The sequence below is a fragment of the Catharus ustulatus genome, chromosome 23, assembly GCF_009819885.2.
Source record: "Catharus ustulatus isolate bCatUst1 chromosome 23, bCatUst1.pri.v2, whole genome shotgun sequence".
Classification (NCBI taxonomy): domain Eukaryota; kingdom Metazoa; phylum Chordata; class Aves; order Passeriformes; family Turdidae; genus Catharus; species Catharus ustulatus.
Window position 1 is genome coordinate 5,628,053 of NC_046243.1, and position 53,767 is coordinate 5,681,819.

General features: G+C 50.8%; 6 protein-coding genes and 1 gene segment (V, D, J or C); all 7 read right to left on the reverse strand.

The window, feature by feature from the left end:
* Nucleotides 1-2,566: 2,566 nt before the first annotated feature.
* LOC122149446 (inositol 1,4,5-trisphosphate receptor-interacting protein-like 1) lies at nt 2,567-4,291 on the reverse strand. The gene has a single exon (XM_042779919.1). It carries the CDS (start codon nt 4,100-4,102, stop codon nt 2,567-2,569), a length of 1,536 nt encoding a protein of 511 aa, XP_042635853.1. The 5' UTR covers nt 4,103-4,291.
* Nucleotides 4,292-10,228: 5,937 nt separating this feature from the next.
* On the reverse strand, nt 10,229-21,932 carry LOC122149447. The gene is made up of 4 exons (XM_042779920.1): nt 21,881-21,932; nt 20,967-21,250; nt 12,534-12,673; nt 10,229-12,398 (listed from the first exon to the last, which is right to left on the reverse strand). The coding sequence occupies exons 1-4, from the start codon at nt 21,930-21,932 to the stop codon at nt 10,427-10,429; spliced, it is 2,448 nt and encodes an 815-aa protein (XP_042635854.1). The 3' UTR covers nt 10,229-10,426.
* Nucleotides 21,933-22,365: 433 nt separating this feature from the next.
* Nucleotides 22,366-24,539, reverse strand: LOC117006304. The gene is made up of 3 exons (XM_033078677.2): nt 23,946-24,539; nt 22,531-23,109; nt 22,366-22,478 (listed from the first exon to the last, which is right to left on the reverse strand). The coding sequence occupies exons 1-3, from the start codon at nt 24,220-24,222 to the stop codon at nt 22,366-22,368; spliced, it is 969 nt and encodes a 322-aa protein (XP_032934568.1). The 5' UTR covers nt 24,223-24,539.
* A 3,814-nt stretch (nt 24,540-28,353) lies between these two features.
* On the reverse strand, nt 28,354-30,102 carry LOC117006306. The gene is made up of 2 exons (XM_033078678.1): nt 29,590-30,102; nt 28,354-28,760 (listed from the first exon to the last, which is right to left on the reverse strand). The coding sequence occupies exons 1-2, from the start codon at nt 29,864-29,866 to the stop codon at nt 28,354-28,356; spliced, it is 684 nt and encodes a 227-aa protein (XP_032934569.1). The 5' UTR covers nt 29,867-30,102.
* Nucleotides 30,103-32,890: 2,788 nt separating this feature from the next.
* Nucleotides 32,891-36,637, reverse strand: LOC117006307. The gene is made up of 4 exons (XM_033078679.2): nt 34,689-36,637; nt 33,375-33,834; nt 33,010-33,055; nt 32,891-32,908 (listed from the first exon to the last, which is right to left on the reverse strand). The coding sequence occupies exons 1-4, from the start codon at nt 34,963-34,965 to the stop codon at nt 32,891-32,893; spliced, it is 801 nt and encodes a 266-aa protein (XP_032934570.1). The 5' UTR covers nt 34,966-36,637.
* A 2,016-nt stretch (nt 36,638-38,653) lies between these two features.
* Nucleotides 38,654-40,363, reverse strand: LOC117006501. The segment is given in 2 exon segments: nt 38,654-39,016; nt 39,882-40,363. Coding segments are annotated over 2 exon segments (606 nt in total).
* Nucleotides 40,364-43,699: 3,336 nt separating this feature from the next.
* LOC117006308 lies at nt 43,700-45,689 on the reverse strand. Its single transcript, XM_033078680.2, has 3 exons — nt 45,294-45,689; nt 44,110-44,456; nt 43,700-43,849 (listed from the first exon to the last, which is right to left on the reverse strand). Exons 1-3 carry the CDS (start codon nt 45,568-45,570, stop codon nt 43,700-43,702), a joined length of 774 nt encoding a protein of 257 aa, XP_032934571.1. The 5' UTR covers nt 45,571-45,689.
* Between the last annotated feature and the right edge of the window lie 8,078 nt (nt 45,690-53,767).

The following is a 53,767-nucleotide window of genomic DNA, read 5'->3' on the forward strand; positions in this document are numbered from 1 at the left end:
TTTTCTATGTAAAATTTTCATAATAAATTATCTGTGTGGCATGAGAGAATCAGAAATTCAACATAAATTAGAAACCATGGGAAAATCTTTGCAAAATGTGTGCTATATCTTTCCTTCATTCTAAGAAAACTAATTACATTTATATTATCATACTCATGGATATACATGTTCAAGGATCAATACCTCACCATATTTGGTGCTCCAAATATAAAGGAGCAAAGAGGTCAATGCCAGCCAAGAATAATAGGGATCAGGAAATAGCAGGTAGGGACATTTGAAGATAATCCTATTAAACTCCCTCAGTATGGAGAGGAACATCATTCACTAAATCAGCATGGTCAAAGCCCCACCTAAAATGGCCTTGAACACTTCCAGGGATGGGGCATCCACAGTTTCTCTGGGCAACCTGTGCCAGTTTCTCACCAATCTCATAATAGAAAATGTCTTATATCCAGTTTTTATCTACTCTCTTCCAGTTCAAAAGTATTGCCCCTGTCCTACCACTAAAGGCTTTGGTAAAAAGCTCTTGCTTATCTTTTTTACAAGTCCCTTTTATATATTGAAAAGCTGCAATAAAGTTTCCTCAGAGCCGTCTTTTCTCCTAGCAGAGCAACCCCAAACCTCTCAGCCTGCCCTCATACGGAAGATATAACAGCCCTCTCACCATTATCAGGGTTCTTCTCAAAATTCATTTCAAGTACCATGTCCTTCTTGAACTGGGTGCCCCAGAACTGAATGTAGCACTGCAGGTGGGGTCTCACCAGAGCAGACTGCAGAGGCAGAATCCCCTCCCTCTATCTGCTGAACACACTTCTTGTGGTACACCCCAGGGTACGGCTCGTTCTGCAGGCTGTGAGCACACATTACTGGCTCATATCCATTTTCTCATTCACCAGTATCACCAAGTCCTTGTCTGCAGGGATGCACTCAAGCTATTCATCACACAATCTATTAATCATCCAGTCCATGCTGACACCAAGTATTGCCCTGACGTAGGTGTAGGATCTTGCACTGGGCCTTGTTGAAACACACATGGTTTACACAGGCCTTCTCCAGCCAATCAAGGGATTTTAAAAGATAATTTATTCCAATCCAATGAGGATGGTATAGTAAGGGGAACATCCAGTAGCAACAATTCTCAGAGCCCTACTAAAATTAAAAAATGAAAATAAAGTTTAACCGCGAATTAACAATAGCTTCAAATTCCTTTAAAAAGGTAATTAAGAAAAAAATTAAGCTCTGAAACTAATGAAAGAAACTGTAACGCTGCTATAGTGGCTTTGATTTGCAGCAATTTGTCCAGTTCCTAAGGTATTCTGAATTTAAAATTGACCACTTAACCCCAGATGTATTGGTACAAAGAGAATACCGCTTGATGACAGATGTATAAACAGTTCCAAACTACTACCAATCTCTACTATGTACCGAAAGAAGTAAATTATCTTTTGATTAGCTGCATCTCACCATGGACAAAGACGTGCATGCAAAGTGGTTCTCATTGCTACACAATATTATTAGACCTGGTGGAAAAGGTTATTTTCATAGAACAGCAGGGCCTATCCAGAAGGAGACAGATAACCAGGAATAGAGAAAACATGCCTTTCTGTTGCCACAATTTTATGTCAAAACCTTTGTTATGAGGAGCCAGAAAAAGAACTATGTATTAAAGCACATGTTTTGCAAGGAGGGACTTCTCTGTTCATCTTTTAGGACTGAATTGCTCCCCAGGAACCTAAAAAAGTGACTATGTAAAGAAAACTTTTCCAAAGATTCCTAAAAAAATTCAGGAGTATTCTTCTGCAAAATTTCTGGCACTTCAGGGCATTTTCACTCCAAGCTTCAAGCATTTCTATGGGATTGCTTGAGAGACAGCATACTTAATATATCCAACATTTCTGTTTACAAAAAGTCATTATTACAGGTAGGAACATACGAAGGACATTCTCTAAGATGCAGAGGGTTAAATACAAAGAATGTCACATTTCAGGCAATTTGAGAATTTTTTTCTCTTTTTATTAAGTTTTGAAATTCAAATATTACTGAAAAGCAGGCAAGCAATTACAGAAGGGTAGTTCAATTCCCTAAACTAAGGGTAACTGCAAAATAGTTACACACTGACAACACTAAAGGGCCTCTGGAACAAATACTAATAAACAAGTCTCATTATGAAAATGGGGACTACCTATTCTCCTATGGAAAAGGGAGTTAAATCGTTCTACTTTCACATACTACAAACTACATCCTTACAAAACCATTACAGCTAAAGCTCACAGAAAAACTACATTAAGTCCCTAACAGGCTAGGCTTCCAAGCAAGGTGTTCCAAGTAATCTCCATCAGCTTCCCTCTCTTCTGTGACCATGTGCAGGTGGAGCCAGTTTCTGCCTCACAGACTCAGGCAACAGCACAGTTGTAACTGGAAGGTGAAGGGCAAGGCAGACGTGCGAGTGCACAAGGAATCCATGTGCCACAGCATCTTCCTTCCACAGGAGCAGGAAAGCAGCTTCAGGATTGCCAGTGACAAAGGTGTGAGCCCTCCCAGCACAGCTCTGTGCAGGGAACTCCTCTCAGCAGCTGGACAGCAGCACCCAAAGGCGAAATCGCAGCTGGCCGTAAGCCTTCATCGCCTCTCTGTGGGCAGCCGGATCTCGGGCCAGGTGCTCAAAGAGGTTGGGTGGCTCGACCCCTCTCATTGCTGGTGGCAAGCTGATCTCTGCAGGAAGTCTCTTATTTCCTAGCACAAAGTGCTCCAGGCGTTTTGACTTGAGGCAGTGGCGCAGGCAGGTCATGATGTCCCAGAGTCTCCGTGCAAATTCTCTCCTGCTCCACCGGTCCAGCGGTACGGTGGTCAGCACGTGCATGACCACAGTCTTCCAGGTAGAGCTGGAGAAACCTGTGCCCCTCAGGATGCGGGTGAAGACCTGCAGGCATTTCAGGTGCAAGCTCTCACACGGCACCTGCCTTGCAACATGCCAGAAGAACTTCACCTCTGCCACAGCAGATGTCTCGGCCCACGCTGTGCGTGCAGTGAAGTTGGCCTCAGTGGGCTGGCTGCTCACAAAGATGTCAGAGTCCCCTTGGCGCACTCCCAAGAGCATCTCCACCATCAGGCTCTTCTGGCCTCTGCTCAGCTCAAATCGGCAGGACCGGATGCAGGGCTGAAACACCAAGTGCCATGAGCAGGACTGAGGCACACGCAGCCACGAGCATCTCACCAACTGGCGGAACCAGCGGCAGGTTTTCTCCACATCCAGGTAGGAGCCGGTGCAGAGAGTCTCCAGGAGGCTGTGCTTCTGCTTCTGCTGCAGCTCCTCCTGCGAGTGGTGCAGCAAGCACAACAGCTTCTCCCCCAGCTGCTCCCTCTCACACCTGCACACCAGCTCCACATGGACACTGAAGGTCTTTGCTGCCACCTGCCCTGCGCTGTTCAGCTCTAGGTGGAAGGCGTGCCCTGGCGGGGGATTCAGCGGGACCAGGACATGGTACACGCCATCCCAATCCCCGGGACTCCAGCCCTCAAAGGCACTGCCCACCCCAATGGCTTCCTGAGGCACCGGGTAGAAACTATTGCTCACGCTGTCCACAAAGACATGCCTGAAGCTCTCCATCAGCTCAGTTATCACTGAGCAACCTCTCTCCAGGTCCTCCACAGGCCACTGTATGCGATCTAATAAAAGGATGCCTTCCTTATTCCCAGCATCTCGGGTGTCTCCTCTGTCTTGAATTCGGCCACCTCTGCTTTGTTCCTTGCCACCATCACTGCCTTCTTTTTCTCTGGCAGCCACGTTACCTTCTTCGACTTCTTCTTTATCTTCGTTCTTGCTTCCCTCCACATTTACACCATCCTTGCTTCCATCACTGTCATCCTCTTTTCTAACTTCCTTATTTTCTACCTCAGTTTCAGCAACACCACTATGGTCTACTTCATTCCCACTATTGCTGCAATTTTCCTGCCCAGTCCAATCACTGTTCCTTTTCTCACTGGCATCACTGCTTTCCTGCTCCTTCACATCTGTGTATTCTTCTTTGCTGTCTACATGGTCTTCACCTTCATTCACATTGTCTTCACCTTCATTTACATCATCACTGTTGCTAGCCTTCATAATTGCAGCATTTTCAACATCCTTGTCTTGCTCCACCTGCACATCCTTTTTTTCTCCTTCATTTCCTTCATCTTGACCTTCCGGATCTCCAGCAACATTGCCATTTCCGTCTTCGTTTCCTTCAGCATTATCTCCTGGCACACTTCCATCACTCCATCCTTCATCCTTCTTTAAGTCATGGCCATTACTGCTCTTAACATCACTTTCTTCCTTCACCTTCGCACCACTGTTGCCTTCAATGGCATCATCGTTCTCTCCTTCCTTTGCTGCCACAGGACTTCCTTCTCTGTCATGTCCACTGTTGCTGTTGTCCGCCTCCACAATGACATCAAATTTTTCTCCACCTTTCTGTACATCAACAGCGACTTTCTCCTTTTCTTTTTCTTTCACATCTTCTACCATCTTGCAGGAGCTCTGGTCCTTGACACTGCTGCAGGCATCATGGCTCCTTCTCCTGAAGCTAAACCACAGGCCCAAGAGGAGCAGGACTCCAGCAAGAGCCCAGAATGGCCACTGCTGCAGAGCACCAAAGAGCACAGCTCCCCAGCCCTGGTCCTGCTGCTCTGGGGGCCCCTGCTCCAGCTCCTGCAGCAACCGAGCCATCTCCTGCTCCAGCAGCTCCAGGCGCTCCTGCATTCGCTGGTGCGTGGCCTCATCCAGCCCATCCCCAGCTGGCTGGGGGTACTGGATCAGGCTTTGCACGAGCACGAGGATCAATGACAGTAAAGCCATGGTCTGCAGGAGGACACACAGAAGGGGTTCAGTGGGGCTGCAATGCAGACAGGCGGGGGGGCAGGAGCGGCAGGGATGTGGAGGCAGGAAGGAGAGGCCCTGGCAGGCAGCAGGCGGCAAGGCCTGCACCGCTGGCCCAGCAAGCACCGTGCCCTGAGCAAGGCGCTCCCGCCAGGGGCTGGGCCCTGGCTGCAGGGGCAGAACACACGGCCCGGGGCCGGCGCTGCTGCCCCAGCCCTCCTCCAGCCCCATCTCCTCTCTGCGTGTGCACTCACCGCTTGTCCAGGCTCTACTGGGGCAGCAGCGCCCGCTGGGGCCTTTTATAGCTGCCCCCATTGTGACATGAGCCTGTGGTGTCACAGCCCCAGAGCGTCACAGCCCAGCCCCGCCTGCCATCCCCAGCCTGGCTCAGGGAACTCATCATGGCCCTGGGCACCCAAAGTCCCAGCAGACACCAAGTGCAGACCCATCACTGGGGAACCTGGGGAATCTGGGAATCCCAGAGCTGCCCTTTACAAAGCAGACACAAGCGCCCTTCCACACAACCCCTGTCAATATAGATTTGGGTGACACGACCCATCGATGTTTGTGGTACACTCTTAAGGATGAGCTGTTCAGAAACCACTGTTCTCTTCAGCTATTTCTGAGATTATCTTCATGTCTGAGATCAGTGGTCTTCTTCTCTACATGAGGCAAAGGGTCTTCATCACTCTTCTCTCTCTCTGTATAAACTTCTGGAGTCACAAATACTTCAAGATCTGCTTCTTTCAGCATCGATGTCTTTGCTCCTGTCTACAATGTGAACACTCCATCCCCCACACTTTTCAACTAGTTCCAGGGATATTTCAGTGTATCACAGTCCATCACCATGGCCTACAAAAGAATGTCAGCCCAAGACTAAGGCATCTCCTCATTCTCCTCCCATCTGGGACTTGATTTCTTCTTTACTGTCCTTCATGTCTCACGCTGATCTCTCTAGGTATCTTCACTCTTTCCTTTTTCTCACTCAAAAGAGGATTTATGTTTGCAGGTTTCATCTGTGCACTCAAAGAGTTACAGTAATTTCACGACTACAAGGCACACCCTTTTGACTAAAATTTAGGTCCAAACCTGGAAGTGTGCCTTATAATTTGGTGTGCCTTATAGTTGTGAAATTCCTGTAATCTTGCCCAGGCCTGCGGATGGCCATGTTATCTGTGGCAGGCAGTGGTCGGAGCTGTTTATGGTGGAGGATTTTTCGGTGGCCACGGTGGGGAAGGAAGCGCGGCCCGGCCAGCGCTGCAGCAGCGGCGGGGCCCAGCCCGGCCCAGCCCACCCCACCAGGCCTGTGGGCCCCAGGAAGAGCAGTTCTGGCCTGGCCTGGCCCGGAGCTGCTCCTGGGGTCCCACGGACCCCAGCTAGGCCCGGGCAGGCAGCAGGGCAGGGCTCAGTGTCGGCAAGATGTCAGCAGCGATGGCCCGACCCAGCCTCACCTGGGCCCACGGCCTCCCCTGCCCTACCCGGCCAACGGGGAAACTTCTCTCTTCAAATGCCAGGAACAAGAGAGAGCTCCCTGGGGTTTGTTCATTCTGAAATGTGATTCACAGAGCTTTATCTAGCTTTCTGAAGTGGTTTAGCTGCATGTCAATATCCAAAACTAGCAGCTGATTGGCTCTGTTGGATCTGGAGGAAGCTGTCAGCAGTCCTCCCAGAGATTCACTTCCGTAACTGATGGATTTTCTCTTTAAATAAAATCAAGTTATGTTAAACCATGACAGTTGCAAAAAAGCTAAAGGGTGGTAAAATAAAAATTCTGTAACATTCTGCCTAATGAATACTGTGTGGACATAATTCTGGACGAGGATACAAACAACATATAGAAAAGAGCACAAGGATAGTAAAGTCTTGCTGGATAGTCATTACTTTGGGGATAAGAAAATAAACATGTAAATCAGTTCTTCCACAAGCAAACTCTCCAAGCTAAAGTATTTGGAAATCATCAGAGAGAAAGGCAAATCCTGTACTTAACTGAACATAAAATTAAGGGTATTTCCACCTTCCTGGCACTGGATGGACAATGTAGCATTCCTGCTATAAAAGCCAGACTTACTGCTGAAGTTTTTGCATATCCTGATCATGATAAAAATTAGGGCCACTGTTTTGGAAAAAAAAGTCCTGAATGAAATAAAAGAGAAAAAAAACCCCACCCAAACATTTTTCTTCAAGGGCTCTCATGAACCATGGCAAGAAAAGATTAAGTTCTGGTGCTGGCTAATAAACAGCACTCTGGGAAGAATATTTTATCATGATTAATCTAACTGGAATATATTTAAGACAGTTATTTTTTGGCTCAGTCACTTCTACTTAAGTTTGTGTGTGCTTGTCTGGCTCAGTGCAGGGTGTTGTTAAGGTACAATCTGAAAACAAATTGTCCTTCACTGCCACTCCTATTCCCCTAGGTGAAATTTATTTGGCAGTATGTTGGAAAAAAAATCCTACTTCACATTGAAAAATTCTATCCAATTCTGGGCACTACACTGCTATACACCAGCAATGTCCTTTCTCACATGTTTTTTGTGAAGACAAAGAGGTCGGGGTTTGTTTTCTAAACCAGTAACATTTTAAGAGATCTGCTTATGAATTGCCAGCAAGATCACTTAGGAGCAACTTATGATTAACATGATACTATAAAAACCTCAGGTCTCACTTGCAGGACACAAATAACTAACATACAGAGTATGAGGGGAAATTCCTTCCCATCTTCACCCATGGCAATTTGATCTAAGGAAGGATAAATGATATGCTTGTGTAAATACTCTAAAGCACTTTCCCTGCTTCGAGCCCTGAAAAGCCTGGGCCTTTGCAAGACTGTCAATTGCAAAAATACGTGGATTTGATTCTCCACACACATGAAGGATGATGACTGAGATTGCTCTCTACTTCCCATTTCCTTCTTATTTGAAAGGAATGATCTCTGAAGAGACCATTCCAAACGGACATTTGCCATCTGTTGTTTAACAGTTCTAGAATTTCTCAATGAAAAATCCCCACCTAGATCAGCTACAACAGTGAGGGAAAATGCTGCCTCATGACTGGAATGCCCAAGTGGGAATGTGACCTGTCTGATGCCTTGCACAATCATTTATTTCATTACATCATAATGAAAACATCTGTAGATTATTCTAGATTGAAATGACAACACTGCACACTCCTTACTGATGCAGATGACCACAGAGGCTGCAAAGTGGTGAAGAATCAGGTTTGGTCAGTCATTTACTATCGAAAACAGCTTGGAAATAAGACTCTGAGCATGACCATTGATAAGATTGTAAGTGTGATGTGCCCTAATAAAATTTCACAAGGAAACATTAACAGAGGATTGATTAAATCAACACAATCCTACCGTATGCAGTGAAATTTCCCATCACAGTGACACATATTTACACATATCACCAAGGATATTACACTGTAAAAATTTACTGTGCAAAGCACATTTCCCAATGATTTTCAAGCTTAGAGCAAGCTGTCAATTGGAATCACTGCATCTCTGCAGCCTGGCTAACACAGACCAGCATTCTCACAAGGCACAGTAACAAAGTTAATTACAACAAAGCAATGATCTTTCCTGAGTACATGTTCAGCACTCAGTTCTATAGTCTCTATCTGCTGTTTTCCGCAAAATGAAATAGTGTTTTTCAGCCTGGTGATTAAACAAGCATCCAGCTAACTCCCCTTCTGGGTTAATATTTCACTGTTGAGTGGTAGAAGTTGGAATAGAGACTGGGTTTTATTCATTTAGCACAGTATCTCAGTGGACTTGGCTGATAACAGTGGCACTGCTTGCTTTAAAACCTCCAGCAGCAGAGTCACAGCAAAAAGCCTTCAAAACCAAAAATGTCATTCTGTTCTGATAACATGTATTTGCATTCATAAAACATACTTAGACTTCTTAGCATTGAGTCTCATATGTGGTGACCATGCTACCATTCCTCAACTCCAGCATGGTGTAAGAATGCAGCAATGTAGAAACAACTTGGTTGAGATTCAGAATTCCCTTTAAATCTAGTTACAGATATTTTTAATGACAAGCCACACCTAACTTAGCAGAAAGGGAACATCTCAACCACTTCCGAAACAGTATACATAATGACACCTTTGAAGGACTCTGAAATTAAAGGCTGTATCATTTTCATACACAGCAAAGAACAAAGACTGCACTACTTTTCTTTGGGTAGGAGCAAGTTGTTTCTCATGTTGGAGAATACACATGAAGATTTCTGTGAGCACTGCAGAAATTATCAAATAAACTTCTGAGATAAAGAAGAGCATTTACAGCATGACTGCAGCAATTTATACAATTCCTAAGGTATTCTGAATTTAAAATTGACCACTTAACCCCAGATGTACAAAGGCAAAGAGAATAAACACTTCCAAACTACTACCAATCTCTACTATGTACTGAAAGAAGTAAATTATCTTTTGATTAGCTGCATCTCACCATGGACAAAGACGTGCATGCAAAGTGGTTCTCATTGCTACACAATATTATTAGACCTGGTGGAAAAGGTTATTTTCATAGAACAGCAGGGCCTATCCAGAAGGAGACAGATAACCAGGAACAGAGAAAACATGCCTTTCTGTTGCCACAATTTTATGTCAAAACCTTTGTTATGAGGAGCCAGAAAAAGAACTATGTATTAAAGCACATGTTTTGCAAGGAGGGACTTCTCTGTTCATCTTTTAGGACTGAATTGCTCCCCAGGAACCTAAAAAAGTGACTATGTAAAGAAAACTTTTCCAAAGATTCCTAAAAAAATTCAGGAGTATTCTTCTGCAAAATTTCTGCCACTTCAGGGCATTTTCACTCCAAGCTTCAAGCATTTCTATGGGATTGCTTGAGAGACAGCATACTTAATATATCCAACATTTCTGTTTACAAAAAGTCATTATTACAGGTAGGAACTTACGAAGGACATTCTCTAAGATGCAGAGGGTTAAATACAAAGAATGTCACATTTCAGGCAATTTGAGAATTTTTTTCTCTTTTTATTAAGTTTTGAAACATAGATATTCAAATATTACTGAAAAGCAGGCAAGCAACTACAGAAGGGTAGTTCAATTCCCTAAACTAAGGGTAACTGCAAAATAGTTACACACTGACAACACTAAAGGGCCTCTGGAACAAATACTAATAAACAAGTCTCATTATGAAAATGGGGACTACCTATTCTCCTATGGAAAAGGGAGTTAAATCTATCTGTTCTACTTTCACATACTACAAACTACATCCTTACAAAACCATTACAGCTAAAGCTCACAGAAAAACTACATTAAGTCCCTAACAGGCTAGGTTTCCAAGCAAGGTGTTCCAAGCAATCTCCATCAGCTTCCCTCTCTTCTGTGACCATGTGCAGGTGGAGCCAGTTTCTGCCTCACAGACTCAGGCAACAGCACAGTTGTAACTGGAAGGTGAAGGGCAAGGCAGACGTGCGAGTGCACAAGGAATCCATGTGCCACAGCATCTTCCTTCCACAGGAGCAGGAAAGCAGCTTCAGGATTGCCAGTGACAAAGGTGTGAGCCCTCCCAGCACAGCTCTGTGCAGGGAACTCCTCTCAGCGACTGGACAGCAGCACCCAAAGGCGAAATCGCAGCTGGCCGTAAGCCTTCATCGCCTCTCTGTGGGCAGCCGGATCTCGGGCCAGGTGCTCAAAGAGGTTGGGTGGCTCGACCCCTCTCATTGCTGGTGGCAAGCTGATCTCTGCAGGAAGTCTCTTATTTCCTAGCACAAAGTGCTCCAGGCGTTTTGACTTGAGGCAGTGGCGCAGGCAGGCCATGATGTCCCAGAGTCTCCGTGCAAATTCCCTCCTGCTCCACCGGTCCAGCGGTACGGTGGTCAACACGTGCATGACCACAGTCTTCCAGGTAGAGCTGGAGAAACCTGTGCCCCTCAGGATGCGGGTGAAGACCTGCAGGCATTTCAGGTGCAAGCTCTCACACGGCACCTGCCTTGCAACATGCCAGAAGAACTTCACCTCTGCCACAGCAGATGTCTCAGCCCACGCTGTGCGTGCAGTGAAGTTGGCCTCAGTGGGCTGGCTGCTCACAAAGATGTCAGAGTCCCCTTGGCGCACTCCCAAGAGCATCTCCACCATCAGGCTCTTCTGGCCTCTGCTCAGCTCAAATCGGCAGGACCGGATGCAGGGCTGAAATACCAAGTGCCATGAGCAGGACTGAGGCACACGCAGCCACGAGCATCTCACCAACTGGCGGAACCAGCGGCAGGTTTTCTCCACATCCAGGTAGGAGCCGGTGCAGAGAGTCTCCAGGAGGCTGCGCTTCTGCTTCTGCCACACTTCCTCCTGCGAGTGGTGCAGCAAGCACAACAGCTTCTCCCCCAGCTGCTCCCTCTCACACCTGCACACCAGCTCCACATGGACACTGAAGGTCTTTGCTGCCACCTGCCCTGCGCTGTTCAGCTCTAGGTGGAAGGCGTGCCCTGGCGGGGGATTCAGCGGGACCAGCACACGGTACACGCCATCCCAATCCCCGGGACTCCAGCCCTCAAAGGCACTGCCCACCCCAATGGCTTCCTGAGGCACTGGGTAGAAACTATTGCTCACGCTGTCCACAAAGACACGCCTGAAGCTCTCCATCAGCTCAGCTATCACTGAGCAACCTCTCTCCAGGTCCTCCACAGGCCACTGTATGCGATCTAATAAAAGGATGCCTTCCTTATTCCCAGCATCTCGCGTGTCTTCTCTGTCTTGAATTCTACCACCTCTGCTTTGTTCCTTGCCACCATCACTGCCTTCTTTTTCTCTGGCAGCCACGTTACCTTCTTCGACTTCTTCTTTATCTTCGTTCTTGCTTCCCTCCACATTTACACCATCCTTGCTTCCATCACTGTCATCCTCTTTTCTAACTTCCTTATTTTCTACCTCAGTTTCAGCAACACCACTATGGTCTACTTCATTCCCACTATTGCTGCAATTTTCCTGCCCAGTCCAATCACTGTTCCTTTTCTCACTGGCATCACTGCTTTCCTGCTCCTTCACATCTGTGTATTCTTCTTTGCTGTCTACATTGTCTTCACCTTCATTTACATCATCACTGTTGCTAGCCTTCATAGTTGCAGCATTTCCATCATTCTTTTCTTGCTCCACCTGCTCATCCTTGTTTTCTCCGTCATTTCCTTCATCGTGACCTTCCGGATCTCCAGCAACATTGCCATTTCCGTCTTCATTTCCTTCAGCATTATCTCCTGGTGCATTCCCATCACTCCATCCTTCATTCTTCTTTAAGTCATGGCCATTACTGCTCTTAACATCACTTTCTTCCTTCACCTTCGCACCATTGTTGCCTTCGATAGCATCATTGTTCTCTCCTTCCTTTGCTGCCACAGGACTTCCTTCTATGACATGTCCACTGTTGCTGTTGTCCGCCTCCACAATGACATCAATTTTTTCTCCACCTTTCTGTACATCAACAGTGACTTCTTCCTTTTCTTTTCCTTTCACATCTACCATCTTGCAGGAGCTCTGGTCCTTGTCACTGCTGCTGGTGTCATGGCTCCTTCTCCTGAAGCTAAACCACAGGCCCAAGAGGAGCAGGACTCCAGCAAGAGCCCAGAATGGCCACTGCTGCAGAGCACCAAAGAGCACAGCTCCCCAGCCCTGGTCCTGCTGCTCTGGGGGCCCCTGCTCCAGCTCCTGCAGCAACCGAGCCATCTCCTGCTCCAGCAGCTCCTGGCGCTCCTGCATTCGCTGGTGCGTGGCCTCATCCAGCCCATCCCCAGCTGGCTGGGGGTACTGGATCAGGCTTTGCACGAGCACGAGGATCAATGACAGTAAAGCCATGGTCTGCAGGAGGACACGCAGAAGGGGTTCAGTGGGGCCGCAATGCAGACAGGCGGGGGGGCAGGAGCGGCAGGGACGTGGAGGCAGGAAGGAGAGGCCCTGGCAGGCAGCAGGCGGCAAGGCCTGCACCGCTGGCCCAGCAAGCACCGTGCCCTGAGCAAGGCGCTCCCGCCAGGGTCTGGGCCCTGGCTGCAGGCGCAGAACACACGGCCCGGGGCCGGCGCTGCTGCCCCAGCCCTCCTCCAGCCCCATCTCCTCTCTGCGTGTGCACTCACCGCTTGTCCAGGCTCTACTGGGGCAGCTGCACCCACTGGGGCCTTTTATAGCTGCCCCCATTGTGACACGAGCCTGTGGTGTCACAGCCCCAGAGCGTCACAGCCCAGCCCTGCCCTGCCGTTCCCAACCTGGCTCGGGGAACTCATCATGGCCCTGGGCACCCAAAGTCCCTGCAGACAGCAAGTGCAGACCCATCACTGGGGAACCTGGGAACCCCAGAGCTGCCCTTTACAGAGCAGGCACAAGCGCCCTTCCACACAACCCTTGTCAAATATAAATTTGGGTGACGTGACCCATGGATGTTCTCAATTTAGAGGTGTAGGCTTTAATTTAGTACTGGAGGAGTACATTTATTATTAGTATATGTACTTAATAATTTTGGGGCTGGGTGTCATGTAGGCTAGCGTTTTGTTACAAATGTAGTGAGGAATCTTTCTGACAGAAATCCAGGTTGCTTTGATGATGCACAGGAAGATTTAATATCATTCTAAAAAGGTCAAATAATTTAATTACAAAATTTCAGTGTCTTAAATAACCTCTTAGGTCTCAAACTATGGTTCAACACCGTGCAAAATTCTGGTACAGCCAGGATTTTGTTCAGAAAGTAGAACGTCTTTTTTTTTTTCAAATTTGTGCAAAGATGTACCTCTGTCTCTGCCACCACCTTCAAAATTGTTACCCTTAAACAGAGTTAGTCAATCTCTCTGACTGATAAATGAACTTCTGTCTCTTTTTGCTATCTCTTTGTGTACATATTTCCAAAGGACTGTGAGTACAGGAGAGATTATACTCAGCCCTTCTTTGGGGAACTCATCTATAAATGGAACTGCAGGAATGGAGAGGGAGGAAAGGGAAACAGGATGTGACTCGAGTACCTGCATAGTGACCACAGATGTCCACTGCTAGACACACACACTGATGTCAGGCAGATCATGCCCTCCCACTAGTACACAAAAGGAGAACAATGTTGGAGTTTCTGAAACTGCTCTGAATTGGATTTGCCTAACAAATGTCATTAGTAAAAGTAGTCAAAGAAAGCGTTTTGAACCCTCTTCCTAGCTGATGACACTTATCATGTATCTTGCCCGCGTTCTTCTGTGGAAGCTGTTTTTGATGTGTCATATCCTTCTTCTTACAAGGGAGCAAAAATTATTTGTCAAGTATTCTTTGAGTTTTGTTTCCTCTCATCTTCCAAGATTTACTAAAGTGAACGTTCAGCAGAATAGTTCTGTATTTTTTTAACACAATTCTTCTTTTATCAAATTGAGGCCCTTCTGTGACCAAGAAAAAGCACAAACTCTTGTGAGCTACGGTTTACACTGTTAAGAGGTTGACATGGGTCAGTTCTCCAAGATTATTCTTAGTTCAACTGCTATATAAACTGTTTATGCCAGTGACTGGAGGTTGCTCTCCAGGACATTATATATATGATAATTATATGACAGAAAATGCAACATATAGTTGGATCTGACCTCCAAGTTCAGTAGCTTAAAAAAAGAAAAAAAAAAGTCCATAAGAAATTTTCTGGTTTTCTCATCCCAAAATGCCTTCACATTTATTTTTAGTTTATTGCATATACAAGAGACTTTCCTCACATGGACAGCAGTGCCCAACCATCTTCAAGTTCAGTATAATTTAAGTCTCAACGATCACTGCCTCCAGAAAGCATATTTGACACAAAACAGGCAACGTCTTTTGCATAACTATACAATCATCCAGTTGAGAGATTTTTACTCTCACATAAACACATCATGTTTTTGCACAAAGGAATCTGAGGTAGATTTTTCTGAGAAATAACAAACCATCAAAAGTTAATGAAATAACAAACACGGGAAAAACACCACTTCCTCACTCAGCACATGTGTCTTGATTTTCATAAGCACTCAGATTTACAGCTGCTGATACTAGCACAAAAGTAGGTTTTTTTCTGGTTTTACTTTCTCTTCCAGCAGAGCAAGCACAGCTGCAAAATGCAAACTCACTTCTAGGCTCTCTTATACATCACCAGTTTACTACCTGCATTCCAACCAGTCACAGTTGTGCAACACCCCATGAGCGTACTGGGATTACTGCAGTGCCAGACAGTTTAAGTGAGGCTCAAGGAGCTGTACAATTTTAACTATATTTTATATGTATAACTAAACGATGCATGACATGGATATAAGCCTGTACTGAAACTTAACAACTAACTGCTCTGATGCAACAGTTAAGCATCTCATCAGTTATAAAATGAAACAGGTTTAAAGCAAACATAATATAGAGAACGGAATGCCTAACACTGTAAAGTAGCATGTTCGAAGGACCATTTTTGAACATTAAGCAAGTGTACTCATCCAGTTAAATTTTCAAAAGAATTCCTGGCACCAAAATGTTCTCTGTTTACTTTTGCACCATGTTTAAAGAATGGATCACTCTTAGGGTGAAGAAAATCCTGTGTGCAAACACTGCATGAAACTAAACAATCCTTGAACATGGCTAAAGAAGGGAAAGAACTCTGTATTCTCCTTCTCATTATATTTGAAGTGTTAATTCCAAAGAACAGAGATGCCAAGACTTGTCAGTGACATGACTAACAATTTTATGAGAACTGGCAAGACAGTTCATTTCTCCTACATCTTACTCGTAGAAACCTTGGAATTATTCTGTCTGAAACACTTCGGGGAAGGAAGGTAGTCTTAATTATGACAACTTTATTAAATATTCAGTACTTCTGACATCCTGTTATCAACAACAAAAATAGGGTTTGATTATCATATGCCATACTGGAATCATTTACAATACGTAAGTGTGAAAAAACAGCAGTATTTTTTTTTTCCATGTGGAAAAACACACACCTTTCACCCCCCCAAGAAAGTAGGACAAGGCACAATAAATTCTCGTCATTCTATTTCTTCTGACTTTTCAGCTCCATCACAGGTCTCCAAATTAAGATTTATGTGCTATTTTACATCTGTATCTGTTGTTGATTTTCCCCCCTACAGGGATATAGGTGGGTAAGTTTGGACAGGAAATGGTCCCTCAAGTCAAACTGAAAGGTTTATAAAGTTGCTAATAAAAGTTTGGGTCAGGGTCTACATATCAATCATCTGCTCATTGTCTTTTTAAACGAGCTCAGGCATTTTCCCAACTGCTCCTAGTAGGTCTCTGTCACTATTTTAAACTAAGATTTCAGCCGTTTCTTTTTTCCCTGTGTTGACCTCAATAATTTTTCTTTCTCCCTCTCTTTACCTGCCAAATGCATCCATCAGGATTTTGCCAAAGGCTATCTGCTTTTGAAGTTGAGAGGAATTCACTATTTGTGAGTGTCAAATCCACAATAAATGCCATTGCCATATGGTATATGCTGCTTTTGGGAATTATCTCAAAAGGTCGAGCTGTGAGAAGGCTGGTTGTGTGTTCGGAGGGTTTTACTGCTAACTTTCATAACTCATGTCAGGTCTTCCAGTTTCTGTACTCATTGGCTTCAGTGAGTGCAACAGTTTCCTGAATTTATAAAAATGTTGTCAAGATCCCTTGAGCTTGCTTCCTCTGTCCATCTCACACAAACACATCCAAACACATCTATACACAGTGGAATAGCATGCACCGTGGCAGGGAAACCTAGTAAAAGAGAAGCTTGTAAATAAATAGCAGGTCATTCTGCTTACTCAGTAAATTCCTCTGGGTGTTAAACTCCTGAAAAACATATCATAAGCCCCGATGAAGGCTTTACAGACTGTCCCATCATACCCTGCTGGGTGCAATTCTGCGATGCATAGGAAGACTGAAGTTTGAAAAACAGAGCAGAAATAGCTCCCATAAGGGCAGGGTGCTGACATAGTTGAAACATAGCTAACTGGAAAGCATTTGTTCTAGCTAAAGAAGACAGCATCAGTGACACCTCTCTGTGCCTGTGAAGGTGTACTGGACATTTAAAGCAACAAGAAATCTACCTTCTTTAAAAACTGTCCATTAATACACAAATACGTCTGTGTTAAAACCCCTCAGACTGCACCATTCTCAACAAGAACTACACACAAGACCAAGAAATTCCACAGAGAAACACGCCTTTGTGACCCAAACAGGCAAGGAGAAAGAAAACTGTCACAACTAGGCGTGTCAGAGACACGACACAGCACCCGCGGTTGGTTCAGCAGAGAAAGCGTTTAATGGGTATATTGCACAGTTCTTATACCCCCTGCTAAAGACTCCATGTTTGAACCCGGTTGGCTGTGATTGGTCACCGCCCACCTCACTGGCCAATGGCTCGTGTTCTCGTCAGGGTTTGGCTCTCTGCAGCCAAACCCCTCCTCCCTTTGTGACGCACCGAGTCCAGCTCCGTGCTGTCATAGAAAACCACGCATGAAGAGTTTAACGTGCCAACTTAGTGACAGAAAAAGAATTTAAAAAAATAAATGTCAGTCCCCTTTAAACACTCGACTCGAAAGTGCTCTCGATTTTCTCTGATGCTCTAGGAAGGGGTGAATGTCCTCCATGTCTCACATAATCCCTATCAGCCACAGGGAAATGTCACAATGCGCCTAGAATGTTCCAAGTACCACTCCCTTCTAATTTACATAGTCTGTTAATATCCTCTTGAAGCAAACAGAAATAACAGCTTAAAAAGATAGTTATATTTCATAAATATGTGCCCCCACACACCAAAAACCCATGCAATTTAATACCATCCCTAGGCAGAATTTATCCATTCTTAAGTCTTCTATTATGTATTACTGAGACAGTGTTTTGCTTTCCTGGGAAGTAATACAAATGAACTGCTGGCAACATCATATCAAAACAAAAGTGGCAGAATCAGAAAAAATACTGAGAAGTTTACCTTTACAGGAAAGCTTCAGTCTTGGGATGTTTTGTTTTGATGTTCCAGTGACTGGAAGGAACAGTGTCACTAAAGACAGCAGGCTGCAGGCATGTGGCACTTGCAAAGCTCTCATTCTGCTCTCTTCTTCTTCTCTACCTTCTTTCGCACTATGGTGAAGTATCTCCCCACTTCTCAACAAGCCAAGTTTTATCTGGAAGAAAAAAAGGAAAACATCTGTAGACCTGAATTACTGCATAAATAATAATTCTGTAAGCAAGCCAGACCTATCTTTAAAGAGCAACTCATTTAATTTCTTTGCTACAGAAATACTTTTTCCCCTAGTACAAGTAAAAATGTTTTGTTACTTTAGTACTAAATTTACACATTTTGACATTGGAAAAGTATGTAAACTTTTCAAACACGTGTTTAATATCGCTAAAGTTTAAGCAAATTAAATTTATGCAGTATCCACAAAAAGAACATTTACCATTCAAAAGTGATCACACAGCTTGTCAGTTCATACCAGCCCACTGGATATATTAATGTTTTATAACTCTTTTTATCTCAGTACAACAGCTATTGCATGTTTATGCTATGACTAGAATGAACTGTAATGTGTCAGATGCAATGGGGGTACAAGTGGAGTAAATAGTGAGCACATACCCATCAAAACTTTCATAAATAAACTAAGAAAATTTGATAGAATAAGCAGTTGTTTTTAGTTTCAATACAAAAAAAAGTCAATGCTGATGATAGATTTAAGTATGGTATTTCCAGCAGAATAACAGCCTCAACTCATCCACCAAAATGTCCTATAAACTTTGATGAGTGTTTCAGGCTGGGGTCAATAGGCTGATACGAGATTTTGTTAGCACAGTGTGCAACTAAGCCAGCTTTGCAGCACTTTTCACTTAATAAGTGTCATTCATATTCCATAAATCTTGAAGTGTTTTACAAATGAAAGCAATTATCACTGTCCTTATTTTCCCTATGCAAAAACAGAACCATAAAGCTGCAGTGAACCTATTTCCTCAAGGTCACTCAGCTAGCACAGTAGTTGAAAAGAAAATAGCAACAGCAATCCTGACGTCTTTTGTGCCCAGCTATCAAGGATCCCTTTTCCCAAATAACTCCACTTTTGCACATGAAATTATTTGAAATGGCATCTTGAGTACTGAAGGCAAAACTTGATGGTTAATAAATCACAGAGATCAGAGTATGAAAATATTTGTAAGACCAGATCCTTCCTCCTGCAAGTGCATTATGCTAGAGGTCAAGGGAGATGGCTGGTGAAATGACAAATATCAGTGTTTGAGTAATGCTGTAAAACCAAGGAGTAAGGAAATGTTATGGTTAGTCGAGAGATTAATGGTTCATGACTTGCCATGAAAATTCTTTTCTGAAAGGTACTGAAACTGCCTGATTAAAAGAGCAATCCTAGTACCCACATCAGCCAGCACTTGGACAGACATCAAAGGAGAGGTTCCTTAGAAGCCCATGAGAGATGCAGCACAGCTTGTGGCCCCTGGTCTGGCACTGCAGCTCCGGCAGCACTGGCTCAGGCAATTCTGTGAGCACCCAGAACCAATTCAGCACCTCCTGATGCAGGCACGTCCTTCCTGGCTGAAAGCATGGAAACAGTTCTCACTGACAGAGGAAATCTCTCAGATGAAACTTGGGCTTTCTGAGCCTCCAGACCTTCTGTCAATGGGAAAAGACAAGGGAGTGTGCAAGAAGAGCACGATGGCGAAAGAGAATAAGAGAAACAATTTGTAAAATGCCCAAAGCGTAGCTCCTATTGCAGAACACTGAGCTTCTTTCTCCTCAGTCCCCTCTTCAACACTCACATTCAGTGCACTGCTCTTGGCCAAGTGTGAGTACATGTCCAGGAAATGACATGAGGAGAAAAGAGACAAACATGAAATGCCTGTTTCATCTTTTCCTTCCTTTTGTTACAGTATGACGTCCCAAGAGAAGATCCTTATTTCTTCTGGACCAAGACATCTATTTGAGAGTGGACCACGAAGTACTGACATGGATTAGACTATCCCAGGGTTAAATTGCCTTTAAACCATACTTCTAAATGAAGCAATTAAGAGGGAACCAGTCTCACAGCAAGTATGTTGAGAAGTCATGGGCTGAAGGTCTGGGCCTCAGCCAACAGGGAATTCACCAAAGGATTTGGGGCTCATTTTCTTGATGCAAATTACTGCAAATAATCAAGACTAAATTTTACTAAAAAACCAGTTGTGTCAGTGCACTGTCATTTGCTGAACTGATTGAGAATCAGCACCAAAGTCAGCCCTCTGGCCATAGCTCACAACCTCACTTTTTCATTTAGGGTATTTTTGCTAACGGGAACCTTTTTTTTGTTGTTGTTGAGTTTTTGTTCCCTTATCCCTTTTATTTGAAGGCAGTTAGTTTACACTGGATTCAGCTGCTCTGAATTCAGCTCACACCAACCTTGTCCTGTCTTTAGATTCATTGCAATCTGGCCAGATTGTCACATATATTTTTAGTTTATGATGATCATCTAATACAATTCCAGCTTCCACACAGTGTCCTTCCAACGGTTTAGCTCAGGTTAATGAACTTCAGGCCAACTAACTTGCCAATAATCTTCAGGAAATAGCCTTCCTCTCTGTAACACATGCAATGTCAATCAGTGTCCTGTGCTGAAAAGACCCACAGTCACACTAATCAGAAGCAAACAGTCCCATGAGCAGAAATAAAATGTAAAATCTAAAAGCAAATCTGACTCCCCCATTCTTCCCCCCACCCCTAAAAGTAAGAAGAATTAAGGCAGAGAAGGAAAAAACACTGGTTTGTTTAGTTCTTTGATACGTCAGCTAAGGACCAACACATTTGAAAACTTCCTCACCATGAACAGATCCAAAACAAATGAGGAAAAGAGTCTGCAAAAAAAAAAAATTCTGAAGCTAAAGCTGCTTTCCCACCTTGGCTTCAGCTTGGAAATAGCACTGCACTGTGTTAATTATCACCAGCAAGACCAACCAGAGAAGGAAGCCATGCACACATCCGGCTGAAACAGGGGCATTTCCAGCGGAATAAAGGAGCTTTGATTTGCCCCACGCGTGGCGGGCTGTGTGTGGCGGCTGTGTCCCGCAGCAGGCAGGCTGGCAGCCGTGTGTCGGGGCCGTGGCGGGCTGTGTGTGGCGGCTGTGTCCCGCAGCAGGCAGGCTGGCAGCCGTGTGTCGGGGCCGTGGCGGGCTGGGCGCTGTCGCTGTGCGCGGGCTCGGGGCACTGAAGGAGCTGCGGAGCCGCCTGGGGCCCGGCGGGCGGAGCGGCAGCGCCCCCTGCTGGCCGCGGGCGGCGCTGTGCCCCCGGCCCCTGCGGGCCCCGCCCGCCCCGGTTCGTGCCCGGCCGCAGCCCCGGCTCCTCTGCCCGTGCCACCAGCGCGCAGTAATACACGGCCGCGTCCCGGCGCCGGGGCCGCCTGAGCCACAGGGCGCTCGAATACCGATCTGCCGACACCCACAGCTGTCCTGCAATGGCCGGCAGCTCTTTGGACCCCTTGTGAACTATTCCGAGTAGTTCTGGTCCTCGGTCCGTGAGCTGACGGTACCACTAGATTCTTTCGCCGGTCTGGATTTTGGGATGTGAGCAGCTGATGTTAATTCCGGTGCCCTCGGTGGTCTCCAGTGACGGTTCCTGCTGTACTTGGGCTCTGGACACGACCACTGTACAGAAGAAAATAACAATCACATTTTTTAATGAAAAAATTTCATGCAGGGGAAAATGGGAGATTAAGACATATCAGAGCGAGCTGAGATGTGTGCTGACATTAAAGTATGGGGAGACTATTTCACTGAGTTTTACTTTCAGGACAAGAATTTTGGACGGCTTTTTATGGAAAAATCAGAATGAAGTTTCAAAAATACACGGTCCGAGAGGGGTGGATGCATGCATGCTTGGCCGAATAAAGACTTATCATTAAAAAAGGCAAACTGGGAAACAATTACTTCAGTGAGGGAAGAAATTATGAGTGTAGAGGAGGGGAGAGAGGGTAAATAAAAATCGGAAAGGAACAGGAGAGTAAGAGATGAATCCTGAGCTGGAGCCGGTCTCACTAAGCCCGCTGACCCGGCCGCCCCTTGGCCGCCACCCCCGCGCACCGAGCAGCACCGCGGCCAGCGCCGCCAGCCCCGCGCCCCGACACCGCCGCATGGCGCCGCTCCGCCGGCCGAGCATCGCTGTGCCCCTCAGCCCCGGCTCTCTGCTGCGGCCCTGCCGCCTCCTCTGCCACGCCAACAGCTCCGCCCCGGCCGCCCTCAGACCCCACCTCTCCCAGCACCGCGGCAAAGAGCGACACAAGGACGTTTGGCACGGCCGGGGAGAGGACACAGCTGTGTGCCATCCCACACACCACCCACACTGCATCGCAAACACATCCATCCACATGAGCCGAGCGTGAACCTTGAAGGGGTAAGAAAGGGAGGGCTCGGGACTCAGGGGCTGCATTTCAGTGCCTCTTCCCTGCACACATCTCTAGCCAGCAGCTGCCGGCAGCACTCAGCTGTACTCGGGCTGCTTCTGAGCCTGGCAAGCTGCTGTTCTGTGCTCTGCAGGGCCAGAGCAGTGCTCGGTGTCCCTGTCAGCGTCAGGGAATTCTCTCCCGATGACGGACACACACGCACAGACACAGGCTCGTGCACACCAGTGTGGAGCCATCCACAAACCTGTGCTTCACGTGTGTCCATGACAACGGGGCTGCTGCAAGAGCAGCCAGGGCAGGAACACAGCAGCTGCCCTGGGCTTTGCTGACAACATGTGGGGTCAAAATCATCAGGGCTGGAGCGTGGAAGGACAAGGTCCCAGACATTTAGATATTGTACAATGTGGAAATGAGTCAGAATTTTCCACAATATTTTCCGAAGAGGAGTGTCAGAATAGAAGTAACGAATACCATCAGACCAACGTACACACATGGGATGCAAATTTTGGTGAGCACTGTGGTGAGATCTGCCTCCGTTTCCCAACCTGAGTCTTGCACTGACACATCCCCTCCCTCCCCTGGGTTGTTGCACAGCCGAGTAAGCTCCCTGCACCAGGGTGTCTTGCACAGCACACAGGTACAAGGCACTGTCAGACACCTGCACTTCCTCCACCTTCAGGACACTGTATTTGCCCGTGGTGTTTAGGTGCGTGGTGATCCGGCCGCTGTGCCTGGGGCCAGTCCCTGATTGACTGGAGACCAGCTGGGGAGCTTGGCCTTTCTTCACCTGGTACCAGTGCAATCCCCTAAAATCAGTGCTCGTGTATTTGCAGGTGGTGTGGAAGGGCTGTCCCTGCTTCACCGTGACTTGTGCATCTTCCTGGGTGACCGTGACCTGCCCCGTGGTGCCTGGAAGAAAGTCAATGTCAGCATCTTCACTGTGAAGAACTACCATTTGCAAAAACATGTTAGGTGCAAACCCCTGGTAGACAATGCTCTCTGCCCTGCAAAAACGGCCTCAGATGTGCAGACAGACAGGCGGGAGTTATTTTGCAGAGTGTTTCAGAGCTCTCAGCTGCTCAGGACCCTGACAAGAGTGCAGCTGTGTCAGTGCTCCTACTTTACTGCTTGCACGATCTGGGAACACACTGAATTTTCTGTGCTGACTCAGGCTGTGGAACCCACCGAGGTTCAGCAAAAGGATCCATGCTGCTTCCCCATCCTTGACTAAGGGGCCCCTAAGTACACACAAAGCTGAGCTTGGACAGAGGGAACCCTGGTTTTTACTGCCAGCCTAGAGAACACTGGAAGGTTTGGCAGAGATGTCTCAGCCTGGAGGCAGAAAGGGACACCCTCTTAATGTCAGTGAAATGAGAACTTTGAGCTTGGTGGGGCAGGCTTGAAAGGATCTGAGGAATTTGCATTAAAACAGGAGCAATACGGCAATACAGAGACAGCTGAGCCTGAGGTGACAGCAGGAGGATGAGAAGAGAGGGTCAGAGGAAGATGAACTGAAGGTGAGAGAAAAGAAAAAGAAAGGGTCTGAGGTTTTTCTACCTCTCCTTTTCCTTTACAAATGGAAAATCTTCTTGAAAAAACACTTGCAAAAACAGAAAAGGAGCCGATTTTTCTCAGCCTTTCCCCTCTAATCACTGACATTTCCTAACACGGTCCCGAACGGGCTGTTGAGGGTTTCCTGGGGAAGGGAAAAAAGAAGGGAGCCTTGGGGAGAAGGCAGGACTTACCGAGGAGCTGTGCCAGGAAGACGGTGAGGATGAGATGTGCGAGGTGCATGGCGAGAGCAAGCTGCGTGTTTGCTGAGTGAGGAAGAGGCAGAAAGCACGTCGCAGCGGCGAGAGAACAGAGGTGCCGGAAACGACTGTGTGCGGGAGCAGCGGGAGCAGCAGCGGCAGCAGGCAGAGCAATGGCCTGTCCTTGCCGTGCCTGAAATGCTCCTGCTGCGTTTCTCGCTCGTCCAGCAGCAGCCGCCGTGGCTCCCTCAGCCACTGGCATTCGGAGCATTCCGTGCCTCTGCGGCCTCAGCCATGGCAAGGGGCTCTTCCCGCTCAGCTCGCACTGCACTCCTCACCTCCGCAGCTGCAATCGCCAGCTCTGCTGCACACCCCGTGCTGCCCATTGGCGAGCTCAGCGGCTTCTTCCGCGCTGAGCTTTCTCACCTGTCTGGGCTCATTGCAATTTCCTCTGTGAACAGGGGACTCGTGTGTCTGTGCCCCTTCTGCCCTGTCCTTCTTCATCTGCCTGGGACAAATGCCTCTCTCCCAGGTCCCTCACTGCCACCCTCTTTTCCATATCAACGGCAGAGTGATCCCATAATGGTCATTTTGGTTTTCTCTAAAACGGTTTTGTCACAGAAATCTATGTGGAATAACAGGAGGAGTCAGGCAGATAATGATAATGGGTGTAATAGGAACATTCTAAGGCAGGTCTTGTACCGCTCCATGGTTTAGAAGGAGATTTTTGGAGAAGTTAAGTTACTGAGGCTGTGATAGGTTTTTCGGGTGACAGCTTGTCCTTCTACGGGCTTCATCACTTTTTGTTCCTTCTTAGGTTTCAGAGCAGACAAAAGATGTAAAGGCATGTCCTGGGAGATGAGGATTCTTCCCAGCAGTTGTGCTGACATGAGAAACCTGCAACCATGCTTGGTGATCCCAGAGACACAGCACTGCAGTCTCTCCCGTCTGGGACTTCCATGTCCTCTCTCATCATCTCTAACCCTTTGCTACTGACAAAGTTCAGCCTGAGGCAATTCCCAGCCACACTCGCAGGTTCCTAAAGACTCATCAATTAGAGGCTGATGAGCTCTGAGCAGCCACTTTCATTTCCTTTTCACCTCCTGCTACATTGGCGTCCTTTTGTGCTTTGGTCATCACTTTCCCTTTTCCTTGTTCTTCTTTTGGAAAGGAAAATGGACGTGATGTGAGCATTAGAGAACCAGACACTCTCACTTTTCACATGGCCTGTGGCCTCTGCTGAACTTGTTCATTACAATGAATTCCGGAAGGGGTTAAAGGCTCCTGTCTTCAAAGGAGATTGGGTCCCTAGAGCAAGTCTCTGGAGCGAAACATCACGTTGAGCTCATTTTTTCAAGTGTCTCCCTGCAACACTTGCTGCATTGCTCAACCCGGCCATCTGCTTTTCAGAATACCTGAGACGTTCCCAACGAGACAGAAAAGGGACTAATCAGTTTAAAGTGGAAAGTTGAGAGACAGAGCCTTTTGATGATTTGAAATGTTCCTCTAGTCCAAAAGAGTTTTTATCTTCCCTCCCAGATGTTCTTCTGTTTCAGAAAAGGGGTCAATGCACACCATGTGTGGTTGGGGAAACCTATGGATGAGATGAAAATGTATAGAAGTGATTTCCACCCGCATCTGGGATTCAAAGTACAACTTTCTGTAGGAACATGTAAAATTAGAGGGTTTTGAGAAAGTGACGAAAAGCAGGCCTCAGAAACAGCAGAACTGTAATTAGAGCTAAGCAGTAGCCATGGGGTTTGTTAGCAGAAAAGTTCTATGAGATGTTGAAAGCAAGGACAAATAAAACAAAGATGTGTGTATTAACACATGGCCAGACTAAGTCCCTAAGCAGCAGAAAGTTTTACCAATAATGATATTAGGAAGTTCTGAACTTAATGATGGAGCTCTGTCCATTGTATTTCAAGGTTTACAAGCAGGTATTTTATTCAAAATAAGAAAGCATTTTTTAACCTCATGTAAGTGTACTTAGAGCAGTTGGATAAAACTGCTTCCAGTATGCTTTTGCTTTTCGTGATTGTCATAAACCTTTCAAAGTGCGTTGTAGCACCAGGTTTTGTGCCTGCTGGCCAGGACGCGAGCTTCTGGCAATTTCCCATTTTCCTAACCAAGTAATGAGACTCACGCAGGAAACTAAATAGCCGAGACATGTTCCACAGCAGTCCCGACACGTTCGTGATCCTGTGTATAAACCCATGGCCGGAATGAAATAAGTCCCTTGCCGTCTGAGTAATTATAGATTAGAAGAATATAAAAAGAAAAAAAATTGAAAACTAGGATAAAATTTCAGGGAGTTCTAGTGCCGCAGACCCATGCTCTTAAAAGAAGGAATGAAGATATCCCCAATGTGGTCTGCAGGCGATATATTTGCAAATAGTAAATAGTAATATCAAGAGTTCCTGGGTAACGAGATGTCGAGGACCGTGGCGGGCTGTGTGTGGCGGCTGTGTCCCGCAGCAGGCAGGCTGGCAGCCGTGTGTCGGGGCCGTGGCGGGCTGTGTGTGGCGGCTGTGTCCCGCAGCAGGCAGGCTGGCAGCCGTGTGTCGGGGCCGTGGCGGGCTGTGTGTGGCGGCTGTGTCCCGCAGCAGGCAGGCTGGCAGCCGTGTGTCGGGGCCGTGGCGGGCTGGGCGCTGTCGCTGTGCGCGGGCTCGGGGCACTGAAGGAGCTGCGGAGCCGCCTGGGGCCCGGCGGGCGGAGCGGCAGCGCCCCCTGCTGGCCGCGGGCGGCGCTGTGCCCCCGGCCCCTGCGGGCCCCGCCCGCCCCGGTTCGTGCCCGGCCGCAGCCCCGGCTCCTCTGCCCGTGCCACCAGCGCGCAGTAATACACGGCCGCGTCCCCGCGCCGGGGCCGCCTGAGCCACAACGCGCTCGAATGCCGATCTGCCGACACCCACAGCTTTCCTGAAATGGCCGGCAGCTCTTTGGTCCCTCCAGCAGTGGATGCGAGCAATTCGGGTCCTCGGCTCGGGAGCTGTCGATACCAATAGATCAATTCACTGGTCTGGATTTTGGGATGTGAGCAGCTGATGTTGACTCCGGTGCCTTCGGTGGACTCCAGTGACGGCTCCTGCTGTACCTGGCCTCTGACCACAACAACTGCCACGGTGAAAAGAAGAATTACTTTTCATCAGCAGCAAAGTAATGCACGCAAGAGATGGGAAAGAGCAGAGGAGGACAGATCACAGGTACCTGGGACGTGTTCTGAGAATGAAGGATGGAGAGAGTTTTCTCCGAGAGGGGTTATTTGCACATAAGAATGTGGGATATTTTGGGGCAGTGTCAGACCGCAGATGACAAGGCTGAATAGATGGAAGAGGGTCTGAAATAAATGGATGGGGAGATGGTTGAATGAATCAATGAATAACTAAAAAAATGGAGTAGAAGAGCAGGCAAGCTGGGATGGAAGACATTAGTTGAGGAGAGTAGAGTGGAGGGCAGTGTGTGGAAAAGAAGCAAGGAAGGGCAGGAGTGCCAGAGACAAATCCCGAGTCCACTGCTTATCCCGGGAAGATCCATACACCCAGACACAGCCGCTGCCTCCAGCCCCCCGCCCTCCACCCCCGCGCACCGAGCAGCACCGCGGCCAGCGCCGCCAGCCCCGCGCCCCGACACCGCCGCATGGCGCCGCTCCGCCGGCCGAGCATCGCTGTGCCCCTCAGCCCCGGCTCTCTGCTGCGGCCCTGCCGCCTCCTCTGACACGCCAACAGCTCCACCCCGGCCGCCCTCAGCCCCCGCCTCTCCCAGCACCGCCACAACGAGCGACACAAGGACTTTTGGCACGGCCAGGGGCAGGAGACAGCTGTGTCCCATCCCACACACCACCCACACTGCATCGCAAGCACATCCATCCCCATGAGCGGAGCGTGAGTTTGGAGGGGCAGGAAAGGGAGGGCTCGGGACACAGGGGCTGCATTTCAGAGCCTCTTCCCTGCACCCATCTCTAGCCAGCAGCTGCCGGCAGCACTCAGCTGCACTCGGGCTCCTTCTGAGCCTGGCAAGCTGCTGCTCTGTGCTCTGCAGGGCCAGAGCAGAGTTCGGTGTCCCTGGCAGTGTCAGGGAATTCCCTCCCGTTGAGGGACACACAGGGACAGACACAGGCTCGTGCACACCAGTGTGGAACCATCCACAAATCTGTGCTTCACGTGTGTCCATGACAACGGGGCTGCTGCAAGAGCAGCCAGGGCAGGAGCACAGAAGCAACCCTGGGCTCTGGTGAGAACGTGAGGGGTCAAAAGCAGCAGGGCTGCAGAGCGGAATGACAAGGTTCCAGGCATTTAGACACTGTACGATACGGAAATGATTCAGAATTGTCCACAATATGTTCCCAGCGGAAGTGTCAGAATGGAAGTAATGGAAACATCAGACATTGTACACACATGGGGTGCTAGTCATGGCAAGCACTGGGGTGAGATCTGCATCCCTTTCCCAAGCTCAGCCTTTCGCTGACACATCCCCTCCCTCCCCTGGGTTGTTGCACAGCCGAGCAAGCTCCCTGCACCAGGGTGTCTTGCACAGCACACAGGTACAAGGCACTGTCAGACACCTGCACTTCCTCCACCTTCAGGACACTGTATTTGCCCGTGGTGTTGAGGTGCGTGGTGATCCGGCCGCTGTGCCTGGGGCCAGTCACTGATTGAACGGAGATTAGCTGTGGGGCTTGGCCTTTCCTCAGCTGGTACCAGTGCAAGGCAGTAATACTCGTCTTGTATTTGCAGGTGGTGTGGAAGGGGTGTCCCTGCTTCACTGTGACTTGTGCATCTTCCTGGATGACCGTGATCTGCCCCTTTGTGCCTGGAAGAAAGTTAATGTCAGTCACTCCAGAGGGAAAGACTACAGGCAGCAAAAGCAAATTGGGTGCAAAGTCATGGTGGAGAAATCTCTCTGCCCTGCAGTGAAAGGCTAAGATGTCCAGACAGACAAGAGAGTTATTTTGGGTAGGGTTTTGGAGCTCTCAGCACAGCAACATCCTTACAAATACTCGGCTATGACTCCATTCCTAATCTACTGCTCAGATTATCTGAGAACAGCCTGAATTTTGGGCGCTGTAGCAAGTTGTCAAGACCACCGAAGGTTCATCTTTCTTGCCCATCCCTGTCACATCTGAGGGCTCCTCGATCAAACAGTACAGACAAAGTTGAGCTTGGAAAGAGGGAGACCAGATTGTGCTGCAAGCCCAGAGAACGCCGTAAGCTTTGGCAGAGATGTGTCAGCCTGGAGGCAGAAAGGGACACCCTGTAATGACAATGAAACGAGAACTTTGAGGTGCCTGGCGCAGGTTTAATAGGGTCTGGGAATTTACATAGGAGAGGAGCTACATGGCACTGCAGAGACAGGTGAGATCTCCTGAGGTGAGAGAAGGAGGATGAGAAGAGAAAAGCAGAGGGAGATAGAGACAAAAGACACAGAAAAGGTCTGAGGTTTGTTCTCTCCTTTCCCTTTTCCTTTACCAATGGAAGACCTTCTTGAGGAAACACTTGCAAAACCTCAAAGCAGAGCCGATTTTTCTCAGCCTTTCCCCTCCAATCACTGACATTTCCGAACACGGTCCTGAATGGCTGAGAGTTTCTCAAGGGAAGTGATAAAATTAATAAGGGTGGCTTGATGGAAAGGCAGGACTTACCCAGGAGCTGTGCCAGGAAGACGGTGAGGATGAGATGTGCGAGGTGCATGGCGAGAGCAAGCTGCGTGTTTGCTGAGTGAGGGAGAGGCAGAAAGCACGTCGCAGCGGCGAGAGAACAGAGGTGCCGGAAACGACTGTGTGCGGGAGCAGCGGGAGCAGCAGCGGCAGCAGGCAGAGCAATGGCCTGTCCTTGCCGTGCCTGAAATGCTCCTGCTGCGTTTCTCGCTCGTCCAGCAGCAGCCGCCGTGGCTCCCTCAGCCACTGGCATTCGGAGCATTCCGTGCCTCTGCGGCCTCAGCCATGGCAAGGGGCTCTTCCCGCTCAGCTCGCACTGCACTCCTCACCTCCGCAGCTGCAATCGCCAGCTCTGCTGCACACCCCGTGCTGCCCATTGGCGAGCTCAGCGGCTTCTTCCCCACTGAGCTTTCTCAGCTGTCTGGGCTCATTGCAATTTCCTCTGGGAACAGGGGACTCGTGTGTCTGTGCCCCTTCTACCCTGCCCTTCTTCATCTGCCTCGGACAAATGCCTCTCTTCCAGCTCGCTCACTCAGAGCCGCTTTTCCATATCAACTCTAGTGTGATCTCCTAGTGGTCCATTTGGCATGGCCTAAAACGGATTTGTCACAGAAAACCATCTGGATTTACGTGAAGAATGATGCAGGTATCAATAATGGGTGTAATGGGAACATTCTCATGCAGGTGTTGCTCCGCTCCATGGTTTAGAAGGAGATTTCTAAACCAGTGGACAGTGCTGAAATTTTCACAGATATTCCAGGTGAAAGCTTATCCTTCTACGATCTCCTTCTAAGATTGTGCCTTCTCGGGCTTCAGAGCAGAGAAAACACGTTGTTAAAACATGTTCAATGAGATGAATATCCTTCCAAGCACTTGTGCTGAGAGACAAACTTGCAACCATCCTTGTTGATCCCAGAGACACAGCACTTGCTGCAACAGTCCGTCCCTGGGACTTCCATGTCCTCTCTCATCATCTCTAACCCTTTGCCACTGACAAAGCTCAGCCTGAGCCAATTCACAGCCACAGCTGCTCTTTCCTACAGGCTCATCAATTAGAGGTTGATGAGCTCTGAGCTACTCCTTTCATTCCCTTATCATTTACTGCTACATTGGTGTCATTGTGTACTTTGGTCATCACTGTCACTTTTCCTTGTTCTTCCCTAGGAATGGAAAATGGATGTGATATGAGCCTTAGAGAACCAGACACTGTCACTTTCACATGGCCTGACTGTGGCCTCTGCTGAACTTGCTCATTGCAATGAGTTGCTGAAGATGCTGAACGGCTCCTGACCCTAAAGGAAATGGGGTCTCTAGAGCAACTGTCAGGAGCTCATTCTTTCAAGTGTCTCCCTCCAACACTTGCAGCATGGCTAAGCTAGGGCCTCTGCATTTCAGGATAGGTAGATGTGACTAACATGATGGAAATCGGAGCAGTCAGTTTCAGGGCAAGGTTATTGTGACTGTGCCCTCAGCTGATTTGAAAAGCTTCTCTACTCCATCAGATTTATTCTTATCGCTTACGGATGTTGCCACTTTTCATGAAGATGCTTAATGCACATGGTAGGATGCTTGGGAAAAGCTGTGGATCAAAAGAAAATGTCGAGAAGTGAATTCCAGCCTCAGGGGGATTCCAAGTACACCTCCATTTCCCATCTTTTTAAGGGTGCAGCTTTCGAGGCACCTTGCAGTGTGGAACAGAGACATTTCTGCATGGACAGAGTTGGAGATTTCTCTGTGACCTCGGGAAGCCTCCCTGCACACACCTCTGATGCCATGACCTACTGAGGTGACAGAACGACCTGAATTAGACCCTGCGTGCCTGTCAGGGCAGCTGCTGGGTCAGCTCCCAGCACGGATGCTCTCCCGGAGCAGATCTTTTCTTTGCAAAGCAGGCTGAAAGCAGCAGGCAGGCTGGCAGCCGTGTGTCGGGGCCGTGGCGGGCTGTGTGTGGCGGCTGTGTCCCGCAGCAGGCAGGCTGGCAGCCGTGTGTCGGGGCCGTGGCGGGCTGTGTGTGGCGGCTGTGTCCCGCAGCAGGCAGGCTGGCAGCCGTGTGTCGGGGCCGTGGCGGGCTGGGCGCTGTCGCTGTGCGCGGGCTCGGGGCACTGAAGGAGCTGCGGAGCCGCCTGGGGCCCGGCGGGCGGAGCGGCAGCGCCCCCTGCTGGCCGCGGGCGGCGCTGTGCCCCCGGCCCCTGCGGGCCCCGCCCGCCCCGGTTCGTGCCCGGCCGCAGCCCCGGCTCCTCTGCCCGTGCCACCAGCGCGCAGTAATACACGGCCGCGTCCCCGCGCCGGGGCCTCCCGAGCCACAGCACGCTGCTCTGCCCGTCCTCCGACACCGACAGCTTTCCTGCTATGGCCGGCACATCCTTGGGATTTCTAGCAGTCGATGCGAGGTATTTGAGGTTTTCGCCCGGGAGCTGACGGTAGTACTGGATGAAATCCACCGCCCGTTTTTTAGGGTGTGAGCAGTTGATTCTGATGCCGGTGTCCTCGGTGGTCTCCAGGAAAGGCTCCTGCTGCACCTGGGCTCTAACTGAAGCCACTGCCGGGGACAGAAATAGGGCAAACCTAAAATCCTACATTGTCCCAGTGCACAGAATAAAACCCCCAGAAAGAGTCAGGAATGTACACAGAAGGTGAAGAAAACAGTTCCCAGAAGATTAAATACATGCAGGAACAGAAGTGTCCATTACTTGTTTGTGGAGAGATGAATTCTCGAAAACCAGGACAGTCTCTGAAGATAGGCAGGAGGTGGGAGAAAGCAAGAAAAGACAACAAACTTAGAAAGGGTACGGACTGACTTCCTGAGTGATAAAGAAGAAACCTTTCAGCAGGGTTGGGCAGAGAATAGGATCCGGGAATATCTGATGGAGAAGAGGGAGGGATGACGACGAGAAAAGGTCTCGGGAAGAGGTGTGTGCAGAAGTCAGGCAGGATGACTGCCTGGAGGAACGTGCGGGATAAGCCCAGACCGACCGCAGCCCCGTGGCCGCCACCCCCGCGCACCGAGCAGCACCGCGGCCAGCGCCGCCAGCCCCGCGCCCCGACACCGCCGCATGGCGCCGCTCCGCCGGCCGAGCATCGCTGTGCCCCTCAGCCCCGGCTCTCTGCTGCGGCTCTGCCGCCTCCTCTGCCACGCCAACAGCTCCGTCCCGGCTGCCCTCAGCCCCCGCCGCGCCCAGCGCCGCCACGACAAGAGACACAAAGAAGTATGGCACGACAAGTGGCAGGACACATCTGTGTCCCATCCCACAAACCACCCACACTGCATCGCAAGGACATCCATTCGCTAGCAGCAGAGCGTGAGCTTTGGAGGGGCAGGAAAGGGAGGGCTCGGGACACAGGGGCTGCATTGCAGCGCCTCTTCCCCGCACACATCTCTAGCGAGCAGCTGCCGGCAGCACTCACCTGCACTCGGGCTGCTTCTGAGCCTGGCAAGCTGCTGTTCTGTGCTCTGCAGGGCCAGAGCAGAGTTCGGTATTCCTGGAATGGTCAGGGAATTCCCTCCCGATGCGGGACACACACGCACAGACACAGGCTCGTGCACACCAGAGTGGAGCCATTCACAAATCTGTGCTTCACGTGTGTCCGTGAAAACGGGGCTGCTGCAAGGGTAGCCAGGGAAGGATGGCAAAAGCAGCCCTGGGCTCTGCTGAGAACATGAGGCGTCAAAAGCAGGAGTGCTACAGAACAGAATGACAAGGTTCCAGGCATTTAGACACTGTACAATGTGGAAATGAGTCAGAATTGTCCACAATATGTTCCCAGCCCACGTGTCAGAATGGAAGTAATGGAAACCATCAGACATTGCACACTCATGGGGTGCAAGTTGTGGTAAGCACTGGGGTGAGATCTGCATCCCTTTCCCAACCTGAAGCCTTTCACTGACACATCCCCTCCCTCCCCTGGGTTGTTGCACAGCCGAGCAAGCTCCCTGCACCAGGGTGTCTCGCACAGCACACAGGTACAAGGCACTGTCAGACACCTGCACTTCCTCCACCTTCAGGTCACTGTATTTGCCCGTGGTGTTCAGGTGCGTGGTGATCCGGCCGCTGTGCCTGGGGCCAGTCACTGATTGACTGGAGACCAGCTGGGGGGCTTGGCCTTTCTTCAGCTGGTACCAGAGCAAGGCATTAATACTTGTCTGGTATTTGCAGGTGGTGTGGAAGGGATGTCCCTGCTTCACCGTGACTTGTGCATCTTCCTGGATGACCGTGATCTGCCCCGTGGTGCCTGGAAGAAAGTCAATGTCAGCAGCTCCATAGGGAATGACTATAGACAGGAAAAGCAAATTGGGTACAAAACCATTGTGGAAAAATCTCTCTGCAATGCAGGGAAGCCCTGAGATCTGCAGACAGAAATGCAGGAATTAATTCCGACCTATATGCACAGCAGGATCCTGACAAAGGCCTGGGCTCTGTCTCTGCTCCTGCTCCTCCTAGCAAGACAATCTGGGATCCTGAACTTTTTGTGCTGAAGCAGGTGTAGGAGCACACTGAGGTTCAATAAAGGGATTCATCCTGCTTCCCCATTCCTGTCCCCTCTGAGGGATCCTCCATCACTATGTACATCCAAAGCTGAGCTTGGAAAGAGAGAGCCCTAATAGTTCTGCCAGCCCAGAGAACACTGGAAGCCGTGGCAGAGCTGTGTCAGACTGGAAGCAGAAAAGAGATGCCCTGTTAATGTCAGTGAAATGAGAACTTTGAAGGTTGCTGGGGCAGGTTTGACAGGGTCTGGGAATATACATTAAAAAGGAGTAATATGGCACTGCAGACACTGCTGACATATCCTGAAGTGACAGCATGAGGATGAGAATAAAGAGGCAGAGAAAGATGGATTGAAGTTGGGAGAATCTATACAGAACGGGTCTGAAGTTTCACTTCCCTCCCTTACTTTTCCCTTTACACATCGAAGACCTTCTTCAGCAAACATTTGAAAAACCAAAATGTGAAGCCTGTTTTATCTCAGCCTTTCCACTCTAATCTCTGATATTTCCCAACACGGTCCTGAACGGGCTGCTGAGAGTTTCCTGAGGGAAGGGACGAAAAAAAATAAGAAGGGTGGCTTGATGGAAAGGCAGGACTTACCGAGGAGCTGTGCCAGGAAGACGGTGAGGATGAGATGTGCGAGGTGCATGGCGAGAGCAAGCTGCGTGTTTGCTGAGTGAGGAAGGGGCAGAAAGCACGTCGCAGCGGCGAGAGAACAGAGGTGCCGGAAACGACTGTGTGCGGGAGCAGCGGGAGCAGCAGCGGCAGCAGGCAGAGCAATGGCCTGTCCTTGCCGTGCCTGAAATGCTCCTGCTGCGTTTCTCGCTCGTCCAGCAGCAGCCGCCGTGGCTCCCTCAGCCACTGGCATTCGGAGCATTCCGTGCCTCTGCGGCCTCAGCCATGGCAAGGGGCTCTTCCCGCTCAGCTCGCACTGCACTCCTCACCTCCGCAGCTGCAATCGCCAGCTCTGCTGCACACCCCGTGCTGCCCATTGGCGAGCTCAGCGGCTTCTTCCCCACTGAGCTTTCTCAGCTGTCTGGGCTCATTGCAATTTCCTCTGGGAACAGGGGACTCGTGTGTCTGTGCCCCTTCTGCCCTGCCCTTCTTCATCTGTCTGGGACAAATACCTCTCTCCCAGGTCCCTCACTCCGATCTGCTTTTCCATATCAACTCGAGTGATCCCATACTCGTCATCTTGGCTTGGCATAAAACTGGTTTGTCACAGAAAACCAGCTGGAATAACGTGAAGGGTGATATAGGAAACGATAATGTGTGTAATAAGAATATTCTCATGTAGTTTTGCACTGCTCCATGGTTTAGAAGGAGGTTTCTAGAGTAGTGGACGGTCCTGAGATTGTCACAGATTTTCCAGGTGAAAGTTTACCCTTCAATGGGCCCTTCTAAGATTCTGCCTTGTCGGGTTTCAGAGCAGAGAAGTTGTTAATACATGTTCAAGGAAATGAAGATTCTTCCTAGCACGTTCGCTGAGAAAAAAACCTGCAACCATCCTTGCTGATCCCAGAGACACAGCACTTCCTACGACAGTCCCTTCCTGGGGCTTCCATGTCCTCCCTCATCATCTCTAACCCTTTGCCCCTGAGAAAGCTCAGCCTGAGCCAATTCACAGCCACGGTAGCTGCTTCATATAGACTCGTCAATTAGAGATTGATGAGCTCTGAGCTGCTCCTTTCATTCCCTTATCACCTACTGCTACCTCGGTGTCATTGTGTACTTTGGTCATCGCTTTTCATTTTCTTTGTTCTTCCTTTGGAATGGAAAATGGACGTGATGTGATCATTACAGGATCAGACACTCTCGCCTTTCACATGGCCTACCTGTCACCTCTGCTGAACTTGCTCATTGCAATGAGTTGCTGAAGATGCTGAATGGCTCCTGTCCTCAAAGGAAATGGGATCTCCAGCGCCACTCTCAGGGCGTCATTCTTTAAAGTGTCTCCCTCCAACACTGGCAGATGGTTAAGCTAGGGTCTCTGCTTTTCAGGATAGGTAGATGTGACTAACGTTATGGAAAATGGAGCAATCAGTTGCAATGCAAGGTTATTGTGACTGTGCCCTCAGCTGATTCGAAAAGCATTTCTACTCTATCAGATTTTTTTCTTTTTGCTCACAGATGTTGCAATTTTTCATGAAGATGCTTAATGCACATCACAGGCTGCTTGGGTAAACCTGTGGATCGGAAGAAAATGTAGAGAAGTGAATTCTAACCTCAGGGATATTCAAATTATATCTCCCTTTCCCATCGCTGAAAGGGTGCAGCTTTCGAGGCACCTTGCAGTGTGGAACAGAGACATTTCTGCATGGACAGAGTTGGAGATTTCTCTGTGACCTCAGAAACCCTCACTGCAAACACCTCTCATGCCATGACCTACTGAGGTGACAGAACGACCTGAATTAGACCCTGAGGGCCTGTCAGGGCAGCTGCTTGGTCAGCTCCCAGCACAGATGCTTTCACGAAGCAGGTCTTTGCTATCTATGCAAAGCAGGCTGAGAGCAGCAGCAGCAGCAGCAGCCGTGTGTCGGGGCCGTGGCGGGCTGTGTGTGGCGGCTGTGTCCCGCAGCAGGCAGGCTGGCAGCCGTGTGTCGGGGCCGTGGCGGGCTGTGTGTGGCGGCTGTGTCCCGCAGCAGGCAGGCTGGCAGCCGTGTGTCGGGGCCGTGGCGGGCTGTGTGTGGCGGCTGTGTCCCGCAGCAGGCAGGCTGGCAGCCGTGTGTCGGGGCCGTGGCGGGCTGGGCGCTGTCGCTGTGCGCGGGCTCGGGGCACTGAAGGAGCTGCGGAGCCGCCTGGGGCCCGGCGGGCGGAGCGGCAGCGCCCCCTGCTGGCCGCGGGCGGCGCTGTGCCCCCGGCCCCTGCGGGCCCCGCCCGCCCCGGTTCGTGCCCGGCCGCAGCCCCGGCTCCTCTGCCCGTGCCACCAGCGCGCAGTAATACACGGCCGCGTCCCCGCGCCGGGGTTGCCCGATCCACAGCGCGCTCGAACGCCGATCTGCCGACACCCACAGCTGTCCTGCAATGGCCGGCAGCTCTCTGAACGCTTTGTGAACGCTGCCGAGGAACTCCGGGCCCTTCTCCGGGAGCTGACGGTACCATGCGATCGTATCTCCTGTCCCTATGTTGGAGTGTGAGCAGCTGATGTTTACTCCGGTGCCCTCGGTGGTCTCCAGTGACGGCTCCTGCTGTACCTGGGCTCTGGCCACAGCCGCTGCAGGGGAGAAAAGAGCAATTATTTTCTTTTCAGAAAATGCCATGCAGAGGGAGATGGGAGAGAATGAAAGATTAGAGCGAAACTGGATATGCTCTCAGCATAAATCGTGCAGAAATTAATTCACTGAGACTGTTCGTTTAAGGAGAAGAATCTACGTGTTTTGGTTTGAGGAAAATTCAGAACGAAATTACAAAATTACACTTGCTGAGAAGAAAGGAAGGAAGGATGGATGGATGGATGGATGGATGGATGGATGGATGGATGGATGGATGGATAAAAATGTGGAGTACAAAAAGCAAATTGGGAAGTAATGATACAGTGCGAGAAGAAAATATGAAGGTAGGGGAGGGGACAGAGGGTAATTAAGAACCGAAAAGGAGCAGGATGATAAGAGATGTATCTTGGGCTGGAGCCGGTCTCACTAAGCCCGCTAACCCGGACTCCCCCGGCCGCCACCCCCGCGCACCGAGCAGCACCGCGGCCAGCGCCGCCAGCCCCGCGCCCCGACACCGCCGCATGGCGCCGCTCCGCCGGCCGAGCATCGCTGTGCCCCTCAGCCCCGGCTCTCTGCTGCGGCCCTGCCGCCTCCTCTGCCACGCCAACAGCTCCGCCCCGGCCGCCCTCAGCCCCCGCCCCTCCCAGCACCGCCACAACGAGCGACACAAGGACGTTTGGCACGGCCAGGGACAGGACACAGTTGTGTCCCATCCCAAACACCACCCACACTGCATCGCAAGCACATCCATCCACATGAGCTTTGGAGGGGCAGGAAAGGGAGGGCTCGGGACACAGGGGTTGCATTTCAGCGCCTCTTCCCTGCACACATCTCTAGCCAGCAGCTGCCGGCAGCGCTCAGCTGTACTCGGACTCCTTCTGAGCCTGGCAAGCTGCTGCTCTGTGCTGTGCAGGGCCAGAGCAGTGCTCGGTGTCCCTGGCATTGTCAGAGAATTCCGTCCCGATGAGGGACACACACGGACAGCCACAGGCTCGTGCACACCAGAGTGGAGCCATCCACAAATCTGTGCTTCACGTGTGTCCATGCAAACGGGGCTGCTGCAAGGGTAACCAGGTCAGGAACACAGAACCAGCCCTGCGTTCCGCTGAGAACATGAGGGGTCAAAATCAGCAGGGCTGGAGTGTGGAAGGACAAGTTCTCAAGCATGTAGAGAGGATAAAATTTTTTTTCCTGCAGACTGCACAATGCAGATATGATTCAGAATTCTCCAGAATATTTTCCCAACGGAATTGTCGGGATGGACGTAGTGAAAACCATCAGATCATTGTACAAACTCGGGGTGCAAGTTGTGATGAGCTCTGGGTGAGATTTGCAACCCTTCCCTAACTTGAAGCCTTACAGTGACACATCCCCTCCCTCCCCTGGGTTATTGCACAGCCGAGCAAGCTCCCTGCACCAGGGTGTCTTGTACAGCACACAGGTACAAGGCACTGTCAGACACCTGCACTTCCTCCACCTTCAGGACACTGTATTTGCCCGTGGTGTTCAGGTGCGTGGTGATCCGGCCGCTGTGCCTGGGGCCAGTCCCTGATTGAATGGAGACCAGCTGGGGGGCTTGGCCTTTCCGAACCTGGTACCAGAGCAAGGCCATATTAGAATAACTGGTCTTGTATTTGCAGGCGGTGTGGAAGGGCTGTCCCTGCTTCACTGTGACTTGTGCATCTTCCTGGGTGACCGTGATCTGCCCCGTGGTGCCTGGAAGAAAGTCAATGTCAGCAGCTGCGCAGGGAATGACTGCAGGCAGGAAAAAAAACGATTGGGTACAAAACCCTGGTGGAGAAAGCTCTCTGCAATGCAGGGAGGCCTGAAGATGTGCAGACAGAAAGGCGGGAATGATTTTGGGCCAGATTTCAGAGCTATATGCACAGCAGGATCCTGACAAGGGCTGGGCTCTGTCTCTTCTCCTGCTCCTCCTACCAAGACAATGTGCGATCCTGAACTTTCTGTGCTGAAGAAGGTTGAGGAACACACCGAGGTTCACTAAAGGGATTCATCCTGCTTCCCCATCCCTGTCCCCTCTGAGGGATCCTCCATCACTATGTACACCCAAAGCTGAGCTTGGAAAGAGAGAGCCCTGATTGTGCTGCCAGTCAAGAGAACACTGGAAGCCGTGTCAGAGCTGTGGGAGCCTGGAAGCAGAAAATAGACACCCTGTTAATGTCATTGATTTGAGAACATTGAGGTTGCTGGGACAAGTTTGACAAAGCGTGGGAATTTACATTAAAACAGGAGTTATATGGCACTGCAGCGACAGTTGAGATCTCCTGAGTTGATAGCAGGAGGATGAAAATAAAGACGCAGAGAGAGAAGAATTGACGGTGGGAGAAACGACAGAGAAGGAGTGTGAGATTTCACTTCACTCCCTTCCATTTTCCTTTACCAATCGAAGACCTTCTCGAGCAAACATTTGCAAAACCTCAAAGGGGAGCCGATTTTTCTCATCCTTTTCCCTCTCGTCACTCACATTTACCAACACGGTCCCGAACGAGCTGCTCAGAGTTTCCTGAAGGAAGGGATAAAAATAAGAAGAAGGGTGGCTTGATGGAAAGGCAGGACTTACCGAGGAGCTGTGCCAGGAAGACGGTGAGGATGAGATGTGCGAGGTGCATGGCGAGAGCAAGCTGCGTGTTTGCTGAGTGAGGAAGAGGCAGAAAGCACGTCGCAGCGGCGAGAGAACAGAGGTGCCGGAAACGACTGTGTGCGGGAGCAGCGGGAGCAGCAGCGGCAGCAGGCAGAGCAATGGCCTGTCCTTGCCGTGCCTGAAATGCTCCTGCTGCGTTTCTCGCTCGTCCAGCAGCAGCCGCCGTGGCTCCCTCAGCCACTGGCATTCGGAGCATTCCGTGCCTCTGCGGCCTCAGCCATGGCAAGGGGCTCTTCCCGCTCAGCTCGCACTGCACTCCTCACCTCCGCAGCTGCAATCGCCAGCTCTGCTGCACACCCCGTGCTGCCCATTGGCGAGCTCAGCGGCTTCTTCCCCACTGAGCTTTCTCAGCTGTCTGGGCTCATTGCAATTTCCTCTGGGAACAGGCGACTCGTGTGTCTGTGCCCCTTCTGCCCTGCCCTTCTCATCTGCCTGGGACAAATGCCTCTCTTCCAGCTCGCTCACTCAGAGCCGCTTTTCCATATCAACTCTAGTGTGATCTCCTAGTGGTCCATTTGGCATGGCCTAAAACGGATTTCTCACAGAAAACCACCTGAATTTACGTGAAGAATGATGCAGGTATCAATAATGGGTGTAATGGGAGCATTCTCATGCAGGTGTTGCTCCGCTCCATGGTTTAGAAGGAGATTTCCAAACCAGTGGACAGTGCTGAGATTTTCACAGATATTCCAGGTGCAAGCTTATCCTTCTACGATCTCCTTCGAAGATTGTGCCTTCTCGGGCTTCAGAGCAGAGAAAACACGTTGTTAAGACATGTTCAAGGAGATGAATATTCTGAGCACTTGTGCTGAGACAAAAACCTGCAACCATCCTTGTTGAGGCAGCAGTTGCTGTGACAGTCCCTCCCTGGGACTTCCATGTCCTCTCTCATCATCTCTAACCCTTTTCCACTGACAAAGCTCAGCCTGAGCCAATTAACAGCCACAGCTACTCTTTTCTACAGGTTCATCAATTAGAGGTTGATGAGCTCTGAGCTACTCCTTTCATTCCCTTATCATTTACTGCTACATTGGTGTCATTGTGTACTTTGGTCATCACTGTCACTTTTCCTTGTTCTTCCCTAGGAATTGAAAATGGAAGTGGTATGAACCTTAGAGAATCAGACACTGTCACTTTCACATGGCCTGACTGTGGCCTCTGCTGAACTTGCTCATTGCAATGAGTTGCTGAAGATGCTGAACGGCTCCTGACCCTAAAGGAAATGGGATCTCTAGAGCAACTGTCAGGAGCTCATTCTTTCAAGTGTCTCCCTCCAACACTTGCAGCATGGCTAAGCTAGGGCCTCTGCATTTCGGGATAGCTAGACGTGACTAATGTGTTGGAAAATGAAGTAATTAGTTTCAGGGCAAGGTTATTGTCACTGTGCCCTCAGTTGATTTGAAAAGCTTTTCTACTCCATCAGATTTATTCTTTTCGCTTACAGATGTTGCAACTTTTCATGAAGATGCTTAATGTACATGGTAGGATGCTTGGGAAAAGCTGTGGATCAGAAGAAAATGTCGAGAAGAGAATTCCAGCCTCAGGGGGATTCCAAGTACACCTCCATTTCCCATCCTTTTAAGGGTGCAGCTTTCGAGGCACCTTGCAATGTGGAACAGAGACATTTCTGCATGGAGAGAGTTGGAGATTTCTCTGTGACCTCGGGAACCCTCCCTGCACACACCTCTGATGCCATGACCTACTGAGGTGGCAGAACGACCTGAATTAGACCCTGAGTGCCTGTCAGGGAAACTGCTTGGTCAGCTCCTAGCACAGATGCTCTCCCGGAGGAGATCTTTTCTTTGCAAAGCAGGGTGAGAGCAGCAGGCAGGCTGGCAGCCGTGTGTCGGGGCCGTGGCGGGCTGTGTGTGGCGGCTGTGTCCCGCAGCAGGCAGGCTGGCAGCCGTGTGTCGGGGCCGTGGCGGGCTGTGTGTGGCGGCTGTGTCCCGCAGCAGGCAGGCTGGCAGCCGTGTGTCGGGGCCGTGGCGGGCTGTGTGTGGCGGCTGTGTCCCGCAGCAGGCAGGCTGGCAGCCGTGTGTCGGGGCCGTGGCGGGCTGTGTGTGGCGGCTGTGTCCCGCAGCAGGCAGGCTGGCAGCCGTGTGTCGGGGCCGTGGCGGGCTGGGCGCTGTCGCTGTGCGCGGGCTCGGGGCACTGAAGGAGCTGCGGAGCCGCCTGGGGCCCGGCGGGCGGAGCGGCAGCGCCCCCTGCTGGCCGCGGGCGGCGCTGTGCCCCCGGCCCCTGCGGGCCCCGCCCGCCCCGGTTCGTGCCCGGCCGCAGCCCCGGCTCCTCTGCCCGTGCCACCAGCGCGCAGTAATACACGGCCGCGTCCCTGCGCCCGGGCCGCCTGAGCCACAGCGCGCTCGAACGCCGATCTGCCGACACCGACAGCTGTCCTGCAATGTCCGGTAGCTCTCTGAACCCTTTGTGAATGCTCACGAGGAATTCGGGTCCTCGGCCTGGTAGGTGACGGTACCAGTGTATCCAGTGGTTGGTCTGGATTTTGAGATGTGAGCAGCTGATGTTGATGCCGTGTCCTTCGGTGGTCTCCAGTGATGGCTCTTGCTGTACCTGGGCTCTGGCCATAGTCACTGCAGAGTAGTAAAGAACAATTATTTTATTTGTTAATTAATGCCATGAATGGGGATATGGGAGAGGAAGACAAATCACTGCGCACTGGGATATATGCTGATTAAAATTACTTAGGAAATATTTCACCAAGAGTGTTTGTTTGAGGACAAGAATTTATGAGCGGTGGTTTAAAGAAAAATCAGAATGAAATTACAAAATTACACTGGCTGAGGGATGGATGAATGGATGGATGGATGGATGGATAAAGACCTGGAGTTAAAAAGGCCAAATGGGACGGAATGACTGCACTGAGAGAAGAAATTATGAGGATATAGGAAGAAACAGGAGGTAAATAATGAACGAAACTGAAAAGGAGGGTAAGAGATAGTCTTGGGCTGCAGCATGTTTCACATAGCCCGCTGAGCCGAACCCCCAGGCCGCCACCCCCGCGCACCGAGCAGCACCGCGGCCAGCGCCGCCAGCCCCGCGCCCCGACACCGCCGCATGGCGCCGCTCCGCCGGCCGAGCATCGCTGTGCCCCTCAGCCCCGGCTCTCTGCTGCGGCCCTGCCGCCTCCTCTGCCACGCCAACAGCACCGCCCCGGCTGCCATCAGCCCCCGCCTCTCCCAGCACCGCCACAACGAGCGACATAAGGACGTTTGCCGTAGCGAGGGACAGGACACAGCTGTGTCCCATCCCACACACCACCCAAACTGCATAGCAAGCACATCCATCCACTCCGCCACTGTCAACACACTGCCGCAACATTGCCGAACTTAGTTCCATGCCCGCAAGGCAGAGCTTCTACTTTTGCTCTCTGCAGCGCTGCTGTGAACGGCTGTGTAGGGCCTGGGGCCGAGGCAACGGGGGCAGCCCGCCCTGCTGAGGCCCCAGCCGTGTTGTTTGTCCTGATTCCAACAGAGCATCCAAGCTGTACCCAAACCCTCCTTGGTGGGGCTGACATCGGGATCAGCCGAGCGTGAGCTTTGGAGGGGCGGGAAAGGGAGGATTCGGGACACAGGGGCTGCATTTCAGCGCCTCTTCCCTGCAAACATCTCTAGCCAGCAGCTGCCGGCAGCAGTCAGCTGCACTCGGGCTCCTTCTGAGCCTGGCAAGCTGCTGCTCTGTGCTCTGCAGGGTCAGGGCAGTGATCGCTGTCCCTGGAAGTGTCAGGGAATTCCCTCCCGATGAGGGACACACACGCACAGCCACAGGCTCGTGCACACCAGAGTGGAGCCATCCACAAATCTGTGCTTCACGTGTGTCCGTGCAAACGGGGCTGCTGCAAGAACACCCAGGGCAGGAACACAGAACCAGCCCTGGGGAACATGTGGGGCCAAAAGCAGCAGGGTTGGAGTGCGGGAGGACAAGGTCCCAGGCATGCACACGGGATATTTTTCTTTACTTAGACACTGCAAATTTAGAAATGTGTCAAAATTTTCCAGAATATTTTCCCAAGGAAAGTGTCAGGACCGACATATTGGAAACCATCAGACCATTGTACACAAATGGGGTGGAAGTCGCGATCAGCTCTGGGATGAGATCTGCGTCCCTTCCACAATCTCAGCCTTGCGCTGACATATCCCCTGCCTTCCCTGGGTTGTTGCGCAGCCGAGCAAGCTCCCTGCACCAGGGTGTCTTGCACAGCACACAGGTACAAGGCACTGTCAGACACCTGCACTTCCTCCACCTTCAGGACACTGTATTTGCCCGTGGTGTTCAGGTGCGTGGTGATCCGGCCGCTGTGCCTGGGGCCAGTCCCTGATTGATAGGAGACCAGCTGGGGGGCTTGGCCTTTCCGAACCTGGTACCAGAGCAAGGCAGTAAAACCACTGATCTGGTATTTGCAGGTGGTGTGGAAGGGCTGTCCCTGCTTCACTGTGACTTGTGCATCTTCCTGGGTGACCGTGATCTGCCCCGTGGTGCCTGGAAGAAAGTCAATGTCAGCAGCTCCATAGGGAATGACTACAGGAAGGAAAATCAAATTGGGTACAATACCCTGGTGGAGAAAGCTCTCTGCCATGCAGGGAAGCCCTGAGATGTGCAGACAGAAAGGCGGGAATGAATTCCGAGCTATATGCACAGCAGGATCCTGACAAGGGCTGGGCTCAGTGTCTGCTCCTGCTCCTCCTAGCAAGACAATCTGGGATCCTGAACTTTTTGTGCCGAAGCAGGTGTAGGACCACAGCGAGGTTCAATAAAGGGATTCATCCTGCTTCCCCATTCCTGTCCCCTCTGAGGGATCCTCCATCACTAAGTGCACACAAATCTGAGATTGGAAAGTGGGAGCCTTGGTTTTGCTGAGTTTAGAGAACGCTTGAAATTTTGGCAGAGCTGTGGCAGGCTTGAGGCAGAAAAGGGGCACTCTAATAATGTCAGTGAAGTGAGAACTTTGAGGTTGCTGGGGGAGGTTTGACAGGGCGTGGGAATTTACATTAAAACAGGAGCAATATGGGGCTGCAGAGAGAGCTGAGATTCCCTGTGGTGACAGCAGGAGGATGAGAATAATGGGAGAGATGGATTGAAGTGGAGAGGAAAGACAGGGAAGGGGACTGGAGTTTCATTTCTCACCCTTTTCCCCTTTAGAAATTGGAGAGCGTTTTGAGCAAACATTTGCAAAACCTCAAAGCGGAGCCGATTTTTCTCCATCTTTTCTCTCTTATCTCTAACATTTCCCAACACGGTCCCGAACGAGCTGCTGAGAGTTTCCTGAGGGAAGGGATAAAAATAAGAAGGGTTGCTTGGGGAGAAGGCAGGACTTACCGAGGAACTGTGCCAGGAAGACGGTGAGGATGAGATGTGCGAGGTGCATGGCGAGAGCAAGCTGCGTGTTTGCTGAGTGAGGAAGAGGCAGAAAGCACGTCGCAGCGGCGAGAGAACAGAGGTGCCGGAAACGACTGTGTGCGGGAGCAGCGGGAGCAGCAGCGGCAGCAGGCAGAGCAATGGCCTGTCCTTGCCGTGCCTGAAATGCTCCTGCTGCGTTTCTCGCTCGTCCAGCAGCAGCCGCCGTGGCTCCATCAGCCACTGGCATTCGGAGCATTCCGTGCCTCTGCGGCCTCAGCCATGGCAAGGGGCTCTTCCCGCTCAGCTCGCACTGCACTCCTCACCTCCGCAGCTGCAATCGCCAGCTCTGCTGCACACCCTGTGCTGCCCATTGGCGAGCTCAGCGGCTTCTTCCCCACTGAGCATTCTCAGCTGTCTGGGCTCATTGCAATTTCCTCTGGGAACAGGCGACTCGTGTGTCTGTGCCCCTTCTGCCCTGCCCTTCTTTATCGACCTGGGAAAAATGCCTCTCTCCCAGGTCCCTCTTTTCCATATCAACTCCTGAGTGATCCCATACTGGTCATTTTCAGTTTCTCTAAAACGGTTTTGTCACAGAAAGTATTTGGAATAATATGTCCAATGATGCATATAAAGATAATGGGTGTAATAGGAAAATTCTCATGTAGGTGTTGCCTCGTTCCGTGGTTTAGAAGGAGATTTCTACAGAAATGCAGGGTTTGTGGTTGTCACAGACTTTCCAGGTGGGAGCTTATCGTTCTGCTTTACCCTTTGAAGATTGTGCCTTCCTAGGGTTCATAGCAGAGAAAAGATGGTGAGACCTGTTGAAGGAGGTGAGAAGTCTTCCCAGTATTTTTGCTGAGACAAATCCTGCAACTATGCTTGGTGATCCCAGAGACATAGCACTGCAGTCTCTCCTTTCCTGTGTCTTCCATGTCCTTCCTCATCATCTCTAACCCTTTGCCACTGACAAAGTTCAGCCAGAGCCAATTCTCAGCCACGGTCGGTAGTTTCTAAAGGCTCAACAATTAGAGATTTTTGAGCTCTGAGCCTCCCTTCCATTCCGTTATCACCTATTGCTACATTGGTGTCACTGTCTGGTCAGGTCATTACTTTTCGCTTTCCCTTGTTCTTCCCTTTGAAACCAAAATAGGCGTGATGTGAGCATTAGAGAACAAGACACCATCAACTTTCACATGACCTGACTGCGGCCTCTGCTGAGCTTGCTCATTGCAATGACTTCCTAAAGATGCTGAAAGGCTCCTGTCCCCAAAGGAAATGGGGTCCCTATAACAAGTATCAGGAGGGAAACCTCGTGTGGGGCTCATTCGTCCAAGTGTCTCCCTCCAACACTTGCTACATTGCTAAACCCGAGCATCTGCTTTTCAGAGTATCTGAGAGGATACTAAAGTCAATGAAAAAGGACCAATCATTTTAAGGTGGAAGGTGGTTGTGGCTGGGTCCTCTGATGGTTTGAAATCCTCCTCTAGTCCAAAAGAGTTTTAGTCTTCCCTCCCAGATGTTCTGCTGTTTCAGAAATGTGGTGAATTCACATCCAAGGGTATTTGGGGAAGCCCGTGGATGAGACAAAAATGTAAAGAAGTGAATTCCAACTTCAACTGGGATTGAAAGTACAGCTTTCTGCGGGAATATTGAAAATTAGAGGGTTTTGAAAATGTGGCAAAAAGCAGGCCTCAGAAACAGCAGAGCTTTAATTAGAGCTAAGCGATAGCCGTGAGATTTGTCAGCAGAAAAGTTCTATGAGATGGAGAAAACAAGGACAAATGAAATAATGGTCTGTGGATTAACGCTTGGCTCGACTAACTGCCTAAGCTGAGGAAAAGTATACCTGGCTAGGTAGTAGGAAGTTATAAAATTAATAATGGAGATCTCTGCATTGTAAATTAAAGGCTTACAAGCAGGTATTGTACTCGAAATAAGCAAGCATTGTTTTAACCAAAGGTACATATACTTAGAGTGGTGGGATAAAACTACTGCCAGTATGCTTTTGCTTTTTGTGATTGGTCATAAAACTTTGAAAGTGCGTTGCAACACCAAGTTGTGTGGCTGCTGCCCAGGACGTGAGCTGCTGGCAATTTCGCATTGTCCTGACCAAGTAATGAGACTGATGCTGGAAAATAAACAGCTCGAGACGTGTTCCACAGAAGTCCTGTCTCGTTTGTGACTCTGTGTGTAAACACGTGTCCGGCATTAAATGGTGCCCCGGCTGTGTGAGGAAATATAAATTAGAAGATTATAATATATCCCTCAAAAATTAAAACTTGAACAGTTCCAGTTCCGGAGACCCAGGATGTTAAAAGATGGAATGGATTTATCCCCAACGTGGTCTGCAGCTGACATAGTTGTAAGTAGTAAATAAAATGTTTTCCCCGTGAAATGGAAAGGCGAGGGCCGTGGCGGGCTGTGTGTGGCGGCTGTGCCCCGCAGCAGGCAGGCTGGCAGCCGTGTGTCGGGCCCGTGGCGGGCTGTGTGTGGCGGCTGTGTCCCGCAGCAGGCAGGCTGGCAGCCGTGTGTCGGGGCCGTGGCGGGCTGTGTGTGGCGGCTGTGTCCCGCAGCAGGCAGGCTGGCAGCCGTGTGTCGGGGCCGTGGCGGGCTGGGCGCTGTCGCTGTGCGCGGGCTCGGGGCACTGAAGGAGCTGCGGAGCCGCCTGGGGCCCGGCGGGCGGAGCGGCAGCGCCCCCTGCTGGCCGCGGGCGGCGCTGTGCCCCCGGCCCCTGCGGGCCCCGCCCGCCCCGGTTCGTGCCCGGCCGCAGCCCCGGCTCCTCTGCCCGTGCCACCAGCGCGCAGTAATACACGGCCGCGTCCCCGCGCCGGGGCCGCCTGAGCCACAGAGAGCTCGAGCGCCGATCTGCCGACACCCACAACTGTCCTGCATTGTCCGGTAGCTCTTTGGCCGCTTTAACAGTGAGCGCCACGAGTTCGGGGCTGTGGCCCGGTAGTTGACGGTACCAGTGTATCCAGTCGTTGATCTGGATTTTGGGATGTGAGCAGCTGATGTTGATTCCGCTGCCCTCGGTGGTCTCCAGTGACGGTTCCTGACGTACCTGGGCTCTGCCCGCAACCACTGCCACGGAGAAAACAAGAATCACTTTCCATTAGCAGCACAACCGTGCATGCAGAGATGGGGAAGGGCACAGGAGCACGAATCAGAGCTACCTGGGATGTGTTCTGAGAATAGAGGTTGGAGAGACTATTTCTCTAAGTGTGATTACTTGGACTTAAGAATGTGGGATATTTTGGGGAAGTGTCAGAGTGCAGATGGGAGGGCTGGAATGAGCGAAGGGGTTCTGAAACGAATGGATGGGGAGATGGTTGAATGAATCAATGAATAGCTAAAGAATTGGAGCAGAGAGCAGGCAAACCAGGAGAGAATGGATTGATTGAAGAGAGGAGCGTTGAGGTCAGTGTGTGAAAAAGAAGCAAGGAGGGGCAGGATTGCCAGACACAAATCCCGAGCCCAATGCTTATCCCGGGCAGATCCAGACACCCAGACACAGACGCTGCCTCCGGCCCCTTGGCCGCCAGCCCCGCGCACCGAGCAGCACCGCGGCCAGCGCCGCCAGCCCCGCGCCCCGACACCGCCGCATGGCGCCGCTCCGCCGGCCGAGCATCGCTGTGCCCCTCAGCCCCGGCTCCCTGCTGCGGCCCTGCCACCTCCTCTGCCACGCCTCCACTCCTATTCTGTCCTCTCCACCGCCCCCAGCTCCGCCCCAGGGCAGAGCTCTTCCCCGACTCCGCTCGGCGAGTCCGGCCAGGGCACGGTGGGGAGGCGGGCGCGGTGGGAGTGGACAGGCAGTCGGGTCTCTGCGCGTCGGGACTGACGGGACCGGGGAGGATGGCCGGGGGTCGGGCTGGTGTCGTGGAGCTGAAGATTGACAGTCCCTGTGTTTCTTTCACTCCCATTATCTGTTTCCTCACACCTCCCCTTTCCTGAACTCTCTTTTAGGGCACTGGAAAGAAATCCCCTCACACAGGATAAAGGAGGTGGGCATAAAGCCTCAGCCTTTCTCCGTGTCCACGAAACCAAGCTGATACAGCACAGGGGAGAGCAGCTGTGCACTGGGCTGAAGAGACCATTCCTTGTGTCTGAGTGTCTGTGTGTACGTGTGTCTGTGTCTCTGTGTCTCTATGTCTGTGTCTGTGTGAGCACTCGCAGCAATGCTGAGGCACTGCCAACATTTCAAACAGAATTAAGTTAACAATGCAAACTTGGGTGATGCCATCCATGTTGGGGCCGGCAATTGGCAGCAGCAGAGTGCGATGTTTAGAGCTGGAAGAGGAGGGCCCAGGAAACAGGGACTGCATTTTATTGCCTCTATCCTGCACAAATGTCCGGCAGACTGCTACATCATTGTTCAAATGCACTCAGGCTCCTTCTGAGTCTGGGAAAATGCTGCTCTGTGATGCTCAGAGCGGAACAGCACAGAACATCTCCAGTGCAATCAACACAATTCACTCGTTGAGTAACACAATAGCACACACACATGCACACCCACACATGCCCAATCACGTCGGGTTGGATTCATACACGGATTTGTGCTCCCACAAGGATTCCTGTGGACCCTGCCTGAACACAAGCACACACAAACCAGGAACACAGGCAAGGACACAACCAGCCATGGACACTGCTGAGGAAACCTGGGACCAACAGCAGCAGGGCTGGAGCCTGGTGGAGAAGGACAAGGAGTCGGGCAAGCCCATGGCACAGTTTGTGTACTCGCAGGCTGAACAGAGGGGAAGATGTCCAACGAGGCCCGAATACTTTCCTGAAGGCAGTTTTAACACGGCAGGATCGAAACCAGCAACCCAGTGCTGAGCCATCAGGAGGCAAAGAACGCTGTGCATCAGGGTGAGCTGAGGAGGGAAGAAGGGAAGGAGTATGTGTGAGTATGTGGGAATAGATACTTCTTGGAATGTGCTTTATGTGTGCACATCTCTGGGCAGGAATGTTCCCGGAGATGTGTGTGCAAAGACTTGGGTGCAGGAGTAGCAATGGGAGTGAGTGTGTGTGTTTGCAGATGTGTGGGGACATGGCAGAAGGAGAAGTGTCAGTGCTTGGGTGTGCTTTGGAAATGTGTGTGCACACAGCTGTTCATAAATGCAGATCTGTGAGTTACTTTTTGGGTGTGTGCAAGCTTCACAGTGTGTTTGTGATACTGTGAACTCGTGTATGTGCAGTAGGAGTTCTTTACTTAAATTTTCTTCTCCTCTGGGTGCTGATTTGTTCCCAGAATGGCTTCAGGGAGTCTCAGCGATGTGATGGAACTGAGGAGAAGCTACTCCAGTTAAAATGAGAGCAAATAGGCACAGGGTGTGCTAGCATTTACCCTGTCATTTCAGCAGGTCCCCATCCTCACCGAGCAACGAGCCAACATTTCGTGAGCCTTTCCTTGGCTGCCAAAACGCTCAGAAATACCTTCTCTAATTCCCTTCACTACGGATGAAATGTTCCTCTCCAGCAGAATTGTTTTGTACACATTGCAGGGCAGCATCCTTGTGCTCGGAGGGGTCTCTCGTGGAAGGCCAGGCCGCGTGCGGAGCCTGTGGTGGCTCCGGGCTGGAGTCCCGCGGGTTGCAGGCGCGGCTCGGTGCCGGTCCCGCCCAGCGGCGTCAGCCGGGAGCGGAGCGGCCCCTGCCGGCCCCTGCGGGCCCCGCCCGCCCCGGTTCGTGCCCGGCCGCAGCCCCGGCTCCTCTGCCCGTGGGCCCAGCGTGCAGTAATACACAGCCGCGTCCCCGAGCCGGGGCTGCCTGAGCCACAGCTCGCTCGAACGCCGATCTGCCGACACCGACAGACGCCCTTCAGGGGATCGAACTTCTTTGGACGCTTTAGCAGTGACCGCCAGGAGTTCGGGACTTTGGCCCGGGAGCTGACGGTAGAAATGAATGAAATCTCCAGTCCGGATATCGGGGTGGGAGCACTTGATGCTGATACTGGTTCCCTCGGTGGTCTCCAGGAATGGCTCCTGCTGCACCTGGGCTCTGACCGCAGCTACTGCCAGGGAGGCAAAGAGAGCAAATTTCAACTCCAACTGTCTACCCAGCCCAGCGTACAAATCCCCAGAATAAAGGCAGCATAAGCAGTCATGCACGGAACACAGACAGAGCACGAGGAAAACAGTTCTCAGAGAATTTCGAGATACTCAGGAGTGGAAGTGTCGATGAATCGTTTATGGAGGTATGAATGCCTTAATGATAGGAGGATCGGTGGTGTCACTGGAGAATGGGTGGAGGTGGGGAAAGCACGAAAAGACAAAAAGGACAAAGTGGGCAAACATGACTTCCCCAGTTATAAAGAAAGAATGCTTGTACAGGGTTGAGAAGAGAATAGAAACCGGGGACCTTTGAGGGAATATGAGATGGAGAAGAGGGAGGGATGAACAAAAGAACAGTTCGCGGGAAGAGGTGTATAGAGAAACCAGGCAGGACGGCAGCCTCCAGGGACGTGCGGGATCAGCCCAGCCCCGGCCGCGGCCCCTTGGCCGCCACCCCCGCGCACCGAGCAGCACCGCGGCCAGCGCCGCCAGCCCCGCGCCCCGACACCGCCGCATGGCGCCGCTCCGCCGGCCGAGCATCGCTGTGCCCCTCAGCCCCGGCTCTCTGCTGCGGCCCTGCCGCCTCCTGTGCCACGCCAACAGCTCCGCCCTGGCCGCCCTCAGCCCCCGCCTCTCCCAGCACCGCGGCAAAGAGCGACACAAGGACGTTTGCCATGGCCAGGGAGAGGACACAGCTGTGTGCCATCCCACACACCACCCACACTGCATCGCAAGCACATCCATCCGCTGGCAGCACAGAGCAGCAGCATTGCCGAGCCTCTCTCCATGCCCACAAGGCACAATTCCTGCTTTTGCCCTCTGCCGCGCTGCTGAGAGTGGTTGTGTCCACTCTGAGGCCGAGGGGCCTGCCCGCCCTGCTGAGGCCCCGCCCGTGTTGTTTGTCCTGACTTCAAGCGATCATCCAAGTCGGACCGAAAGCGCCCTCGTAGGGGCTGACATTGGCATGAGCGGAGTGTGAGCTTTGGACGGGCAGGAAAGGGAGTGCTCGGGACACAGGGGCTGCATTTCAGCGCCTCTTCCCTGCACACATCTCTAGCCAGCAGCTGCCAGTAGCACTCAGCTACACTCGGGCTCCTTCTGAGCCTGGCAAGCTGCTGCTCTGTGCTGTACAGGGCCAGAGCAGTGCTCGGTGTCCCTGGCATAGTCAGGGAATTCCCTCCCGATGGGGGACACAGAGGGACAGACACAGGCTCATGCACTCCAGTGTGGAACCATCCACAAATCTGTGCTTCACGTGTGTCCATGCAAACGGGGCTGCTGCAAGAGCAGCCAGGGCAGGAACACAGAAGCACCCCGGGGCTCTGCTGTGAACCTAGGGGTCAAAAGCAGCAGGGTTGGAGTGTGGAAGGACAAGGTCCCAGGGGGAATCATAATATTTTTATTTACCTATACACCGAACCATACAGAAATATGTCCTAATATTCCAACATACATTTCCAAGGGAAGTGTCAGGATGGACGTAGTGAAAACCATCAGACCATTGTACACACATGCGGTGCAAGTTGTGGTGAGCACTGGGTTGAGATCTACATCCCTTTCCTTAGCTCAGCTTTGCACTGACACATCCCCTCCCTCCCCTGGGTTGTTGCACAGCCGAGCAAGCTCCCTGCACCAGGGTGTCTTGCACAGCACACAGGTACAAGGCACTGTCAGACACCTGCACTTCCTCCACCTGCAGGACACTGTATTTGCCCGTGGTGTTCAGGTGCGTGGTGATCCGGCCGCTGTGCCTGGGGCCAGTCCCTGATTGACTGGAGACCAGCTGGGGGCCTTGGCCTTTCTTCAGCTGGTACCACCCAGGGAACTGCCTGTCATGCCTGAACTTTGTGTGTGGGAACCAGCACCCCTCCAGGAGCCTGACGATCCCACTGAGGTACAGCAGAGTAATTCATCCTTCTTCACCATTCCAGTCCCATCTGAGGGCTCCTCGATCCCTGAGTGCACACAAAGCTGAGCTTGGAAACAGGGAGCCCTGGTTGTGCTGTTGGCCCAGCGATCGATCACTGGAAGCCGTGGCAGAGCTTTGTCATTCTGCTGGAGACAGAATGGGACTCCCTAATAATGTAATTAATTGAAAATCAGTGATGTACCTGGGAGAGGTTTGACGGGGTCTGGAATTTACAGTAAATCAGGAGCAATATGGCATTGCAGAGACAGCTGAGATCTCCGGAGGTGACAGCAAAATCATGAGGAGAGAGGAAGGGGGAGATGGATTAAATGCGGGAGAAAAGACCGAGAAGGGGTCTGAGGTTTCTCTTCTCTGCCTTCCCTTTATAAATCTAAAAGCTTATTGAGAAAACTCTTTCAAAACCACAAGGAGGCGCCCATTCTTTTCAGCCTTTCCCCTCTAATCACTGGCATTTGCTAACATGATCCTGAACGG

Coding starts and splice junctions, on each gene's coding strand:
- LOC117006304 (XM_033078677.2), bottom strand. CDS start 24,222: ATGCTCCGAATGCCAGTGGCTGAGGGAGCCACGGCGGCTGCTGCTGGA. Junction 23,110..23,945: donor CTTCCTGGCACAGCTCCTCG/GTAAGTCCTGCC, acceptor ACTTTCTTCCAG/GCACCACGGGGCAGGTCACG. Junction 22,479..22,530: donor TGATTTTGACCCCACATGTT/GTCAGCAAAGCC, acceptor CTGCTCTTGCAG/CAGCCCCGTTGTCATGGACA.
- LOC122149447 (XM_042779920.1), bottom strand. CDS start 21,932: ATGCGGCGGTGTCGGGGCGCGGGGCTGGCGGCGCTGGCCGCGGTGCTG. Junction 21,251..21,880: donor GCTGGCCGCGGTGCTGCTCG/GTGCGCGGGGGT, acceptor CGGCCATTGCAG/GACAGCTGTGGGTGTCGGCA. Junction 12,399..12,533: donor CTGGAGCAGGAGATGGCTCG/GTTGCTGCAGGA, acceptor CCTGTGGTTTAG/CTTCAGGAGAAGGAGCCATG.
- LOC122149446 (XM_042779919.1), bottom strand. CDS start 4,102: ATGAAGGCTAGCAACAGTGATGATGTAAATGAAGGTGAAGACAATGTG.
- LOC117006308 (XM_033078680.2), bottom strand. CDS start 45,570: ATGCTCCGAATGCCAGTGGCTGATGGAGCCACGGCGGCTGCTGCTGGA. Junction 44,457..45,293: donor CTTCCTGGCACAGTTCCTCG/GTAAGTCCTGCC, acceptor ACTTTCTTCCAG/GCACCACGGGGCAGATCACG. Junction 43,850..44,109: donor CCAGGGAAGGCAGGGGATAT/GTCAGCGCAAGG, acceptor CATGTTCCCCAG/GGCTGGTTCTGTGTTCCTGC.
- LOC117006307 (XM_033078679.2), bottom strand. CDS start 34,965: ATGCTCCGAATGCCAGTGGCTGAGGGAGCCACGGCGGCTGCTGCTGGA. Junction 33,835..34,688: donor CTTCCTGGCACAGCTCCTCG/GTAAGTCCTGCC, acceptor ACTTTCTTCCAG/GCACCACGGGGCAGATCACG. Junction 33,056..33,374: donor CATTACTTCCATTCTGACAC/GTGGGCTGGGAA, acceptor CTGGCCCTGCAG/AGCACAGAACAGCAGCTTGC.
- LOC117006306 (XM_033078678.1), bottom strand. CDS start 29,866: ATGCTCCGAATGCCAGTGGCTGAGGGAGCCACGGCGGCTGCTGCTGGA. Junction 28,761..29,589: donor CTTCCTGGCACAGCTCCTGG/GTAAGTCCTGCC, acceptor ACTTTCTTCCAG/GCACAAAGGGGCAGATCACG.